Here is a 72089-nt window from a genome sequence, read left to right as displayed (position 1 = left end):
CTGTGGGTGATAACATTTTGCTGTTTCACAAGAAGAATATTGGCACACAAAGTAGTTTCGTCCAGTGCCTGGAACTACTGTGGTAGTGTGTGCTTTTGGAGATTATTTGCTTTTTGCCAATGTTTGCTACAAAAGTGAGGGCCTGGGAGTTCTCACAACAATGAGATTTTACAACAACCATGTCAAAACAAGATATACTTTGAGCAAACCCAAAGGCTGACCACCAATATCGGATCTGTTGGCTCTGCCAATACTTGTTTATTTTCTTGTTTCCCATAATCTTGTGGAAACTGTTTACATTGATTTTCCATTATGGATATTTTTGGGAAATATTAGCTTGTATCAACACATTTTATTAAAGGACGCTTGCATCCCGGGTCTCCAGCGTAGAGCCCGGGTACTGCCAGACTAACTTTCCAGGGTTTTCTCTGCAGCTACCGCTGTTGGCAATCCTCAGACAGGTTTCTGCTCCCCTGGGGCCTGGGCATCCTGGTCCCAGGAAGGCAGAACAAAGGATTTCCTCTGAGAGAGGGTGTTACACCCTCTCCCTTTGGAAATAGCTGTGAAGGGCCTGGGAGGAGTAGCCTCTCCTGGCCTCTGGAAATGCTTTGAAGGGCACAGATGGTGCCCTCCTTGCATAAGCCAGTCTACACCGGTTCAGGGATCCCCCAGCCCTGCTCTGGCTTGAAACTGGACAAAGGAAAGGGGAGTGACCACTCCCCTGACCAGCACCTCCCAGGGGAGGTGCCCAGAGCTCCTCCAGAGTGTCCCAGACCTCTACCATCTTGAATGCAGAGGTGTAAGGGCGCAATGGACAACTCTGAGTGGCCAGTGCCAGCGGGTGACGTCAGAGACCCCTCCTGATAGGTGCTTACCTTTCTCTGTAGCCAATCCTCTTCTAAGGGCTATTTAGGGTCTCTCCTGTGGGTATCTCAGCAGATAACGAATGCAAGAGCTCACCAGAGTTCCTCTGCACTTCCCTCTTCGACTTCTGCCAAGGAACGACCGATGACTGCTCCAGGATGCTGGCAAAACCGCAACAAAGTAGCAAGAAGACTACCAGCAACATTGAAGCGCCTCATCCTGCCAGCTTTCTCGACTGTTTCCTGGTGGTGCATGCTCTGAGGGCTGTCTGCCTTCACCCTACACTGGAAGCCAAGAAGAAATCTCCCGTGGGTCGACAGATTCTTCCCCCTGCCAACGCAGGCACCACATTTCTGCATCACCGGTCCTCTGGGTCCCCTCTCATCTTGACGAGCGTGGTCCCTGGAACACAGGAGCTGGATCCAAGTGTCCCCGACAGTCCAGTGCCCCTTCTGTCCAAATTTGGTGGACTTAGGTCCTTGCCCCCCCACGCCAGACAGTAGTCCTGTGTGCTGCGTGAACTGCAGCTGCTTGGGCTTCTGTGCACTTTTGCAAGACTTCCTTTGTACACAGCCAAGCCCAGGTCCCCAGCACTCCGTCCTGCATTGCCCAACTTGCTGAGCTGGACTCCGACGTCGTGGTACCCTCTCTTGTTGTTCTGAATCGACCGTCATCCTCAGACCTTCTGAACACCTGTTCAGGTGCTTCTGCAGGTGCTGCCTGCTTCTGCGTGGGCTCTCATTTTTGCTGAGTGCCCCCTCTGGCTCCTCCTCCAAGGGGCGACCTTCTGGTCCTTCCTGTGCCCTGGCAGTACCCAAAATCCTCAACCACGACTCTTGCAGATATCGAGGCTTATTTGTGGTCTTTCTGCATAAAAACAACTCTGCATCCTCCAGCACGCTGTGGGGCATCTTCTGACCAAAGGAGAAGTTCCTGGCACCTTCCGTTGTTGCAGAATCTTTGGCTTCTACCACCCAGAGGCAGGCCTTTTGCACCTTCATCCGGGGTTCAGTGGGCTCTTGACCCCCCTGGACACTTGCGTGACTCTTGGACTTGGTCCCCTTCCTTTGCAGAATCCGTCTTCAGTGTTTTGCAGTCAGTTGTTGTCCTTGCAGAATCCCATATCTTGATTTTACTGTCTTTCTGGTGTACTAGGGTAACTTTACTCCTACTTTTCAGGGTCTTGGAGTGGGGTATCTTGGACACCCTTAGTGTTTTCTTACACTCCCAGCTACCCTCTACACACTACACTAGGCCTGGGTTCAATTCGTAGTTTGCATTCCACTTTTGGAGTATATGGTTTGTGTTTTCCCTAGGCCTATTTTTCCCTATTGTATACTATTGTGCACTATCAGGGTTTGCACTAATTTTCTAACTGTTTACTTTCCTGATTTGGTTTGTGTGTGTATATTTTGTGTATATCACTTACCTCCTAAGGGAGTATATTCTCTGAGATACTTTTGGCATATTGTCACTAAAATAAAGTATTGCGTTTTCTTTTGATATAGTGCTAAGTGATATAAGTGGTATAGTAGGAGCTTTGCATGTCTCCTAGTCCAGCCTAAGCTTCTCTGCTATAGCTACCTCTGTCAGCCTAAGCTGCTAGAACACCTCTAATCTACTAATAAAGGATAACTGGACCTGGCACAAGGTGTAAGCACCACAAGGTATCCACTATAAGCCAGGCCAGCCTCCTACACAGTCCCAGTTCACAATGGAACACCTGCACAGAAAACCATAGCACATGCCACACCAACTGGATGCTTCCACTGCATACCAACACATGGAAATGACAGCAATGCAATCCACAATCCCCAACCTTAAATGCCAAATGGAAACAATACCACATGTTACATGCAAGCAATGTCTGCAGTGCTGCAGCTGTCATTGCCATGGGAATCAAGTCAAGCTACTCCAAGCATCAGACGATGATACCAACAAGTACATCTCCACAATGTAACTCCCTTCCTTTCCATCCACAGGTCCCGTTGCCACTGCCACCCAGCAGCTGATGCCAGAGACAGATAGTCCTCCCCAGGATGAAGGCTCCAGTCGATGTCTGGACATTGACAACTTGTCACTTACCACTAGGATGCTATGCAGCAGTGGCATACCCTCCAATAATTCCACTATAGCCTCCATTGCAGGGGTACTGAAGGAACTGACCACCATCCTGTGTGTGTCATCCACCCACCATGAGGCCCCTTCCACTAGCCACATTCCAACTGAACCTTCTACTTTTGCAGCAGCTAGTGGAATGGAGGCCCTGCCAGAGGACCCACAGACCACCAGCATCCTTGCCCCTGTAGCTGAGGAACCCACACACAAGCAAGAACGTCCATCCAGACATCCTGCAGGACCTGATGCCAAGACCAAGACCACTGCCAGGAGGTGAGCCTCTCCTGAACATTCTCCCTTGTCTTGCACTGACATACCCCGTTGACTGCCCACTGTCATGTCTCCATTTTCCCATGCCCCTTGGACACTGGACCTGGACTACCTATAGCTTGGACAACTACTCTGATGATTACACCCACCATGACCCCACTCATCACACACTGCACTTGTGATTAACATTAAACACCTTTGAGCACAGCTACTGCATATGTGGCTTTATTGTAATGAGTAAGATTTGCATTTGAGTGACATGTCATCACAGTCAAACCATTATCCTGCAAATATCTGTGAGACAGAAAGAAGTGGGAGTAATATGCAGCAAGGTTGATGGTAGAACAGAGATAATCTGGATACATGCATCAAGGGAGCCACCAGCCAAGGCTGGAACCAGAGTCGCACCACATGAATGCCCTGCAAATAGACCAAGGCAGAAAAAACTATCATGATAGGAGACACTCAACACACATGCTCAATCAATCAATGTTTGTAAAGTGCAACTACTCACATGTTAGGGTCTCAAGGCACAAGGGGGGGGGAAAGGAGTAGTGTATACCATTGAGGTGGTTATTAGCAAAGCAATGTCTTCAGTTCCTTTGTGAAGCTCAGGAGGGAGGTGTTTTGGCTTATGTGGAGAGGAAGGGTGTTCCAGGTGGTGGCTGCAAGGTAGGAAAAGGAGTGTCCTCCTGTTCTGGTTTTCCTGATGTGGGTACTTCTGCGAGAGAGAGCTAGGCTGAGCGTAGGGCCCTGTGGGGTAAGTGGAGGTTGAGTCACTGGTTCAGGTATGCTGGTCCAGTGTTGTGGAGGGCTTTGTGTGTGTGGGTGAGGATCTTGAAGGTAATTCTTTTTTCTATGGGAAGCCAGTGCAGTGTACACAGGTGTTGCAAGATGTGGCAGTGTCGGGGTAGATCGAGGGTCAGTCTGGCGGAAGGAGTTCTGGATGTTTTGTGGCTTGCGGGTGAGTTTCTTGTTGATTCTGGCGTGGAGTGCATTACCGTTGTCCAGTCTGCTAGTGATCAGGGCACTGCTTTCTATGTTCGAGGGGGATCCACTTGAAGGACTTGCGTAGGAGGTGGAGGGTGCGGAAGCAGGTGGAGGTGACTGAGTTGATTTGCTAGTTCATGTTGAGGTTGGAGTCCAGGATGATTCTGAGGTTAGGGGCTTGGCTGGTGGGTGGATTTCTGAGGGTGGGTGGTCACCAGGAGTCGTTCCACACTTTGGTTTGAAGGCCCATGATGAATACTTCTGTCTTGTTAGTGTTGATTTGAAGGCAGCTGTTTCTCATCCAGTTGGTGACGACTTCCATGGAGAGGGAGAGGATAAGTTGAGTGTCGTCAGCGTAGGAGATGTTGTTGATCCTGTAGCTTCTGACGAGGGTGGCTAGCGGGGCCATGTAGACGTTAAACAACATGGGGCTGAGGGAGGATCCCTGGGGCACTCCGCAGGTGGTGGGTGTGGCGTCTGCGAGGAAAGGGGCGAGTCTTACCCATTGAGTTCTGCCTGTGAGGAAGGATTGGATCCACTGGAGGGCCTTGTCTCTGATGCCAGCTTCGTGGAGTCTTCTTATCAGGGTGTGATGGGAGACTGTGTCGAAGGTCACCAAGAGGTCTAGTAGGATGAGTGCCGCCGTCTCTCCCTTGTCCAGCAGGGATTGGATGTCATCCGTTGCAGCCAGGAGGGCTTTTTGGGTGCTGTGGTTTTTCCTGAATCCAGATTGGAAGATTTTGTCGATGTTGTGGCCTTCTATAAATGTGGCAAGTTGGCTCTTGACTGCTTTTTCGGTGACTTTCACAGGAAATGAGAGTAGGGAGATGGGTCTGAAGTTTTTGAGGTCAGTGGGGTCTGCCGAGGGTTTCTTGAGGAGGGGGTTCATCTCAGCGTGTTTGCAGTCATCAGGGAAGGTGACAGCAGATAGTGAGCAGTTGATGGTGAGGCAGAGCTTGGGGGCGATGGAATCTACGGCTCTATTGAAAATGTGGTTGGGGCTTAGGTCTGTGGGGGCCCCGGAGAGCATAGATCTCATTGTTCTCAGCGTATCTTCGGTTGTAAAGGGGGGTCCAGGTGGTAATTGTTGGTTTGTTGGTGTTGGGTTTTGGTAGAGGGGGTTCTGTGCGTAGGTTGTCCTTGCTGAAACCGTCGAAGTTTGGTCTTGATTTTGTGATGGAAGTAGGTGTTGAGTTTGCTACAGAGGTCCTGAGAGGGTGGGATTCCATTGTTTCCCTGTTTGGTTGGGTGAACTCCTTGATGATGCTGAAGAGTTCCTTGCTGTTGTGTGCGTGTGAGGAGATTCTGTCTGGTATAGCTTTCTTTCTGGTGTTTCTGATGACTTTTTGGTGTGCGGTGGTGGCGACTCTGAAGTTGCTATGGGCTTCTGTGGCTCTGGTGATTTTTTTCGAGGCAGCAACAAGTGCATCTAGATTCTTGAAGTTTGGGGGTGAACCAGCTGGCTTTCTTTGCGTGGGTGCTGTTGTTCTTTTTGAGGGGGGCTATGGTGTTGGCGCAGTTGGCGATCCATTTGTGGAAGGTATGTGCTGCGGTGTTTGGGTTGTCACTGTGTGCAATGGTGGGGGCAGCAAGGGTGGCAGTGAGCTGATCATCGGTTATTCTTGTCCAGTTTATATGTGATGGTTGGTGTTGGGGTCCGATGATGGTGGGTATGTTGAAGGTGAAATAGATGCATCAGTGGTCTGTCCATCGGAGTTCTGTGGTGTGACTGAAGGTAGCAGAGGTTCCCCTGGTGAAGATGGGACTGAAGGTGTGTCCTGCTGAGTGCGTTGGCTCCGTCACGTTCCGTTGGAGTCCTGTGTTGTGGAGGTTGTCTAGGAAGGATGCGGTGTTGGGGTCTTGTAGATTTTAGAGGTGGAAGCTGAAATTTCCCAGTAGGGTGTAGTTGGTGTCTGTGATGGCTTGTGTGGAGATGCAGTCTGTGATGGAGTCAGCGAAGGGTGTACGTGGTCCAGGAGGGCAGTAGTTATGGGGTCCCCTGATAGTGGATGTTGGGGTGGTCTGTAGCTTGAAGTGGAGGTGTTCCATCAGGTTTGTGGATTCTTCAGAGTCTTCGGAGTGTGCTTTCAGGCAGAGATTGGACATGTGGATGATGGTGATCCCCCCCCGGGCGGCTAGGGCAGTCATTCCAGGTTATCTTGTATCCTTGGGGGATAGAGATGATGATGTCAGGGCCTGAGGTGGTGTTGGTCCAGGCCTCCGTTAGGAACGTGACATCTGGGGTGGTACTGTCAAAGAGGTCCCAGATTTCGGTAGCGTGTTAATGGAGGGAGTGGACGTTGAAGATAATGCACTTCAGAGTTTTCAAGTCGGAGTGTTGTTGCGGATGTGTTGTGCTCGGTCCAAGGTCTTAGTGGTGGTGTAAGTTTGGCGGCAGCAGAGGCAGCTGAAAGGACAGTGGGTGTTAGCTGTTGATGCTCGCTTGCAGTTGTTGTTGCGTCCTGGGTTGAGTGCGATTAGTGCTGCTGATGTGGAGAGGTGGGGGTTGGCAGGACCAGGAGTCCTGGTGCGGATCACGTTTGTGTTGTGGATGGGTGCAGAAGGGCTTGCCTTAGGCACTACTTTGGCGTCAGCAGCGCGGCCGCACAGCGACCACCATTAAGTAGGGAGAGGGAAGGAGAGGACAGCTGTGAGGCAGCAGGGGGCAGGGCTGTGGGGGCAGCAGCAGTGGGAAGAGGGAACGAGAGAGAGGAAGGGGCGGGGCCGCAGGGGCAGCAGCTGCGGAGAGAGAGAGAGAAGGGGAGAGTGAGAGAGATAAGCGGAAGAGCGGAGTGAGGGGAAAAACAAGGAAGAGAGAGAAAGTACAAAAAGCAAAAGGCACAAAAGAAACAGCACACAAAAGAATAAAAATGAGGAGAAAAGAGGCCGAGGGCAGCCTAGCAGAAGAGCAGAGGTTTTCCACTAGACACAAGGGATGAGGTGCAGGCAGAAGCCTGCAGGTAGAGGAGGGCCTCGAACTACTGAGGTCAGAGTTCAGGGAAAAGAAGGGCTTCACTTGCCGGTTGAGCTACTCGGTGGCAGACTATTTCACTGACCAGGTCACAGCTGAACATTGTCACAGTCCCTAATATGAGTTGGCATGTAGAATCACAAACCCTATGCCCATGTCAGATCTACATTTCCAGGACATCCACACACAATAGTTCTTCCCTCACAGCTGACAAATCTTGCCTAAAGGCATGTTCCACAGACTACAAAAGTTAGGTTACACATTTCCCCATTGTGGACTGTGAGGAATAACAGCAATACTGATCACACCACTATCCTTGGCACAACAATTGCAGTTGGCAAAGCAGTACAGAAAGCATGGCACATGGACAATACATTGTATGAGTCATGCTACACAACAGCACATTCAAAATAGTACTCACATTTAAACTGAAACCCCTCCTCTGATGGGCAAAATGTCACCCTAACCCACCCAGATGGTGAGCTGCACTCAACACCTCCACCGATGATAAACACCAGGAGGCACTATGGCACAATGCAAACAAGAGTACAGGTAACATACATTACACATGACACATACCTGTTTCTCATGGGAAGTATTGTTGAAATAACTCTGCTCTAGAGTCAGCTGCATCCTCATCACTCACTATGGGGGTCATTCTGACCCCGGCGGTCTGAGACCGCCGGGGCCAGGGTCGGCGGGAGCACCGCCGACAGACCGGCGGTGCCCCGCAGGGCATTCTGACCGCGGCGCTTTGGCCGCGGTCAGTGCAGGAAAACCGGCGGTCTCCCGCCGGTTTTCCGCTGCCCGTCAGAATCCTCCAAGGCGGTGCAGCATGCTGCGCCGCCTTGGGGATTCTGACACCCCCTACCGCCATCCTGTTCCTGGCGGTTCGCCCGCCAGGAACAGGATGGCGGTAGGGGGTGTCGCGGGGCCCCTGGGGGCCCCTGCAGTGCCCATGCCAATGGCCACTGCCAATGGCATGGGCACTGCAGGGGCCCCCGTAAGAGGGCCCCGCTTGTATTTCACTGTCTGCATAGCAGACAGTGAAATACGCGACGGGTGCAGTAGCACCCGTCGCACCTTCCCACTCCGCTGGCTCGATTACGAGCCGGCTTCATGGTGGGAAGGTCGTTTTCCCCTGGGCTGGCGGGCGGCCTTTTGGTGGCCGCCCGCCAGCCCAGGGGAAAACTCAAAATACCCGCCGCGGTCTTCCGACCGCGGTACGGTATTTTGGCGGCTCCCGCCGGGCGCGCGGTGACCGCGCCCGGCGGGAGTCAGAATGACCCCCTATGTCTCCTTCAACAGCCACTGGTCCAGCTGCAACCTCCTCTACGTCCAGCAATTGGATGTGATGCCTCAGGGCCAGATTGTGCAGCATGCAGCAGGCAACACAATCTGACAGACATGCTTTAAGTGGTTTGTAGAGTAAGGTCTGACCTTCAGTAGGCCAAAGGTCCTCTCGATGACACGTCTCGTCCTGCATTGGCCTCATTGAAACAGTGTTGTTGGATACCTCACAGGTGTCAGCTGGCAGGGAAGGTTAGGGTTCCCAGAGTCACCTGTGTGCACAAAGATAGGACACATCTCAATATCAGTGGGGACACAGGGTAGATTGTGAAGTGATGTGAGATGGCAGAGGCACACAACCTATTAGATACATACCAATGAGACATGCCCGGTCCCTCTGTAGTTGTGCCATCATGTGTGAGACGTTGCTGTTCTGCAGAATTTATGAGTCATGTACAGAAACAGGGACCCTGGCTGTAAGCTGGGAGATATATTTGTCAGAGAGACACACCATCTGTACATTGATGGAAATATAGTTTTTACGGTTCCTGTAAACTTGTTCATTTATCCTGGGTGGAACCAAGGCAATGTGGGTGCCATCTATGGTCCCTATCACATGAGGGAAATGTGCCAAATTGTAGAAGGTAGCCTTAACAGTGGTCAAATCCACACGTTGAGGGAACATGATGTAGCAGGGCAGTTGTCTGAGCAAAGCACACAGTACATCCTTCAACACATTGATGAATATTTGCTGTGACATCCCTGCTGCCACGCCCACTGTCATCTGAAATGACCCTGAGACAAGGAAGTGGAGTACAAACAACACCTGCGCTAAGAGAGGGATGGAATAGGGATGACGTTGGTCAGGTAACATATCAGGCTCGAACTGGCTATACAGCTCCATGATGATCTGACGGTTCAGAATGACGTGCTTCTCTTCCAGGGTAGCCAGGTGGACGTGGGTCAGTACACAGGGGCATGTTTCATCATCACTATTACACCGTATCTTGGAACAGGAAAGAGGAGAATTTAAAAGCTGATGTATACAATGTGTCGACATTGTCAATCTATGCAGTAGTCACTACATATCATCCATGATGGACATAAAATTCACCTACTATTCACTTATTGCATGTAAAATGGCAGCTGCCTGTCCTGTGCGCACAGGACAGTTAGTTAGAAGTGACCTCATTTCACCAGCGTTAGATGTCATGGCGGTAGGCAGTCTAAACCGCTGTGCAATTCCTCATTGGATAACATTGTTGCCTATAGGAGACTGGGGTCAATGGTGATCACCGCCAGTGATGACATTCATGTATGCGGTGGCCGTAACTGCCATTTACTATTACAACGCTCAATAGACTCCTGACACTCATGCAATCAAGACCTCCACTGTGGGTGCTTCTGTGTTCTGACTCTGGAAGCCAAGATGCCATGTGCTGTAGGAGATAGGGCCCCAGGCTTCGCCCAGGAAGTGCTGGAGATGATTGTGGACAGGGTCCTACCCCTGCATGGACAGTTGTATGGGGCACCAGAGCAGCAGGTGAATCTCATGTTACTGTCATGTGTGATTGTGATGTGTGTGAGAAAGAAAGGAGTTGGGAGGAGGCAGACGGAGTGATGCATGGAGATTGGTGAGGAGTCTGAGGGTTAGTGGCGTGAGGACACGTGACTGTGATCATGAAATGTGTTTGATGTGTGATGCCCACTGCTGACCCTATAATACCAATCTACATGACTTTTTCCTTCTGTCTTGTCACCCATGCAAGTCAGTGCCCATCAAAAGAAGTGGATTTGGCCACAGACCCTGACCCCCCAAATGGCTTGCATTTTGTTGGTGGTCTAACCTGAGGTGGATGGGCGCTTGATGGCAGCACAGCAGCCACAAGTGGGTAAGTACACACATACACCTAAATGACGTTCTGCCTGTATGTATTTTTGTTTCCTACTAGTGGAATGATGTAGCATAGGTCATTATTAGTAGCACACCGACTGTGGGTATCAGCCACCCTGGCAGGATTAGTTCATAGATGTGTGTCCATACCATGCAGACAGTGACTTTTGTGGACAGTTAATTCCAATTTGGGAATCGTGTGGTGACCCTCCACAATGTTTAAGAGCCAAGCTTCTAGCTTCAGCATCAGTACAAGTGAGGTTGCAGGGCATTGCCATCAGTATCAGCCTACCCCTGTGAGCGAGATAATTAGTGTGTCCTCAATCAGCCGCCATGTATTGTATGTGTAGATAGGTACAATGGGGCCAGATGTCACTGTGCTATTTGTCAATGTATTAGTGGGCATGCTACCTCCCCATGTAGGATTCTGTTGAGTAAAGTGTACAGGAAATGTCTCCACATACAACCATGGTAATGTGCTAGGCAAGTGTGAGTAGGTTGTCCTCCATCAAGTACATGAGTGCTACTGTTCCATTAGCAGTTTGCATCAGCATAGCGTTAGTATACCCCATGGTGTTGTAATATTGTGGCATGTATAGGTGAGGGCATGGCCTGCCATGGCATAGCAGCAGATGATGTTGTTGTTACTCTGTGTGTATGTTGGGTTGGTATTGACCCATTGCACCTTGTCTTTCTCTGGCACCCTTCTTCCCTCTCCACCTTTTTCTTTGTGTGCATCAGCATCATCAGGAGAAGCTGCAGCCCACAGGTCCCAGGAGGCAGATAGCAGCGGAGCCGAGGGGACCAGTTGGAGGGAGGGTGAGGGGAGTGCCACTGGGGAGACAGGATCGACTACTACATCTTTGGATTCCTCCTCTGATGAACGCTCCCTGACACTGGCGGACCTATCTGGACCATCCAGCACCATGCTGTCTGCCACCACCCTTACCAGCACCACCCTCCATGTAGCTTCCCACCCAGTTGCACGTGCCCACTCACCAAGGAGGTTGAGCATCTCCTTCGCTGCAGGCACCTCTGCCCCTGCCCCAGTCAGCCCTGCTGCCAGCAATGAGGAGGCGATTAACCTCCTGAGGTCCATCTCTGTGGGGCAGTCAAACATCGTGAATGCCATCCAAGGACTGGCATCACAGATGCAGCAGTCAAATGCCTACCTGGAAGGCATTCACAATGCCCTGTCTGCCCTGCAGAGATTATTTCAGGCTTAGGCCTCCACATTGATGGCAGCAAGTGTCCCTTCTTCTTCTGTCCCACCTCCAACTACTTGTTCCCAATCCCACATCCCTCTACCATTACCCATCCAAGACACACCTTCGTACCAACATGCATCCACATAAACAGATCGCAAGGACAAATACAAGCCCCACAAAAGACACCACTACCATGAACACACACAACATTCAGATGCAGACACAACAATATCCACCCCTTACATGGACTCCTCCACCACCTCTCCTTTCACATTCAGTACACCAGTTATACCTGCAGTCACTACCTCATCACTCCCAGATCCTGCCACAAGTGTCCCATGCATATACTCCATACAATACATGCGCACTCAGCACTACTGTCAGCACCCCCACATGCAGCACATCCACCCTACCTGCACACAACACCACACCATGCATGCACAGATTCTCATGCCATTTCCCTGCATCTCCTCCCCCCTCCTCCCACTACACCTAAACGGCCACACTCACACTCCCAACAGTCACACAGCACACACATGATATCCACGCTCACACCTGCACCCAAGACACCCCAGGGTACAAACCTCACAACCCCTCCCTCTCTCTCTCCCTCCACTCCCAAACATTACTCCCATTTCCAACCTTGTGCTCCTAAAAAACGTTTCCTGCATGAGTTTTCCCTGCTTCCTCCCACTGACCCAGTCCCAGTATCCCCCAAGTGCCCTGTTCCACTTCCAAAACCTCCCACCTCCCAGTCCTCCCAGTCCTCCCAGTCCTCCCATAGTGCACCTGGACCTAGCCATGCCCCTCCCCCACCTAAGACCTCTACCCACACCAAGGCCAAGGTTACCCCTCCCAAAGCCAAGCCCCCCCAAATCTAAATCCAAAACAAAAAGCCAATCTCAACCCAAACCAAAGGAACCCCCTCTAACCAAACCAAAGGACCCGCTCAAAACCCAAGCCCCCACGTTGTCCCCACCCCATCACCTCCGAGGTTCCTGCACGCCCCAATGATGCCCCTGCTATGTGGAGGCCACTTTGCAGTCAGGAGTCAAGTTGGGGCCATGGGCATTGCCCTGTGTATCTGGGGCACCTATTAAAGTTGTCCTGGCTTTTCTTCAAAATGTATGTTTTGCAAATGTATGATTTGTTGTGTATGGTTTGTGTGTGTGTGTGTGTGTGTGTGTGCGTGTGTGTGTTTGTTTGCATGTGTGCGTGGCAGCTGCTAGCTGTGCCGGGTGTGTGTGTTGTGTGTGTGTGTACTAATATCCTTCCATCCAGTGTGTGCTAGACAGGTTTACTTATGGTTGGTGTCTTCGTCACTGGTTCTGGAGTAGTATGGCCAGCAGGAGCTTTGGGAAGACTTCTAGTTCGGGTTCTGCGGATGCACCTGTGCTCCTGAAGGTGAGTGTCCCCTTTTATGTGGTTTGTTAGAAATGGGGTTTCTGGTTGGCTAGGGTATGCACCTCAGCCAGGCAGAACTTACCCACTCTAGTCAGGGCAAGGGAGTTACACGTCCAAGATAACCCCTGCTCACCCCCTTGGTAGCTTGGCACGAGCAGTCAGGCTTAACCCGGAGGCAATGCGTAAAGCGTTTGCACAACACACACATACATGTGACGCAATATCCCCACCACAAAGGAAACACAACACCAGATTATATGAAAATATACTGTATTGTACACAACGTAATTATTAGACCAACATCACATAACAGTACTATCCTGCTACCTTAGCAGTTGTCAGAACGTTACACATTAGTTACTCTGCAAACTAGCAGTAATCACACATAACACACAGGTTACTCAGTATTCTGCAACATAAGCAGTAGTCAGGAAACACGTTATCACATTAGAACACTTGTCATAAGAATATCATAAAACGCCCATAGTAGGAACATTAGAAAACCTATGGCAAGTTAGGGAAACATATTAGCAAGTCATGCCCATAAAAGGAACATGTGCACACATATGTAAAAGCATCATAGAACAGGTAGGTAATATAACACAATTAATAAAGTCTGTAGAAAGAACTTTAAATCGTAATTATATTTGTCCATTTAAAAGTACCTGGGAATGATGAAGAGGCACTTCCAGTGCCTAAAACGAATCATGGGGCCCCCGGCGCTCTTCTGCGCAAAACGGGGGCCTCCCTAAACTTGGCAAATAGAGAGGGGCGGCACGCACCCTCTCTGTTTCCTTGGCGGGCCCCTTCTGGGACCCGTGTTCATTGGAGGGCCCCCCGGCCCAAGTCAGGGAAATCCTCGGGTTAAGGAGGGGGGCGCCACGCACCCCCTCCGATCTGCGAGCGGGCCCCTCTGGGGGCCCACAACTTCCTGGGGTCTCCCGGGGCCTCCGTCGGCCCTTTCAGCAGGGGAGACCCCTTTGTGCTGGCCTCGGGCCCACGAGGGGGCCCACCAGAGAGCTGGCGGCGGAGGCGAGCCTCCGATGAGGCTGCCTCCCTGCCCGTACACGTCGGGGAGAGCCCTTCGGGGCTGGAGCAGGAGAGGGAGAGGCGTCCTCCTCTCCCTCCGGCTCCAACAACAAACGCCGGCACCAGGTCGGGCCGGCCGGTGCCCCGGGGGCGCTCCTCGGAGCGATCCCTACACCGGGGGCACCGCTAGGAGCAGGCTTGCTCCTCGTTATTTCCGAAGTGGTTTCCTCGTGCCCCGGGGGCACGGAGCGGAGCGCGATCCTCGCGCTTCACAGCATTTATCTCCCCTGGCTGCGGCGGTGATTTTTTTACCAACGAAGCGCTTTTCACAGCGCTTAGGCAAATTATGCAGCCTGGGCTGCGGCGGTGATTTTCATCAACGAAGAAGCGCTTCACAAAGCGCTAGGGCACAGTTTAAAGCCCGGGCTGCGGCTGTGATTTCTTTTTGGAAAAGAAAAGCGCTTTCCAAACGCTATAGTGCATCAACAGCCCAGCAACTGAAGGAATGCCTTGTTCTCCTTCAAAGCATTCTGGGCAAAGGTTTAAACGAGCGTTGCAGGGATCAGGGGCCACAGCACCCTGCCCCTGGGAACAACCAAACCAGAAAAAGCACAAAGCTGGTGGGTCCAGCTACAGGCCAGCACAGGGGGTGCAGATGGTGGCAGTTCCTCCTAGTGACCAGGCAGGTCACAGGTCAGCACAGCAGCAGCAGTCCATGGCGGTTTCCTGGTGAGTCCATTCGTCAGCATTCTGTGTCCAGTTTCAAGTTCCAAGAATGTTCAAATTGTGGTGAAAATTCCCCTGTACTTATAGTCAGTTCTTACAGTGTTTTACAATGGTAGGGAGAGGAGGTTCCAGCCAGTTACAACTGGTTCTGGGAGTGCCCCCTCTCTCCTTTCAGCACAGGCTCCAAACATCAGTGGGGGGTTAACGACCCTATTGTGTGAGACCAGGGCACAGCCTTTACAAATGCAGGTGTGCCCCGCCTCCCCCTTCTCTCAGCCCAGGAAGACTATTCAGTATGCAGATGCACCTCGGTGACACCTCCACCCTCCCTGTGTACAGGCTGTCTGAAAAGTATGCACAAAGCCACAACTGTCACTCTGCCCAGACGTGGATTGGAGTCAAGCTGCAAAACACCAGAATTATAAGCACAGATAAATGCGCACTTTCTAGAAGTGGCATTTCTGTGATAGTAATAAAAAATACACCCACACCAGTAAGCAGTATTTATTATCACCATCACAACCATACCAAACACGCCTACGCTACCCCTCATAAATCAGACAATACCCCTTACACATAAGGCAGGGCATTTCTAATGCAATCCTATGAGAAGGCAGCACTCACAGCAGTGAGACACCAAGTTAGGCTGTTTGTCACTACTAGGACAGGCCATGCAATATGGCAAATGTCCTGCCTTTCTACATACATGGCACCCTGCCCATAGGGCTAGCTAGGGCGTACTTTAGGGGTGACTTACGTGTAGTAAAAAGGGAGTTCTGGGCCTGTCAAGTAAATTTAGATGCCAGGTCCCTGTGGCAGAAAACTGCGCACACAGGCCCTGCGCTAGCAGGCCTGAGACAGGTTTGAAAGTCTACTTCAGTGGGTGGCGCAAGAAGCGCTGCAGGCCCACTAGTAGTATTTAATTTACAGGCCCTGGGTATAGAGATACCACTGTACAAGGGACTTATAGGTAAATTAAATATGCCAATTAGGTATAAGCCAATCATACCAGCTTTAGATGGGAGAGCACCTGCACTTTAGCACTGGTCAGCAGTGAGAAAGTGCTCAGAGTCCTAGAGCCAACAGCGAGAGGTCAGAAAAACCAGGAGGAAGGAGGCAAAAAGACTAGGGATGACCATGCGTATGGCCAAAAGTCCAACACAACCCCCTACCAGCCAAAAGCCAGGGGAGAACAATCAATACCTTGATGTACTTCCCTGATTGGGGCGATAGAACAAGGACCCAGGCCCACAACAGCAGGGGCATGTTCCAGTTCTACGCCTTCCTGACTCCACTGGGATCTCTCTGTCAATGCGTCCCAGGCAGCCTAGACCAACCCACGGGGATTCTCTAGCTGCCAATGGCCAGAACCAGGGCCCAGGCAATCTAGGAGCCTCTGGTCTCTGAAACCATAATGAGTGGGGGTCGGTAGCCCCAGGTGCAAAGCAACCTGTCTCCACTCCATTTCTGATCAGTTCAGGGGCTCTACTCTGCCACTGATCCACCAACCTAGGGTCCGCACCCATAGGTTCTACAGGGGCTAGAGGCGAGGCTCTCCTCCCTCTACCCCTCCTTCTAGGATCCCGCCCTCCTCTCCTAGAAGGGGTATCACCAGAATCCACATTTGCCAGGGTGCTGGGTACAGCAGCCCTGCACAACTTTCTCGCCAGCCCAGGATCACTACCTGGCGACTGACCACCCAACCTAGGGACGACACCCTTGGGTTGCACCGGGGTCCGGGGTGGGCTTCCCCCTCCCTGAACCCCACTTCCAGAGTCCTGCGTCTCCCCACCTCGGGAGAAGCCACCAGAAGTTTCACACGGGGGGATGAGCACACTAACCGCCCCCCCAACCAGGTCAGAGTTTACCCCTTGAACCTGTCTATCTAGTCCCTACCAGATCAGAGCTTACCCCCTGAATCTGGCAATCCAACCCAGAGTCACTACCCTGCGGTTGAACCACTGCCTGGCGCACCAGGACTTCCTTGGGAGCACACGTACTCCCCATCAGGTCAGAGTTTACCCCCTGAACCTGATCATCCAACCCAGAGCCACCACCCTGCGGTTGAATCCTTGCCTGGCGCACCAGGACTTCCTGGGGGGCACACCTACCCCCCACCAGGGAAACACTTTCCCCAAGGGCCACACAAGAGTCTGGCTGGCGCAGGTCTCCTGACCTCTGCCCATCGGACAGAGTCTGGATTCCCCCCAGCCCAGAAATGGTCTCACCAAGGTCATTCCTGGGGGGCTCTGCTCTCAGAGCTGACCCCTGACCCTCCAGGTTCTCCACTGGGGCCCGCAGCCCCCTCTCAACCCTATGCCTGGATTTCCGCCTCCTCCGCTGTAGAGCGAGACTACCAGACACCAGGACCGGCGGAACGCTATCACCAGCCACCCGCCTAAGTCCTAATGACAAAATGGGATCCTTCTGAACAGCTGGCCCTACGGCACAGGTTAGGCTCACCTCCTGGCGTTCACTCATGGAACCTTCAGGGGCCTGGGACGGTATCTTGGGCACCTTGGGCCTCAGCCCAGCCCCATTCCCTCTCCTCGGAGATGGGACATGGGGTCCCTCACCCATCACAGTCCACTGGGACCTACCTGGGACACTCCATTCCTTTCCCACCACACCTTGTTGGGAAACACCTAGACCACTCTCATTAGGAACACCCCCTAATGTCACACCAGACCCTCTGGTACGCAACCAGAAGTCTGCCTCCTTTGCAAGCTCCCTGGGGTCAGAGAGCTCACACACTGACAAGTGTTGGCGTAACTCTGAAAAACAACAACGAAACAGGTGCTCTCTGAGAATCAGATTAAACAGCCCTTCAAAATTGTTTACTGTGCTACCCTTCACCCATCCATCTAGTGCAATGCAGCAATCCTCCACAAACTCCTCCCAAGACTGGTGGGACAGTTTCTTACCACCCCTAAACCTTTTTCTGTATTCCTCAGGGGAAAAACCATACTTCACAATCAGTGCGATCTTCACAGCGGAGTACCCCTCCCTGTCACTCTCTTCTAGAGTCAGTAGGGCATCCCTCCCCTCCTCAGGAATAAAACTCCCTAGGCCAGTTCCCCAATCCTTCTCAGGGATCCTGCGCTCTACCAGAGCCCTCTCATATTCCTTTAACCACTGACGTATGTCACCCCCCTCTTGGAACCTAGGTACCAGATCTATGGGTATGTGAGGAACATCTTTGCTACAGCACTGTACATTGCTGCCACCACTGGACTCCACCTGCAGCGCTGGTGAGTCCAGAACCTTCAGACTGCGCTCTAGAGCGAGTCTTTCTCTGGCAAAGGCCCTCTCTGCCTCTGCCATTCTCTCCTGTACTAAGGCCTTCTCTACCTCAGCCCTTCTCTCCTCAACAGCTAGGCGCGCTAACTGCAACTTCAGGTCCCTCTCTTCCCGCCTATCTCTTAGCTCATCAGGCGTCAAGGAATGAGAGGTAGCCCTGCTTCTTACACTGGACCCAGCAAGGGACTCCCTATCACTGGGGCCTTCCCTGTCAACTGGCGTCCCCAACCGGTCATTCTCACCCTCCTGATCAGTCTCTCTACCACTCTCTAGGGATGAGCTCTGGGAGCCCTCCCATTGGGAACCCTCGCTACACTCAGGATCCTCTGGGTACCCCCTACCCACACTCCCTCCCTGGGTAAATGTCACAAACCTTTCAAAGAAATTCAGAGATCTCCTGAGGTCCCCTTCTACAGGCAGCCCTCTCTCTCTACAGAACCCCTCTAATTCCCCCTGCGTGTAAAACGGCAGGTCTTCTAAATCAAAGGTAAGCCCCATCTTGAAAAGGTACAATTAACTCAACTGTGACAATCACAATACCCAAGCGTGAGAACTGAAAACAGGAAAAATGACCAAAGAGAGAAAGTTAAGAGAAGCCAAACACGTGATGGTCTAAACGCAATCCTTGTAGTGAAATAATGAGTCACAATGGTATTGTGCAAGCGCAAGTCCTATCCTCACCGCTGACTTCCAATGTAAGAAATGGGGTTTCTGGTTGGCTAGGGTATGCACCTCAGCCAGGCAGAACTTACCCACTCTAGTCAGGGCAAAGGAGTTACACGTCCAAGATAACCCCTGCTCACCCCCTTGGTAGCTTGACACGAGCAGTCAGGCTTAACCCGGAGGCAATGCGTAAAGCGTTTGCACAACACACACATACATGTGACGCAATATCCCCACCACAAAGGAAACACAACACCAGATTATATGAAAATATACTGTATTGTACACAACGTAATTATTAGACCAACATCACATAACAGTACTATCCTGCTACCTTAGCAGTTGTCAGAACGTTACACATTAGTTACTCTGCAAACTAGCAGTAGTCACACATAACACACAGGTTACTCAGTATTCTGCAACATAAGCAGTAGTCAGGAAACACGTTATCACATTAGAACACTTGTCATAAGAATATCATAAAACGCCCATAGTAGGAACATTAGAAAACCTATGGCAAGTTAGGGAAACATATTAGCAAGTCATGCCCATAAAAGGAACATGTGCACACATATGTAAAAGCATCATAGAACAGGTAGGTAATATAACACAATTAATAAAGTCTGTAGAAAGAACTTTAAATCGTAATTATATTTGTCCATTTAAAAGTACCTGGGAATGATGAAGAGGCACTTCCAGTGCCTAAAACGAATCATGGGGCCCCCGGCGCTCTTCTGCGCAAAACGGGGGCCTCCCTAACCTTGGCAAATAGAGAGGGGCAGCACGCACCCTCTCTGTTTCCTTGGCGGGCCCCTTCTGGGACCCGTGTTCATTGGAGGGCCCCCCGGGCCTCCACCGGCCCTCTCCAAGGGGGGCCCAAGTCAGGGAAATCCTCGGGTTGAGGAGGGGGGCGCCACGCACCCCCTCCGATCTGCGAGCGGACCCCTCTGGGGGCCCGCAACTTCCTGGGGTCTCCCGGGGCCTCCGTCGGCCCTTTCAGCAGGGGAGACCCCTTTGTGCTGGCCTCGGGCCCACGAGGGGGCCCACCAGAGAGCTGGCGGCGGGGGCGAGCCTCCGATGAGGCTGCCTCCCTGCCCGCACACGTCGGGGAGAGCCCTTCGGGCTGGAGCAGGAGAGGGAGAGGCGTCCTCCTCTTCCTCCGGCTCCAACAACAAACGCCGGCACCAGATCGGGCCGGCCGGTGCCCCGGGGGCGCTCCTCGGAGCGATCCCTACCCCGGGGGCACCGCTAGGAGCAGGCTTGCTCCTCGTTATTTCCGAAGTGGTTTCCTCGTGCCCCGGGGGCACGGAGCGGAGCGCGATCCTCGTGCTTCACAGCATTTATCTCCCCGGGCTGCGGCAGTGATTTTTTTACCAACGAAGTGCTTTTCACAGCACTTAGGCAAATTATGCAGCCTGGGCTGCGGCGTGATTTTCATCAACGAAGAAGCGCTTCACAAAGCGCTAGGGCACAGTTTAAAGCCCGGGCTGCGGCGGTGATTTCTTTTTGGAAAAGAAAAGCGCTTTCCAAGCGCTATAGTGCATCAACAGCCCAGCAACTGAAGGAATGCCTTGTTCTCCTTCAAAGCATTCTGGGCAAAGGTTTAAACGAGCGTTGCAGGGATCAGGGGCCACAGCACCCTGCCCCTGGGAACAACCAAACCAGAAAAAGCACAAAGCTGGTGGGTCCAGCTACAGGCCAGCACAGGGGGTGCAGATGGTGGCAGTTCCTCCTAGTGACCAGGCAGGTCACAGGTCAGCACAGCAGCAGCAGTCCATTGCGGTTTCCTGGTGAGTCCATTCATCAGCGTTCTGTGTCCAGTTTCAAGTTCGAAGAATGTTCAAATTGTGGGGAAAATTCCCCTGTACTTATAGTCAGTTCTTACAGTGTTTTACAATGGTAGGGAGAGGAGGTTCCAGCCAGTTACAACTGGTTCTGGGAGTGCCCCCTCTCTCCTTTCAGCACAGGCTCCAAACATCAGTGGGGGGTTAACGACCCTATTGTGTGAGACCAGGGCACAGCCTTTACAAATTCAGGTGTGCCCCGCCTCCCCCTTCTCTCAGCCCAGGAAGACTATTCAGTATGCAGATGCACCTCGGTGACACCTCCACCCTCCCTGTGTACAAGCTGTCTGAAAAGTATGCACAAAGCCACAACTGTCACTCTGCCCAGACGTAGATTGGAGTCAAGCTGCAAAACACCAGAATTATAAGCACAGATAAATGCGCACTTTCTAGAAGTGGCATTTCTGTGATAGTAATAAAAAATACACCCACACCAGTAAGCAGTATTTATTATCACCATCACAACCATACCTAACACGCCTACGCTACCCCTCATAAATCAGACAATACCCCTTACACATAAGGCAGGGCATTTCTAATGCAATCCTATGAGAAGGCAGCACTCACAGCAGTGAGACACCAAGTTAGGCTGTTTGTCACTACTAGGACAGGCCATGCAATATGGCAAATGTCCTGCCTTTCTACATACATGGCACCCTGCCCATAGGGCTAGCTAGGGTGTACTTTAGGGGTGACTTACATGTAGTAAAAGGGGAGTTCTGGGCCTGTCAAGTAAATTTAGATGCCAGGTCCCTGTGGCAGAAAACTGCGCACACAGGCCCTGCGCTAGCAGGCCTGAGACAGGTTTGAAAGTCTACTTCAGTGGGTGGCGCAAGAAGCGCTGCAGGCCCACTAGTAGTATTTAATTTACAGGCCCTGGGTATAGAGATACCACTGTACAAGGGACTTATAGGTAAATTAAATATGCCAATTAGGTATAAGCCAATCATACCAACTTTAGATGGGAGAGCACCTGCACTTTAGCACTGGTCAGCAGTGATAAAGTGCTCAGAGTCCTAGAGCCAACAGCAAGAGGTCAGAAAAACCAGGAGGAAGGAGGCAAAAAGACTAGGGATGACCATGCGTATGGCCAAAAGTCCAACATGGTTCATTTCTGCCAGCCTTTTCATCATGGTTCAACCTCAACGGCAATCCTGACAGTGTGCAACCTCGTAATATGGTCAGTGGAAACTTGCTCCCCACTGGCCTGGAGATGCCGGCTGTGGCAGCCCACCCGCACTGGCGGAACTGGCGGCGACTTGGCTGTGTTCCAGTCAGAATACTGCCATACTCATAATATGGCAGTGTGCTCCGCCGGGCCTGTGGCAGTACGACTTCCACCTCCACCGCGGCAGTCCTCGGTCCGCCAAAGTTGTAATGTTGGCCTATGTTTTTTTATACTGTCTACCGTTTTGTTCCATACTTTCCTTTGTTTTTCTTGTATAGTGCTCTGTCACCTGAAAAGGGTCTTGTTCCTACTACAAAAACTCTAAGTACTCTCTAAATAAATCCTTTTCTTTCACAGTGATTCTCAAGGTTTAAGTGCCTGGTGATTATGGAGGGATTTTCCCAATTTAAGTTGATCAGGAAAAAGATTTTTAATCTGGTTGGAACTGATTGATCCTTTCTTGTTGGGGGGGGCTTCTGGCACTCTCTTTTACTAACTTGTCTTAGGACATCAAATCTATTTGCCTACTAAGTCAGCATTGGTGCTGCAGGGCAGTCAGATCCCTGTCAAATCATATGAGTCAATCTAGATCACCATTATACTACAGTCCTAATTCACTTTCCCAAATCACAGTTGGTGAATATAAATCTAGTTCCTTAACATTTTCACTGTCACTAATTTTGTCTAAGGGACTTGGGTCGGGTGTGTTGGTAGGGATGTTTAAAGGAGGTGATCCAGAGTTGGCCATTGAACCTGCAGTATTTATCAGAAACATTTTTGTGTTTCAATTGTCCACCCTGTACTGTGTATGGCACAAAAATAAAAAAATGTTTTCAAACAAATGGGGCAGCAAACCAGCAGGACAGTTTTGGAGAAATTGCTTCTGCCAATCAATTAATCAATCAATAAACCAATCAGTAGATTTGAAGAGCATTTCTTGTCACCCATGAGGGTACCAGGCAATGGAAGGGTCCAGTTGATAAGCCGAATAGCCAGGTTGTCAGGGACTTTCGGCACTCTAGAAGAGATTGGGAGGTCTGGAGATGAAAGGGTAGCCTGTTTCCCATCTTAGCTGCTACATAGGAGAAAGAGCGACCTCTGCATCTGCTACATCAGATACAGGGAGTGAGGGTTAGAGAATGGTAAGCAGAGCAGAGGTGTCTAGTAGGTTGATGGAAGTACAGGGGGTAGTTCAAGCAGGTGTGTCTGCAGTTGGATAGGGCCTTGTATGCGTGGCACAGGAGCTTGAACAGGCATCTTTTCTGTACTGGCAGCCAGTGGAGTTCCCCAAGGTAGGGGACCATGTGGGTTCCTTTAGAGTGATCCAGGACAAATCTGGCTGTGACATTCTGTATATTCTGTAGTTGTCACAGGAGATGAGCTGTGATCTCTGCATAGAGAGTATTGCCGTAGTCTAGTCGGCTGGAGATGTCGGACTGGGTGATGGTGAGTCTTGAGCTTCGGGGTAGCCACTTGAATAACTTACGAAGCATGAGGAGAATGAAGTAGCAGGAGGAGGAGCTGCAGTTGACATGCTTAGCTTGTTGTCAATAATGATGCAGAGGTTCCTAGCATGGTCAGTGGGGGTAGCTGTAGGTCCGAGTTCTGAGTGCCACCAGGATGTATCCGATGGGGAGATTTTGTTTCTAAAGATCAGTTCCTCTGTCTTGTCCACGTTGAGCTTCAGGTAGTTGTCCTTCTTCTATTTGTCAACGTCTGTTATGAAGTTGTGGAAGCTGGTCTTGGTGATGGTCGCGGTGCCTTCAAAGAGGGAAAGGATGACCAGTGTGTCATCAGTGTAGGATATGCTGTTGAATATATAGGTTTTGATGATGCTGGCCTGAGGTGTCCTATAAGTGTTCCACAAATGATTTCCTTTGGTTCAAGGGTGAAGGGGGGAAGGCAGACTTTGTGCATTCTTCAAGTGAGGAAACAGGCAATCTGTCTGAGAATAGGTCCTTGAACGATTAAGTTGTGCAAGCTTGTGATGAGTGTGTGGTAGGAGACCATACTGAAAGCTGCTGAGTGGTCTTGGTGGATTACAGCTGCAGTCTCTCCTCAGTTCAGCAGTGCTCAGTGCTGTCAGTAGCCTTGATGAGGGCTGTCATGGTGCTGTGGTTGCTGTAAAATCCTGATTGGGAGGAGTCGACTAAGCAGTTCCTTTCCAGATGTGAGTGGAGTTGTGAGTCGATCTTTTTTCTAATATGTTGGCTGGAATGGGACCAGAGAGATTGGTTGATAGCTGTTGGGTTTGTTGGGGGGTGTCTGTCGATTTTTTCTTTATTATGGTGTTGACTTCTATGTGTTTCCAGTTCTCTGGAAGGTGGCAATGGCAATTGAGGTGTTGAACAAGGTGGTGAGTACATGACTGATTCTGGCATTGACTAGATTGTAAATTTGGTGAGGGCATAGGTTGGTTGGTACCCCTGAGGTCAATGATGGAGGCAGTGTCCCATGGGATGAGTTGGCTCACCTCGATTAGTCAGATGTCTGTGGTGGTAGGGTGGTCGTTAAGTTGCTTGAAGAAGTGAGTGGTCTTGGGTTGGGTTTTGAAGCTTCTGTAGATGTTGGCGATCTTATCGTGGAAGAAGTTTACAAGGTTGTTGCAGAGTTCCTGTGAGGGGGTAATGTTGTTTGTTGAAGGGGTTGAAGAATTCTTTGATGATGTTTGTTGTTAATGCCAAGTTGGTTTAAGTGGTTTTGCCTAAAGGCTCTTTGACAAGCTCATTTGGGATATCCAAATTGGGAAGGCCTCTGCAAGGAAGGGGTAATTAAAGACTTTTGTCACGGTAGCCATTTAGCAGGTCAAGTACCAATGTGTAAATGATGCCCTAAATCACTTAAGATAAAAAATAAGACTTCTACTTGCAAATGTGTCAATACATAAGGTACAGTTTCAAAAGTATTCCTGCTGGTTGTGAGGTTTATTGTGCTATGATTTCTATATCCACCAACAGTGGATCCCACAGTTAGCAGAACATATGGTGCATAGAGCAACACACCTGTCCAAGACCTTCTATTGTCTCAATTAAAAGATCATACGTTTTTACTGATATCTTGGAAAAAAAAACAATACTAGTTTAATCCACCTCATGTTCCTTCAGACATCATGGCACATTGGACTAACTGAAAATATAATAAAGTAATGCAATTATACAGAATACTCTGAGATGAGTAATGTGTAAATTTATGAGAGACATGAAGTTCAATAAATCTGCTTAGTGAAATCATATTTGGACACAAAGAAAATGTATATACTGACCCACATTGGCTGCCAAATGGTAAGAACAACAAAAGCAGATAAGAGATCTAACTTCTGATATGCACTTCCACAGTGTTATGAACATTCAGTGCTGGAAACGTGGAATTATTCTATCCCTCGTTTATTTTTTGGATAGCTTTTATATACAAATGATGGCAAAGAATGCAAACTTCCTTCTTCAAAGTAAGAGGCATATTTAGAATGAATTGGCTAAGGGCAGCACCACAAGCCTTTTTGCTGTGCTGCTCTACACCAATTTGAAAGGACAGGAATGCACCATATCTACAAGATACAGTACATTCCTGTGCATTCCGAGCACAATGGTGCACAATGTCATGCCTAGCGCCAAGGCAGGTACCCTTGAGCCCTGATGCACGGGCATCTGTGGTGTTGGCAGGATTGTTTTTGTGCATGAAGGGCACCTTCCCACATAAAAACAATCCATGGAGTATTTTTCTCTTTCTGCAGCACACACAGAAAGTGGAAAAAATGAGGAGAGATAAAGATATTTCTCCTTGTTAATCTTCCCCTGGGAGTGTAGGAGGCTGGACTGGCTTGTAGTGAGTACCAAGGGGTACTTATACCTTGCACTTGGCCCAGGTATCCCTTATTAGTGTATAGGGTGTCTAGCAGCTTATGCTGATAGATAATGGTAGCTTAGCAGAGCAGCTTAGGCTGAACTAGGAGACGAGTGAAGCTCCTACAGTACCACTAGTGTCACTTGCACAATATCATAAGAAAACACAATACACGGATATACTAAAAATAAAGGTACTTTATTTTTATGACAATATGCCAAAGTATCTCAGAGTGTACCCTCAGTATGAGGATAGCAAATATACACAAGATATATGTACACAATACCAAAAATATGCAGTATAGTCTTAGAAAACAGTGCAAACAATGTATAGTTACAATAGGATGCAATGGGGACACATAGGGATAGGGGCAACACAAACCACATACTCCAAAAGTGGAATGCGAACCACGAATGGACCCCAAACCTATGTGACCTTGTAGAGGGTCGCTGGGACTATTAGAAAATAGTGAGGGTTAGAAAAATAGCCCACCCCAAGACCCTGAAAAGTGAGTGCAAAGTGCACTAAAGTTCCCCAAAGGACAAAGAAGTCGTGATAGGGGAATTCTGCAGGAAAGACACAAACCAGCAATGCAACAATGATGGATTTCCAGTCGAGGGTACCTGTGGAACAAGGGGACCAAGTCCAAAAGTCACAAGCAAGTCGGAGCTGGGCAGATGCCCAGGAAATGCCAGCTGTGGGTGCAAAGAAGCTGCTACTTGATAGTAGAAGCTGAGGATTCTGCAGGAACGACAAGGGCTAGAAACTTCCCCTTTAGAGGATAGATCCCCCACGCTGTGGAAAGTTGTGCAGAAGTGTTTTCCCGCAGAAAGACTGCCAACAAGCCTTGCTAGCTGCAAATTGTGTTGTTAGGGTTTTTGGATGCTGCTGTGGCCCAGGAGGGACCAGGATGTATCCAATTGCGTCTGGGGACAGAGGGGGCGTAGAGAAAGACAAGGAGCCCTCTCAGAAGCAGGCAGCACCTACAGAAGTGCCAGAACAGGCACTACAAAGAGGAGTGAAATGGTGCTCACCCGAAGTTGCACAAAGGAGTCCCACGTCGCCGGAGGGCCACTTAGAAAGTCGTGCAATGCAGGTTAGAGTGCCGTGGACCCAGGCTTGGCTGTGCACAAAGGATTTCCGCCAGAACTGCACAGAGGCTGGAGTAGCTGCAAACGTCACGGTTCCCAGCAATGCAGTCTGGCATGGGGAGGGAAGGACTTACCTCCACCAAACTTGGACTGAAGAGTCACTGGACTATGGGAGTCACTTGGACACAGTTGCTGGATTCAAGGGACCTCGCTCGTCGTGCTGAGAGGAGACCCAGGGCACTGGTGATGCAGTTCTTTGGTGCCTGCGGTAGCAGGGGGAAGATTCCGTCGACCCACGGGAGATTTCTTCAGAGCTTCTAATGCAGAGAGGAGGCAGACTACCCCCACAGCATGCACCACCAGGAAAACAGTCAAGAAGGCGGCAGGATCAGAGTTACAGAGTTGCAGTAGTCGTCTTCGCTACTTTGTTGCAGTTTTGCAGGCTTCAGGCGCGGTCAGCAGTCGATTCCTTGGCAGAAGGTGAAGAGAGAGATGCAGAGGAACTCTGATGAGCTCTTGCATTCGTTATCTAAGGAATTCCCCACAGCAGAGACCCTAAATAGCCAGAAAAGAGGGTTTGGCTTCCTAGGAGAGAGGATAGGCTAGCAACACCTGAAGGAGCCTATCAGAAGGAGTCTCTGACGTCACCTGCTGGCCTTGGCCACTCAGAGCAGTCCAGTGTGCCAGCAGCACCTCTGTTTCCAAGATGGCAGAGGTCTGGAGCACACTGGAGGAGCTCTGGGCACCTCCCAGGGGAGGTGCAGGTCAGGGGAGTGGTCACTCCCCTTTCCTTTGTCCAGTTTCACGCCAGAGCAGGGCTGAGGGGTCCCTGAACCGGTGTAGACTGGCTTTTGCAGAAATGGGCACCATCTGTGCCCATCAAAGCATTTCCAGAGGCTGGGGGAGGCTACTCCTCCCCTACCTTAACACTTTTTTCCAAAGGGAGAGGGTGTAACACCCTCTCTCTGAGGAAGTCCTTTGTTCTGCCATCCTGGGCCAAGCCTGGCTGGACCCCAGGAGGGCAGAAACCTGTCTGAGGGGTTGGCAGCAGCAGCTGCAGTGAAACCCTTGAAAAGGCAGTTTGGCAGTACCCGGGTCTGAGCTACAGAGCCGTGGGATCATGGGATTGTGCCAACAATGCCAGGATGGCATAGAGGGGGCAATTCCATGATCTTAGACATGTTACATGGCCATATTCGGAGTTACCATTGTGAAGCTACACATAGGTAGTGACCTATGTGTAGTGCACGCGTGTAATGGTGTCCCCGCACTCACAAAGTCCGGAGAATTTGCCCTGAACAATGTGGGGGCACCTTGGCTAGTGCCAGGGTGCCCACACACTAAGTAACATTGCACCTAACCTTTACCAGGTAAAGGTTAGACATATAGGTGACTTATAAGTTACTTAAGTGCAGTGGTAAATGGCTGTGAAATAACGTGGACGTTACTTCACTCAGGCTGCAGTGGCAGGCCTGTGTAAGAATTGTCAGAGCTCCCTATGGGTGGCAAAAGAAATGCTGCAGCCCATAGGGATCTCCTGGAACCCCAATACCCTGGGTACCTCAGTACCATATACTAAGGAATTATAAGGGTTTTCCAGTATGCCAATGTGAATTGGTGAAATTGGTCACTAGCCTGTTAGTGACAAATTGGAAAGAGATGAGAGGGCATAACCACTGAGGTTCTGGATAGCAGAGCCTCAGTGAGACAGTTAGTCATAACACAGGTAACACTTTCAGGCACACTTATGAGCACTGGGGCCCTGGCTGGCAGGGTCCCAGTGACACATACAACTAAAACAACATATATACAGTAAAACATGGGGGTAACATGCCAGGCAAGATGGTACTTTCCTACAGGGAGGCATACAGTTTTTGCACATTCTCAGGTTTACAGACCCTTGCAAATCTGTGAATGTATCAGTACCCATGGGTGTTGCATGGAAAAACCCACTGTAGTGCCCATGGAATGCCTCCTCTTTCAATGTAGAGCAACATAGCAACTTGCGCTACATTGCCTTACACCTTATCTACGAGGCCATGAAAGACCACGCAAAGTGGCTTTGCATGGCCTCATAGGTGTGGGTCTCCACTCTGCGCCACTAAAGTATCATAAAAAATGATGCATCAGCTGCTCAAGGGGCTTGTAAAAGATTGTTTATTGATTAACAACAATAAGGCACAGGTTTAGTAAAATAGTTGTAAAAGTCACCTTGTAAAAGTCACCATTTTCAAACAGAAGACCATGTCGTGTGAATGAAAGTTGTTGAGGAAAAACATAGCAATTTAGCACACCCCTAGCATTTGGCATAGTTTTGTAATGAAACACATATTTATCGTTCTCTGATAATTCATTGTTACATAATCCTTCAAAAAAGAAAATATTGTGTAAATGATCACATTTAGAATCCTCAGACTTGAAACATCTGAAATGTGCAGTACCTCATTCAAAATCCATGTTAAATTTGAATATTAAGCAGATATGTGTGCAAATTCCTGTAATGAAGTGAATGTTTTTGAATCAACTATTGAAACCTCCTAATAATATATCTAGGGCTACTAAAACTTATAAATCTATGTCTTTGTTTTTTCCCTTATTACCTCATTAACTTGTATGTAAAATTTTAGAAAAATGCAATTTAATATCTAATGAATGAAAACAGATTTTAAAACATAATGCATATGTAATCAATGCATTATTAACTTGTTCCAATGTGTAAAGTACATGCATTAGCTCTTAAGTGTTATTAACTGATATTCCAATGTGTTTCCCTTTGACCTGATATTGACCTGATTAAGACTAGATGGAGAGTTTTGAACAACAATGGAAACCTCATTGTTGTATTTTAAGTCAACCGATTGAAGCTTGTAGGAAAGTCATCCATGTAAGGAGGGCAGTGTAGGAAAATCTTCTTTTTTGCCCTGGTCACCCCAAACATTTTACGAAGATATTGGTGGCTACTGGCTCCTGGCTGTGCCCTGGGTAATGCTAAGCACTCCCAGGCCCAGTGCTATGTGTAAAATGGGTTATGATAAGCCTTATTATAATTGGCTATATCAATCTACCTATGAGTCCCTAGTACATGGTAGGGCATTCAGTTTTAGGGATCCCAGCATGGGTAGTGCACCCATAGGTGCACTGCTGAGGTGCCGACTGTCATTTTAAAGGCAGGCCTGCCTTGCTGGCTGCTCTTAAAATAAAGATAACCCCAAATACGACTTTGGAATCCAAACGTTCTTCCAGCGTCTTAAACTACCTTATTCTTACACATAAGTCAGCCTTAAGGTGTGCCCTAGGTGCCCCCAAGATTGGGTGCAGTGTAACTATAAGACTTTATAAAAGATGTTTCATAAGCCCTGGTAAGGGAAACATAGCTCAGATTGTTTTGCATCACTGTAGTAAATGAGCGCCATAGGCTAACAGGGGGAGACTTTATTTTTAAATACTAAAGTAGCAAGAGGAGTGTGGCGGTGGGCGTAGCGGTAAGGGCATACGAGACAACTCGGGTGTTGAGATTGTGAAAGATGTGTATTTTATTGGAACTTCACAAGTCCTTTCTAGCAGTCCATAAGTCTCTCTCTCTCACTCTCAGTGAAATAATCCTTTCTTTCCTCTTCTCTCTTTCAGGTCTTCTTTGGTCCCGCCGAAGATCTCGTGGTGGAGTGGAGTCGTCAGGGAAACCAGGAAAGGAAAGAAGGTAAGGTAAGTCTTAACTCTGGATTGATTTCTTGTGCTGTTTTATTATGGTGCGAGGGTTTGGGGAGAGGATGCGGTGAGGTAGTAAGGGAAAAGGGTGTACTGGGATTGGGAAAGAAAGAAAGAAGGTTTACCAGATAGTGCAAGCACCTTAGTGGCCTATGTCTATTAAAGACACGTCAAATTCACACCACCCGTATCAAAAGATAAATGTGGGCATTAGTGTAAGGGGGCCACGCTAAAGGAAGAAAAAAAATAAAAAAACAAGATAGCTCTCTTTTCTTCCAACCAACAACAACGGTAAAAAATAAAATAGCCACGTCTGGTAAATGTTTATGTAATACTTTTTGGCAGTATCCCCCTTTTAGTCCCCTCCCTTCTTTTCCTCCTCCTCCCTCACCCCCTTTCCACCCTCTCTCCTTCCTCCTTCCCCACCAAAGCGTTTAACCTGCTTTGTAAGCAGGACTGTACCTGCTGGAGCCACGCCCCTCCAGGGACGTAGCAGAGTCTCCGCGTTTCTGGGCTTCCTTGCCCTCCGTCGAGGTTTTCTTCATAAGTCTGCTAGTCTGGGTGGCTCCGTTCCTCGCGTGTTCCTTCGCTCCGTTCCTCCCCTGCTTCTGCGTCTTCCTGCTCCGTCTCCCTGCGCTGCCGCGGACGTTCCGCAGGTGTTTTCTCTACGGAAATCCAGATATCCAGATTCCCGATGTGCATGTTTTCCTGCTCCTCTTCCTTGGTGTCCCCGAGGTATCGGCCAGTCTGGAGGCCGCCATTGGTGGTAGCCGGGTGTTCGGGCGCCCGGCTACAGGGAGCTAAATATTTTAAGTTTGGTTCCAAACTGTAGAAGGCTGGCCTTGCTTATAGTGGGTACCTGATGGTACTTACACCTTGTGTCAGTTCCAGTTATCCGTTATTAGTAGATTAGTAGTGTTCTAGCAGCTTAAGCTGATAGAGGTAGCTATAGCAGAGCAGCTTAGTCTGAACTAGGAGACATGCAAAGCTCCTACTATACCACTTATATCATATAGCACTATATCATGAGACACAATACTAAGAGATACAAAAAATAAAGGTACTTTATTTTAGTGACAATATGCCAAAAAGTATCTCAGAGGATATACTCCCTTAGGAGGTAAGTAAAATACACAAAATATACACACAAACCAAAATCAGGTAAGTAAACAGTTAGAAAAGTAATGCAAACACTGTCAAACACAATATAATGCAATAGGAGACAATAGGCCTAGGGGCAACACAAACCATATACTCCAAAAGTGGAATGCGAACCACAAATGGACCCTTGGCCTTGTGTAGTATTTAGAGGGCCGCTGGGAGTGTAAGAAAACACTAAGGGTGTCCAAGATATTCCACCCCAAGACCCTGAAAAGTAGGAGTAAAGTTACCCTAGTACCCCAGAAAGACAGTAAAGTAGAGATAGGGGTTTCTGCAAAGGCAACAACTGACTGTAAAGCACTGAAGACGGATTCCTGGACCTGAGGGCCTGCAAAGGAACCAAGTCCAAGAGTCACAAAAGAGTCCAGGGGGGCAGGAGCCCACTAAGCACCCCAGATGAAGGTGCAAAAAGGCTGCCTCCGGGTGGAAGAAGTCAAAGATTCTGCAACAACGGAAGGTGCCAGGAACTTCTCCTTTGGTCAGAATATGTCCCACGGCGGGATGGAGGATGCAGAGTTGTTTCCACACAGAAAGACTGCTAACAAGCCTTGCTAGCTGCAAGGGTCACGGTTGAAGATTATGGGTGCTGCCCGGGCCCAATAAGGACCATGAGGTCGCCCCTTGGAGAATGAGACAGCGGGGGCACTCAGCAACAGAGAGAGCCCATGCAGAATCAGGCAGCACCCACAGAAGCACTTGAACAGGCATTCAAGAAATCTAAGCATGGCGGTCGTCTCAACACAACAAAAGAGGGTCCCACGAAGCCGGTGGTCAACTCAGTGAAATGAGCAATGCAGGACGGAGTGATGGGGACCTGGGCTGTGCTGTGCATGAAGGAATCCTTGCAAAAGTGCACAGAAGCCCTAGCAGCTGCAGATCACGCAGTACACAGGATTACTGTCTGGCGTGGGGAGGCAAGGACTTACCTCCACCAAATTTGGACAGAAGGACCACTGGACTGCCGGGGTCACTTGGATCCAGCTCCTGTGTTTCAGTGGCCAGGCTCGTCAAAATGAGAGGGGACCAGGAGGACGGTGATGCAGAAGTTTGGTGCCTGCGTTAGCAGGGGGAAGATTCTGTCGACCCACAGGAGATTTCTTCTTGGCTTCCAGTGCAGGGCGAAGGCAGATAGCCCTCAGAGCAAGCACCACTAGGAAACAGTCAAGAAAGCCGGCAGGATTAGGTGCTGCAATGTTGCTGGTAGTCATCTTGCTACTTTCTTGCGGTTTTGCAGGCGTCCTGGAGCAGTCAGTGATCAATCCTTGGCAGAAGTCAAAGAGAGAGATGCAGAGGAACTCTGGTGAGCTCTTGCATTCGTTATCTGAAGAGGAACCCACAGGAGAGACCCTAAATAGCCCTCAGAGGAGGATTGGCTACCTAACCAGGAGGGGTCTCTGACATCACCTGCTGGCACTGGCCACTCAGAGGTCTCCATGGTGCCCTCACACCTCTGCATTCAAGATGGCAGAGGTCTGGGACACACTGGAGGAGCTCTGGGCACCACTCCTGGGGTGGTGATAGACAGGGGAGTGGTCACTCCCCTTTCCTTTGTCCAGGTACACACCAGAACAGGGGCTGGGGGCTTCCTGAACCGGTGTAGACTGACTTATGCAAGGAGGGCACCATCTGTGCTCTTCAAAGCATTTCCAGAGACTGGGGGAGGCTACTCCTCCCCAGCCTTAACACCTATTTCCAAAGGGAGAGGGTGTAACACCCTCTCTCAGAGTAAATCCTTTGTTCTGCCTTCCTGGGCTGCCCAGACCCCAGGAGGGCAGAAACCTGTCTGAGGGTTGGCAGCAGCAGTAACTGCAGTGAAAAACCCCAGAGAGCTAGTTTGGCAGTACCCGGGGTCCATGATGGAGCCCCGGGGATGCATGGGATTGGCACCCCAATACTAGATTTGGCTTGGGGGGACAATTCCATGATCTTAAACATGTTACATGGCCATGTTCGGAGTTACCATTGTGAAGCTACATATAGGTATTGATCTATATGTAGTGCATGCGTGTAATTGTGTCCCCGCACTCACAAAGTCTGGGGAAATTGCCCTTAACAATGTGGGGGTACCTATGCTAGTGCCAGGGTGCCCTCACACTTAGTAACTTTGCACCTAACCTTCACCAAGTGAGGATTAGACATATAGGTGACTTATAAATTACATAAGTGCAGTGTAAAATGGCTGTGAAATACTGTGGACGTTATTTCACTCAGGCTGCAGTGGCAGTCCTGTGTAAGATTTGTCTGAGCGACCTATGGGTGGCAAAAGAAATTCTGCAGCACATAGGGACCTCCTGGAACCCCAATACCCTGGGTACCTAGGTACCATATACTAGGGAATTATAAGAGTGTTCCAGTGTGCCAATCAGAATCAGTAAAAATGGTCACTAGCATGCAGTGACAATTTTAAAAGCAGAGGGAGCATAAATACTGAGATTCTGGTTAGCAGAGTCTCAGTGACACAGTTAGGCACCACACAGGGAACACATATAGGCCACAAACTATGAGCACTGGGGTCCTAGCTAGGAGGATCCCAGTGACACAGGCAAAAACAAACTAACACACAAGTTAAAATGGGGTTAACATGTCAGGCAAAATGGTACTTTCCTACACAAACTTATTTTTGTAATAAATCTAACAACTAGTCATTGTTGAATTTAATATAACTAACTCAGGGAAAGAGTTTTATAAATTTGCCTGAAAGTTGCCAATTTCAGCTCTGTAGTACAATTCTCTGATTGGCCAGCCTCTGGCAGCCGGGTCAGGCTGCCTTGGTGAGGTGTGAAGTGGCTTGGGCCGAACACAAAGGAAGTTCCTGGGAGAGGAGAACTGCCTCAGTAGATGGTGAAACAGGATGGGGGAGAGCAGCCAAGCTGTACTTCAAAGGAGGGAAGGACATATTGGCTAAAAAGGGGACCTCCCCCATTTCCTGCAAAACCAGACAGCCAGGTGCCCCCTGATTATATTAGGAGAGGGCTGGAAATGTGTGTATTAAGGGAAACTTAGCAGCACTAGTGTGTGGGTTCAACCAAAGCTAACCTCTGAAGCTGAATTTCTACCATTTTGTAATCTTGAGGAATGGTGCTTGATTTTTGCCACAGTTCCCATGAAGTGGTCATACACGAAGGTGGTGGCTAGTCTGTGATTGGACAGTTGCCACCCCCACTTTCCACCCCAGAAACAAGGATAAATATGGCAGAGCTGCACCCACCCTTCAGATCCCTACACGGAACAAGAAAAAGAACAAGAAAGACTGCCCTGCTGGACCGCTGACCTGCACCTGCACTCTGAAGGACTGCACCTGGTGCACACTTGGGCTTCATCATAAAAAGGGCTTTGACTGTCTTCTACAGCTTCAAGATTGGACTCCCTGTTTGCTACATGTAGAAAATAGCTGACCAGAGTCCCCTGCATCAAGCACTGAAGAAACTGACCAGCTGACCAGTGGCTAGTGGTCATTTTTGAATTTGAGCCAGGTGCATTCTGAGAGATGGAGTCCTAACTCTTAAGGGGCAACTCAGAGCTACTCGAACCTTGGGATGAGTTGTGAACTCAATTCAATTCAAAACGATCTTTATTTGGATTTTACTCCATAAAAGATAAACGATCTCTTTAAAATAAAAAAGGTTATGCAATAAAATACTTCAAGTTACATTACTAATAAATAAATAGGTAAAAACCTTTGCTGCAACAAATTATGCGGTTATTCATTCTCATATCGGAGTTTTTCTAGATGAGACAACTTTTTTCTCTGTTCTATTGCATGTAGGATAAACTTTATCACTGCTTCAAATTTCTCATTGGTATCCAATTTAGATAAATAGTTAAAAGCTTCTCTACAATAAAATAGCTTGTTAATCATAAATAGTGGTTTTAAAAAGTGTTTCCTAATGTCATGATAAAATTTACAAGATATAATGAAGTGCATTGTAGATTGTGCAAATTGTCCCACGCAGGGGCACTTCAGTAGACTTTTACTCCAAATCCTCACCTTTGGGAAGGCAACCAAAAAGTGCAACATACTAAAACGTAATCGGGTCAGATAAAATCTATGCTGAGTGTTTACAACTGTCAGTAAGTAATTTGGTATTGCCTCGTTGTTTTCGATCATATAGAGTGCTACTGTTTATTTCATGCATTCTCTATTTTCTCTATCACTAACCCTCCATGCCATTAATTGGTTTTTGAATTCTTTCTTACTAAATTGGAGGACTATACCTGGGTTGTCCAAATTTGGTGCTAGATTTATACCTTTCAACAGATCTTTTAAATGCATGAACCATGGGATTCTATCCCAATATTCTAATGTAAGACAATCTTTAATAATCTTTTTGGTAAAATGCGTTCCTTCTTTTGACCAAATGCCATGCGAAGCCGACAACGCATTAATATATATTAGATCTTCCACGTAAGGGCTGCCCATTTCCTTATGTACCATGTATGTGGAGGTGGTATTTGGGACTGCAAGTAATCTGTTAAAAAATGTGTTCTCTAGCACTTCTAATGAATGGATCTCGGGCATCAGGCCCCAAAGGGCAGAACCATATGTGATGCTGCTGATTGATTTGCTTTTGTAAATTTGCAGCATTTCCCTTAGGGGTTTATTACCTATTTTGTTGGAAAATCTAAAGACAGCCTCAGTTGTCCTAATATACTTCATCTTAATAATTTCTAGGTGTTGTTTCCAATGACCCATATTAGAAAATTGTATACCCAAGTATGTAAATATATTCACCTCTTCACATTTATGGCCCTTAATAAAGTAAGTTTTCTTCCTGGCCTTTCCCTGCCCACACGTCATTACCACTGTTTTGCTCATATTCAACATCATATCTCTTTCCTCCATGAATTCCACAAAGCCCTCAATTAACTGCTGCAACCCATTTGCAGTTCGTGACAGCAGTACTGCATCATCTGCATATAAAAGAATTGGGATAGAACATTCTCCTATTTTAGGGCTATCAATTTCTATATTTTTTAGGTGGGTATCTACTCCATTTATATAAAGGGAAAATAGGAGAGGCGCCAAAACACAACCTTGGCATATTCCTCTCCCTATCCTAAAACCTGGGGTACACTCACCATTTCTTCCATATCTCACCCGTGCTGTTAGATGATTGTATAGTTGCGCTAAGAAGCTTATTATATCTGAGGGCGCACCCATATCTGTTAAAACTTTCCACAACTTAGCATGATTCACCAAATCAAAAGCACTGCTAAAATCTGCAAAACTAAGGAACACATGACCCTTCTTTGCTATTGTATATTTACTTATTATTAAGTTAAGGTTTATACATTGTTCCAGGGTACCAACCCCAGGCCTAAATCCCAATTGAGCCTCTGTGAGTATATGATTGTTAGTTGCCCATGATTCTAATCTTTCTAAAAGTACTCTTCCCAGCAGTTTAACAGAGGTGTCTAAAAGTGAAATTGGCCGATAGCATTTGGGGTCGCCTCTGTCTCCCTTTTTAAAAATAGGGACAATTATACTTTCACTCCATGTTGTTAAAATATATCACTTTGTCACACTCAAAAAAACTTTGGTCGAAATAGGACACCATAAATCGACATGTGTCAAATAAGCACCTACTGGCACCCCGTCAGGGCCCGGCGCCTTCCCTTTCGGGCATCTTCCCATACCAGATTTCACTTCCCCTGGACTATCTGGTTTCAAGAAGGGTGGCTTGATCTCAATTATCCCAATATTTGATGGGTGAATAGTCAGATTATCTGGTTTAAAAATTGAGCCAAAATGAGAAAGCCATTCCAATAAAGGAACGTGTACTGTTATTTCCGGTAATTCACTATTTTTTAGGAATGGTTGGTTAATTGTTTTCAGAATAGAGTACTATCTCTTAATGTCGTTGCTTGCTCAAGATTAGCCCATGCCCTAGCTCTCAGTTGTGCCTTCCTGGTCTCTAATGCATATTTGTAGTTAGAGCGCTTAATAATTTCTTCTTCTCTATTTCTTGGTCGGGCCTGCAGGGCTTGTTTTAGTTCCTGGCAAGCTGATGAACAATTGTGATCAAACCACCCCACTTTTTCACTCTTTTTGTTCCCCGATATTCTCACTAAGCTTCCTGCAATGGCGTTTCTGAGCTGGTTAAAGGATCCTAGAATCGTATATGGATTTTGATTATATTCTGTGCATGTGAAAATTTCTTGACAGTGTTGTATCACAACTTTGTTCATCACATCTATTTCATTTACCCCAGTCCATTTAATTGCAAATCCATTTTCCCTTCTTATTCCTATATCCATTGCTAATCGTTCACCTATATTAAATGGTTTGGCTAATCTCATAGTCAGTAACAAGGGGTAATGCTCACTATAGATAGTAGGCTCAATTGTGTGAACTCCTAAAGGACCTTCAAAGACCTTCTGGAAGAAGATCCTGAAGTTTGGAGAAGATTGGACAACTTTTGGAAAAAAGCTCCATAAGTGGACTGACCCGATGTCATGAGTCAAGCCAGCTTACGTCGACCGTGACCCGGCCTAACTTGAAGTCCATCCCGCTGAAAAGCTCCAGAGCCCGTGACTTCCAGGAAGTCAATGAGGGCTTGTGAAAAGTCAATCCAATGACATTGTACTGAAATCAGCTTGCTGTGATGGGTCATCCGACGTCAGAGAGAAAAAGCTTTAAAAAAGTGACAGAGTCCATACCTAAAATTTGACCAAGACTTCCAGCACAAAGGATCAAAGGAGGTCTCCTGGGAGGTTGGCTTAAATTTCGACTGGGCTGTAGGTGAAAGATTCCATCCTGAAAAAGAGACTAAGGGGGTGATTCTAACCCTGGCGGTCGGTGTTAAAGCGGCGGCCAACCCGCCAACAGGCTGGCGGTCCAAAAAATGGAATTCTGACCCTGGCGGGAACCGCCAACACAGCCCGCCAACTTAACACTCCGACCGCCGCGGCGGTACAGACAAACAGCGCGGCGGTCACCGCCAACAGGCAGGCGGCAGACAATGTACCGCCCACACTATCATAACTCACCAATCCGCCACCTTTTCCGGGGCGGGAGCACCGCCGATAAAAACACGGCGGAAACAGACTACGAACGGGAAAACGCTCACCAAAACACACTCCACGAGTACGGAGGACAGCATGGAACCCGAATTAAACATCCTACCTGCTCTCGTCTACCTTCTCATCTACCACGAGTACGAAGTCCGGCGCAGACGACAACAGTGAGTACTGCACCTACGACACACGGCAGGGGGAGGACGAAAGGTTACGGGCACACACATATGCGACCCCCCCCCCCCCCCAATCATGTACTCACCAATGCAGAGCACCAAGTCACAGTGACACCACCCAAACACCCCTGAAAAATGCTAGGACATAATCATATTTGGAATAAATATTTATGTACCAAAAAGCTCCAGAAAATTAGCGTACAACCATGAAAGATATCCACAACAAAACAAATGACATACACATCAGTGTATAACTGAAGTACCAAGTCCTGCACATCCTACGAATTCAGCATGTCCGTGGGCCAAAGTCTTGAGAAACAAGGGCAAAGCCCACACAGGAGACCTGAGTCCTTTGGAGAGAACACTGCAAGGGCATCAGATGTAAAAACTACAGGCACCTCAGGGGGAAGGGAAGGGGGGGGCACCACAGCCACATGAGTCCACGACGCCAGATCCACGAGGAGCCACCATGCCCACGGGACCATCCTGGGGAGTGCAAAGCCACAGTCTCTCAAGTCTCTGCAGTGGGTGGATTGCCCACTGGACCATCCTGGGGAGTGCAAAGCCACAGTCTCTCAATGTCCCTACAGTGGGTGGGCTGCCCACTGGACCATCCTGGGGAGTGCAAAGCCACAGTCTCTCAATGTCTCTACAGTGGGTGGGCTGCCCACTGGACCATCCTGGGGAGTGCAAAGCCACAGTCTCTCAATGTCTCTACAGTGGGTGGAGTGCCCACTGGACCATCCTGGGGAGTGCAAAGCCACAGTCCATCAGGTGGATGACAGTCTCCACTGGTCAAGGAGGAGGCATGGTGGGCACAGTGAACCATCAACGGTGCTTGAGACGGCGGTGCCCTGTTCAGCGTTGCTTGAGACGGCGGGGCCCAGCGGAGCGGTGCTTGAGACGGCGGGGCCCAGCGGAGCGGTGCTTGAGAGGAAGGGCCCAGCGGAGCGGTGCTTGAGACGGCGGGGCCCAGCGGAGCGGTGCTTGAGAGGAAGGGCCCAGCGGAGCGGTGCTTGAGAAGAAGGGCCCAGCGGAGCGGTGCTTGACAGGAAGGGCCCAGCGGAGCGGTGCTTGAGACGGCGGGGCCCAGCGGAGCGGTGCTTGAGAGGAAGGGCCCAGCGGAGCGGTGCTTGAGAAGAAGGGCCCAGCGGAGCGGTGCTTGACAGGAAGGGCCCAGCGGAGCGGTGCTTGAGATGGCGGGGCCCAGCGGAGCGGTGCTTGAGAGGAAGGGCCCAGCGGAGCGGTGCTTGAGAAGAAGGGCCCAGCGGAGCGGTGCTTGAGACGGCGGGGCCCAGCGGAGCGGTGCTTGAGAGGAAGGGCCCAGCGGAGCGGTGCTTCAGAAGAAGGGCCCAGCGGAGCGGTGCTTGACAGGAAGGGCCCAGCGGAGCGGTGCTTGAGACGGCGGGGCCCAGTGGAGCGGTGCTTGAGAGGAAGGGCCCAGCGGAGTGGTGCTTGAGAAGAAGGGCCCAGCTGAGCGGTGCTTGACAGGAAGGGCCCAGCGGAGCGGTGCTTGAGAAGAAGGGCCCAGCGGAGCGGTGCTTGACAGGAAGGGCCCAGCGGAGCGGTGCTTGAGACGGCGGGGCCCAGCGGAGCGGTGCTTGAGAGGAAGGGCCCAGCGGAGCGGTGCTTCAGAAGAAGGGCCCAGCGGAGCGGTGCTTGACAGGAAGGGCCCAGCGGAGCGGTGCTTGAGACGGCGGGGCCCAGCGGAGCGGTGCTTGAGAGGAAGGGCCCAGCGGAGTGGTGCTTGAGAAGAAGGGCCCAGCTGAGCGGTGCTTGACAGGAAGGGCCCAGCGGAGCGGTGCTTGAGAAGAAGGGCCCAGCGGAGCGGTGCTTGACAGGAAGGGCCCAGCAGAGCGGTGCTTGAGACGGCGGGGCCCAGCGGAGCGGTGCTTGAGAAGAAGGGCCCAGCGGAGCGGTGCTTGACAGGAAGGGCCCAGCGGAGCGGTGCTTGAGACGGCGGGGCCCAGCGGAGCGGTGCTTGAGAGGAAGGGCCCAGCACAGCGGTGCTTGAGACGGCGGGGCCCAGCGGAGCGGTGCTTGAGAGGAAGGGCCCAGCGGAGCGGTGCTTGAAATGAAGGGCCCAGCGGAGCAGTGCGTGAGAGGAAGGGCCCAGCGGAGCGGTGCTTGAGACGGCGGGGCCCTGTTCAGCGGTGCCTATCTCCACGGCGGGGCCCTGTTCAGCGGTACTCTTCTGCACCGCGGGCCCTGTTCAGCGGTGCCTATCTCCACGGCGGGGCCCTGTTCAGCGGTACTCTTCTGCACCACGGGCCCTGTTCAGCGGTGCCTATCTCCACGGCGGGGCCCTGTTCAGCGGTACTCTTCTGCACCTCGGGCCCTGTTCAGCGGTGCCTATCTCCACGGCGGGGCCCTGTTCAGCGGTACTCTTCTGCACCGCGGGCCCTGTTCAGCGGTGCTCATCCAGCAGGTCAAGGGAGCCAGACCTGGCCTGGACTCCCTGTTCAGTCGCCCTCGGACCGTGACGTTTCTGGACCCTTCGGGGACGGACTCCTGGCCTCCTTAGTGTCCTCCTTCCCAGCTGGGATGTGGCATGTGGGGTCCACCTTCTCCGCGCTCCTGCTGCCCTTCCGCTCCTTTGATGGGGCTCTCGGGCCCTTGCCTCCCCCAGATGGTGTGGGTGGTGAAGTGGCCGCACATTGCTCCTTGGGGGCAGCCCCGTCAGTCCTCGCACGGCGGTCCTTGGTTTTGCGGGTCCTCTTGCCGGGGGGGGGGGCTGGACGTGTCCTTGCTGCTGATCGATGTGTCACTGCTGGCAAAGGGTGGGCTCCAGAACCCAGGCACAACAGTGACACCCGAAGCTGGGCTGGTGGTGGCTGCGGTGCTCTTGGGACTCTTTGAAGATGGATGGGGGAGGTCATCGGGGGGAAAGAGGTTAAGGTTAGCCAGGAAAAGTTTTTTAGGGCCAAGGTAAAGGGTAGGAGAAGTGGAGATGGAAGTGGAGGTAGAGGAGGTGGTTGTAGGAGAGTCAGGTGTGCTGTCATTGGGTGAAGGTGCTGGTGCTGTAGGCTGTCGTGAGGTGGATGGCTGTTGGGTGGGTGACTGCCTGCGTTTGTGTGTCTTGGAAGAGGGGGCGACAGACACAGTGGGAGAGGACACAGGGGACGTGTACATGGCAGTGGGGGTGGTGACTGCACGAGTGTGGACTGTACTGGAGGGTGAGGTGGTGATGGAAGCACTGGCTGATGTTGGGGTGCATGCAGGTGTGAGTGTAGACGTCACAGGGAGGGAGGAGGGAGACGAGGAGGAGGGGGACACAGGGGTGGCAGTGGCTGTTGGCATGTCTGCATCTGGATGTTGCTCGGGTGAGTGTTTGCGGGATCTGTGGTGCTTGTGTTTGGATGAGCTGCTCTTGGGTGTTGAGGTGTGTGCAGGCTGGTCTGATGGTGTGGATGGGATAGGCTGAGGAACAGGAGACAGAGACAGGCTGGAGGCAGTCAGAAGAGGGAGGCTGGAAACAGGGACAATGGCTGCCGTCAGTGCTGAGGCCAGAGCAGTGAACGCTCGTTGATGGGCAGCCTGACCCGAATGAATGCCCTCCAGGTACGCATTGCTCTGTTGCACCTCCCTTTGCACACCCTGGATGGCATTCAGAAGGGTCGTCTGCCCAACAATGAGCGTCCTTACCAGGTCAATGAGCTCCGCACTGAGGGCAGCAGGGGCAACAGGGGCAGGGGCTGAGGTGCCTGGGGCGAAGGAGACGCGCGCCTTCCTGGGCGAAGCGGCACGGAGCGAAGACTGAGGGGCTGCTGGGAGGGCGGGGCTGGTGCGCTGGGTGGCGGCTGTACCTGTAGAGGCGGGGGCACGGATGTTGCCGCCACCCCTAGGGAGCTCCCATCCGAGGACGTGTCGCTTTCGCTGCTCTCACCAGCGGTCCCCGTCGTGGTGCTCCCCTCGCCCTCCGGATCACTGGTGCCCTCGGTGTCTGTTCCTGGGCCCACCGGGGCCTTGTGTCCTGCAGCTCCCTCGTGCTCCGATGCCATATCTCCTCCGCCTGATGATGCTAATGCACACATGCACAAGAAGATGAAGAGAAAGGGTGGGGGGAGAAAAAAGAAGACCAGGTTGAGTGCATGCAATGTCAACACCGTTGGCGGAGAGGACAGACACAGGTGCCTAATGCACTAAGCCGTGCATTCGGGGTACACTACTCAGTACTACTGACTAAGACAACAGGCCAAGAGACGTCAAACGCGCACATGGGAGATGCTGGACCTTCAATGGCTGTACTTGTCACCCTACAGAGGTGGGGGCCGGGGGCACAGGGCCATGCCTAAGGGAGAGGACTACACTACAGAAAGCGCCCTGGCCTAATGTCACCCACAGCCCTCCTCCCCCACCCAGACGCCTCCACTGCGCAGAAAGATAGGAGAATGTGCTGATACTCACCCCCTTGTGTCTGCTGTGATGTCTTAAAGCGCCCATCCAATTCAGGGTAGGCCACCGCCAGGATCCGGGACATCAGGGGGGTCATGGTGCGACTGGCACCCCTCCTAGGTTGGGAGGCCATCCCCAGCAGTGTTTCTGCGGTCTTCCTTGTTCCGCGGCGGATGTCCTCCCACCTCTTGCGGCAGTGGGTGCCCCGTCTGTTGTGGACCCCCAAGGTCCGGACTTCCTTGGCGATGGCACGCCAAATATCGATCTTCTGATGGGCACTGACCTATTAGACATGTACAGGGTGGAAAGGAGGAAATCATCAATGGCCTGCATGTTAGATGTAATTGCCCCCCCCCACCCACTTTGCCATATGGCACATGCTCTCATCTGTCGGGCGTTGCACTCCTCATTCGCCCCCCGCCCCACCAACTTACATCCACCCCAATCCACACAGGCATAGCCCATTCCATTAGCACCCGGGGTACTCACTTGTTGGTCTGGAGGACCGTAGAGTAGCGCATACTGGGGGAGGACCACATCCACAAGCTTGTCCAATTCTTCAGACGTGAAGGCAGGGGCCCTTTCCCCAGTCGCAGCAGCCATTGTATCTTCCAGCCCGAGGTCACAGCAGCACTTGCAGTATAGGTCCTCTCCTGTGGATGATCAGGTCTCGAGTGATTAAGCAGATAGAAAATGGCGGTCACGTCCGTGGCGGTGCGTACCGCGGCGGTGCGTACCGCGACCACCGGCGCACTTCGTTATTGGCTCCTGAAACCCATAGGCTTCAATGTTAACCAATGCGGCTTTGCGCCGCGGTCTTCGACCGCCTACCGCCACGGTGTGCCCCGCCAGCGCAGTGACCTCACATCCCATTGTCCCACTTCACAGGTCAGGCAGCCGCCATTTCAAGGGCCCATATGGCTTAATTTTGACTGCGACACACAGGCCTAGGCCTTGCATTGCCACACATACACGCCTTTCAACCCATTGCCATTCTTTAACTGTGCAAGCTGTCTGTACGTACCTGTGGTTTGGCTGACTCTGTGCTCCATGTTGTCCTTCCTAGGCACCGTCCGCTGGGACTTGGGATGAGAAGGAGGAATCCTCGCGTGTACCGACCGCTGGTGGACCTGTCGACAATGGAAGAACGCCATATAATCCTTCGATACCGACTTGACCGTGCCACTATCCATGAACTGTGTGCCCAGCTGGAGCCAGCCCTGATGTCCCCCATCCGCCAACCCACAGGGATTCCCCCTCTGGTGCAGGTTTTGTCAGTCCTCCATTTTTTGGCCAGTGGGTCATTCCATACCACAGTGGCCATGTCATCTGGAATGTCTCAGCCTATGTTTTCTAAGATTTTGAGCAGAGTGTTGTCTGCCCTGATGAAACTCATGCGGAGCTACATCATTTTCCCCGAGGAGGGTGACTTGCCCACAGTGAAGGGTGATTTCTATGCCCTTGGACATATCCCCAACATCATTGGTGCCATTGATGGGACCCATGTGGCTTTGGTACCCCCAAAAGACGATGAGCAGGTGTACCGAAACAGAAAGAATTATCATTCGATGAATGTCCAGGTGGTCTGTTTGGCTGACCAGCACATCTCCCATGTAAATGCCAAGTTCCCAGGGTCAGTGCATGACGCGTATGTGATGCGAAATAGCAGCATCCCCTATGTGATGGAGCAGCTACAGAGACAACGTGTGTGGCTAATAGGTGACTCTGGTTACCCCAACCTGCCGTGGCTACTGACCCCAGTAAGGAATCCCCGGACAAGGGCAGAGGAACGCTACAATGAGGCCCATGGGCGTACAAGGAGGGTGATTGAGCGAACCTTTGGCCTCCTGAAGGCCAGGTTTAGGTGCCTGCATATGACTGGTGGATCCCTAATGTACTCACCAAAGAAGGTGTGCCATATCATCGTGGCGTGCTGTATGCTTCACAACCTGGCTTTGCGACGCCAGGTGCCTTTCCTGCAGGAGGATGGTCCAGATGGTGGTGTTGTAGAAGCCGTGGAGCCTGTGGAGAGTGAAGAGGAGGAAGACTCTGAGGACGACACAGACAATAGGGACAGAGTGATACAACAGTATTTCCAGTAACACCCAGGTAAGAATCACCCACGCCATTTCACAATTGCTTCTAGCCTCCTGCATCTATACTTTCTGTAGTTCCCCACAGATGTTTTTTATTAATTTATGCCTTTCCCTTCCCTTCTCAGTGCTGTCTGACTCAGTACCTGACTTCTGCTTGGTTCGCCCATGAAATACAGCGTATTGACATTGGTATGTTGTCATGACTAATTGACAGAACAGAAATTGAACAGTAATATGTTATCCCTTTGTTAATAATACAGCATGACTCAAAACAGGTTTGTGTGCAAAATGTGATTTATTTACAGTGCTAGATACCGGCACATGTGATTCTAAGGGTGATGGGTGGGGGTGGAGGAATATCCATGGCAGAGTCCAGTTCTCAGTCTCACAGGTGCATTGTTCTTTTGCCTGTGGAAGGATGGAGCATAGGCAGTTCATGGTTGGACAGGGTGGCAATGTGGGACAGTGGGAAGACTTGATGGGGTATGTCCTGCTGGCGGGGGTCTTGACATCCTACTCTGTCTTTTTCTTTGGTCTCAGGCTCCTCTTATGGGGTGGTTGTTCTTCAGCAGGAGGTGGGGTTCTGGGGGGCTGTTGAGGTGTTGGGACCTCCTGTCCACTAGCGCCGGCGGAGGTGGTAGGCTGTTCCTGGTCTGGCCTAGTGACAGGGGCCCTGTGTGGTGCACCATGGTCCCGCAACGCGTCCTCTATCCTGTGGAGGGCCAGGACGATGGTCCCCATTGCGTTCCCGATGATTCTCAGCTCCTCCCTGAACCCCATGTAGCGTTCTTCCTGCTGTGCCTGGATCTCAGTGAACCTGGCCAGTACCGTCGCCATCGTTTCTTGGGAGTGGTGGTATGCCCCCATGATGGTGGTGAGGGCCTCTTGGAGAGTGGGTTCCCTGGGCCTCTCCTCCCCCCCCTGTCGCACAGCAGCCCTCCGAGCTGCCCGGTTTCCCCCGGCCTCTGTCCCCTGGCCGGTGTGCCCGCTCCCACTGCCCCCAGGTCCCTGTTGTTGTTGGGGTGTCGGGTTAGCCTGGGTGCCCTGTAGTGGCAGACACACCGCTGATTGAGCTGTCCTAGAGACAGAGGCATGGGCCCGCTGGGTGGGAGCTGTGCTGGTGTCGGCAGAGGGGGTCGGGTCTGGTGTGGCCTGTGTCTGGGTGAGGGGAACCGACTGCCCAGAGGTCCCCGATGGTCCGGGCTGGTCATCAGGTTCACTGTCGACAGAGCTGCTATCCTCAGTGTGGGCCTGTTCCGGTGGTGGGATGGACACTTCTGGACCCTCCTGGCTGGTGTGTTGTCGTTCGGGTCCTGCATGGGGTAAGAGAGTTTGGTTATTGTTTCTGTGTGTGCAATAGCATGCGTGTTGTGGGTGCCCTTGTCCCCCAGTGCAGGCATTCCCTGGAGGGAGGTGTTGTGAGGGTATTTAGTGGGGGGAGGGGTTAGTGCAGTGGTCATGCTTAGGTGATGGGTGCCCATGGTTTGTGTTGGCATGCAGGAGTTGGTGTTGGGATGGGTGGGTTGTGCTGGTGAGACATTGTCAGGAAGGATGTGTGCTGGGGGTTGGGGGTGAGGGTGGGGGTGTGGGTTGGCATGCTGGTGGGGTGTGGGGGATATAGTAGTTGAGATGGGACTTACCAGAGTCCATTCCTCCGGCTACTCCTGCGAGGCCCTGAGGATGCAGGATGGTCAAGACCTCTTGCTCCCACGATGTAAATTCGGGAGGGGTGGGTGGGGGTCCGCCGCCAGTCTTCTGGACCGCGATGTTGTGCCTGGAGACCATCGATCGGACCTTCCCCCGTAGGTCGTTCCATCTTTTGCGGATGTCCTCCCTATTCCTGGGATGCTGTCCCACCGCGTTGACCCTGTCCACGATCCGCTGCCATAGCTCCGCCTTCCTGGCTATACTGGTGTGCTGCACCTGCGAGCCGAAGAGCTGGGGTTCCACTCTTAGGATTTCCTCCACCATGACCCGGAGTTCTTGGTCCGAAAAGCGTGGATGCCTTTGGGGTGCCATGGGGTGGTGTGGGTGAGGTGTGGGGTGGTGTATGTGATGAGGAGTGTGTTGGTGAGTGGTGCTTTGTGCTACTATGTGGTGTGTGTGATGGTGTAGTGTGCCTCAGTGTGTCTTGCTTTGGATTGTCTGCTGTGTCTCTCTCTCCTTCTCTCAGTAATTGGGGTCGCAGGGGTTTGTGGGTGATGTGGGTGTGTGTTTTATAGTTGGTTGATTGTGTGGGAGTGGTGTGTGTATGTGTATCAGGTGTGTGTTTTTCAAATTGTCCAATGTGGCTGTGTTTTGGTGATGTGTGTGTATTCTGACCGCGGCGGTGTGTAGCGCCAATGGAATACCGCGTTTGAATGACCGCCGTGTGGATTCGTGGGTCGTAATGGCATGGGCGTATTTCTGTTGGCGTGACAGTGGAGGTTTGGTCATCTCCAGTTTATCGCTGCCCGCCGATGTGGCGGGCTGCAGTGGAGGACGGATTTTTGGAGGTTTGGCCGTTGTGGGTCAGAATGACCGTGGCGGTTGACCGCGGCCGCGGCGGTGTTATGGCGGTCTTCTGACCGGCGGTAAGGGCATTTTACCGCCGAGGTCAGAATCACCCCCTAAGTCCGAACATAGAATGTTCACTGACGCCTCTCGTGCAGCATATCTGATGAGAGCTCCAGGGAGGTTGGCTTCAATTCTGACCTGGTACTGGATGAACATTTCCGACGCAAAAAAGAGACTAAAACCCTCATTATGACTTTGGCAGCCAAGCTGGCAGTGAAGACTGCCATATTATGACCACGGCGGTGATCCCATCCACATACAGCCAATGCCCCGCCAGAACCACTTGTGTGGTCCAGCCTGCTTCTATGGCGGTTGCCATCTTCAGGCCGGTGGAAGATCATTCACCGCCCACCATATTATGACTTAGCAGACTACCAGGATTTCCAGGGTGGGACCACTGCCATGGAAAGCCTAGCAGAAACAAGCCCTATAAAAGGAGACACTCACCCCCAGGGGCACAGTGGAGTACGTGACCGCCATGGAACCCAAACTGGAAGTCTTCTCAATGCTATACCACATGATGGAAGTTCAGGAGCAACGACGTCGACAAAGATGACAACCGTGAGTATAGCCTGCCTAGCACACAAGGGAGCGAAGGAGGGGAGAGTGACACACCCACATGCAACGCACACCCGCCATGGACAGCGACGCATACATACACTCCGAAGAAGCACTTATCCCGATACACACATCCACAAATACACCACTACACACAATCTACAGACACTTACACCCAACACTCACACAACACACACAACATACACCGCAAACAGATACCACACACATGGAGAACAATCCGCTGTAAAATACAACAATTACATAAGTCATAAGAAAAGAAAGGCAGGACAAATACCTGTAATTTAACCACTGTATTAAGCTGGGTATTGCACTGAAAATAGTCAGGAAATAAAACAAAAACTATAAACAAAGGGCCATTGGCCAGTCCAAATTTCCATACAACCTCACAAGGCACGAATGGCCCGCAAATAGGCCAAAATTGAGTACACTGGGCAGGGACATCCATGTAGAAAGAAGGCACCTCAGGGGGCAAGGGGTGTTGGTGGAGGAAGAATTCTTTTTGAAATGGGGTTCTTGGACCTTGGTTTGGGAGGAGGTGGGTTTTTGGTTTAGGAGGAGAGGGAGTGGGTCTGGAGTGGGGGTGGGAGTGGCTGCCTTGCGCTGCGTCGAGGGAGGTTTTTTTGAAGGGAAGGAATAATGGAAACACTACAGGGGTGATAGGAGGACTTGGAGCTGGTGGGACTGGACTGGGGAGAGGAACCTGATGTTTAGGGACAACACAGGGTGGGTCAGGAGGAGGGAAGAGGTCAAGGCAGGAAAGGAAAAGCTTTTCAGATACAGTGGGCTGGACTGTGGGAGCAGGTTTGAGAGTGGAGTTAGAGGGAGTGGTTGTAGGATGTGTAGGTGTGCTGGACTGGGTTGTAGGTGCATGCAAAGTGTGCTTATGTGAGGTGGATGACTGTTGAGTTTCCGAGTGGGAGCGTTTATGTGTTTCGGAAGGAGGGGGAAGAGAGGGAGCGAGAGGACAAACAGGTCATGTGACTGTATGGTGGGGTGGTGTCTGCAAGTAAGGTTGGTGTGCTGGTTGTGATGGTGGTGGTGGTGACTGCGCATGTGGCGAATGGGGTGCTAGTCTGCATGTCTGCTGTTATGGTGACTGTGGGCAAGGCTGAACCGATGGCAGGATCAGGGACTGAGGATGCAGTGCTTGCAGGTGTGAGTGCTGATGTGAGGGATGAGGTAGAGGGGGAGACAGTGGAGGCAGTGGCTGTTGTGTGTGCTTCTGTGTTTTGGCTGTGTGTATGCTTGGGGTGTGATCTGTGGTGCTTGTGCTTGTACTTGCAAGTCCTGTCTGTTGTTTTGGGTACACGCTCGAATGATTGTGTGTTTGGGATGGGTGAGGGGAAGAGGGACCTGGGATTGGGTACAGGTAGTTGGAGGGGGACGGAAGACCTAGGGACACTGGCTGCCATCAAAGAGGAGGCCAGAGCCTGAAACTATTTCTGTAAGGCAGCCAAGCCAATGTGAATGCCCTCCAGGTGGGCATTGTATTGCTGCATCTGGGATGCTAGCCCCTGGATGGCATTCACTATGGTTGATGGCCCTACAGAGATGGACCTCAGGAGCCCCTTCTTAGTGAGGGCAGCAGGGCTGACTGGGTCAGGGGCTGAGGTGGCTGCTGCAAAGGAGATGCCCACCCTCCTGGATAAGCAGGCACGGGCAACTGGGTGGGGGTCTACTGGGTTGGCGGTGCTGGAACATGGGGTGGCAGAAGATGATGTTTCTGGGGTGCTCCTGAGGGGTCTACCACCACCAGGGAGCTCTCATTGGCAGTGGAATCAGAGATAGTTGTAGCAGCTGCTATCACCCCGAGGTACTCCCCTGGCCCTCCAACACACAGGTCCCCTTGGCGTCTATGGACACTGCCTCCTCAGTCCCGTGGGATGCAGCTCCCCCACTTGCCATTGCCCCTGCTCCTTCGCCAGATGATGCTGATGCACACAAGGACAGAATAATAAAGGGGGGGAGAAAGAAAGTGAGAACAGAGTCATTTACAGCAGTAACAGCACATATGATACACATCACAATGACTCACTGGTAATTTACACTATGCGGTGACAACCAGAATACCACACCATTGCCTGGGAACAACAGCTGAACATTAAATCTGAAGAAACTATCATCCTCCATACGTAACCCAGTACTTTGTAATCTGCACACCTATTAAGCCTCACTAATCCATGCCTGCTATTGACAAAAGTACAGCTTCACTTACTCTGTTACAGTGTCTGAACAACTTGAAATTGCCAGTTGCCAGGACATATCACTTAGATAGTGGACATCAGAGTATCACTCCTACACTGATGAGTCAGGATGTAGGCCCTTACTTATGTAGAAATCCCAGCACATAACTAAAACCTGTTGTACATACCAATCACCATAGCAATGAAAACTATACATTACCGACAATGGCATACTGAGGCATACACTGACTATTAACTTGGTATCCAAAGACCATGCCAGTCATAAGGAAACAAAAGAACTCTGTGAGTACTCACCCCCTTGTGGCTGCTGTGCTGCCCTCAAGCGCCCATCCAACACTGCAGGCCTTTAGGGGTATTAGGGTCTGACGTGCACCCCCCCTTCGTTGGGTGATCGTCCCCAGCTGGGCCTCTGCGGTTTTCCGGGACCAGCATCTCAGGTCCTCCCACCACTTTCTGCAGTGGGTTTTCTGCCAGCTATGGACCCGCAGGGTAAGCATGTCTTTGGTGACTGCATGCCATAACTTTTTCTTCTGATGGGTGCTGACCTGCATAGGAGACACAGTGAAAATGGCTGTGAAATAACATGTGTGTTATTTCACCCAGGCTGCAGTGGCAGTCCTGTGTAAAGGTTTCTCTGAGCTACCTATGGGTGGCAAAAGAAATGCTGCAGCCCATAGGGATCTCTTGGAGCCCCAATACCCTGGGTACCTAGGTACCATATACTAGGGAATTATAAGGGTGTTCCAGAATGCCAATTGAAATTGGTAAAAGTGGTCACTAGCCTATAGTGCCAAATTTCAAGGCAGAGAGAGCATAAGCACCGAGGTTCTGATTAGCAGAGCCTCAGTGACACAGTTAGTCACTACACAGGTATACACATTCAGGCCACAAACTATGAGCACTGGGGTCCTGGCTAGCAGGATCCCAGTGAGACAGGCAAAAACAAACTGACATACATGTAAAAATGGGGGTAACATGCCAGGCAAGATGGTACTTTCCTACAACGGACCTCTGGGTTAGCACAAGAGTGTCCAAGAAGGCATCTGAGGGGGACACTCACACAGGTGGTCAGGGTTACCAGCAGAAGAAGGAGGGGGGAGAAAAACTTAAAGATAAGGAACTCTCAAAAAGCCCCCAAAACAATTCCCTAGGGGGGAGGTAACCATTCCTCTTCTAGATTTGGTAAGAAACCACGGTTCTTTGACAAGAAGTTAGGGAAGTTCATCCCCAAATGCTTAGAGAGCTACCAGCATGGACACTCTAAGGGCGACTCTCAGTGGTCCAAGAGAGCACAGTCCATCACTTGACAGACAGCAGGGTTGGCTAGTGTAGCACCCAGGGGGAGACAGTCCTGGTTAGCTTTTGGGTGCAGACAGAGCTGACCCTAGTATGCCATGGAGATAGAGAGATGGTGCCTAAAGCCCACATGTCTGCAAATACTTCAAAGTATAGGCAATGGGTCACCATTAATGAGCAAAGGATGGTGGCTCTACGTGACAAAGGAGCCAGTATGACTACTGTCATGTATCAGTTCGTGTCAGCAGAGCAGGTAGTATATAATACATTCCACCAGGTCATAGTCGCTGACAATCGTGAGAGTCACCTACTGGTGGCTCTGGTTACCTTTGGGTGGTGGCTCTCTGGTACTCTGAAAGTAGCTGTGAGTCCTACCATGCGGGTAGATTGTCTGTTAGGCAATGATTTTGAGCATACTGCCTGGAAGGAGGTAGAGCTCAGATCCAACCTGGAGATGTTAGGTTTGCCTGAGTGGGTCTGCATGACCACAAGGTCCGTGGCTGCCCGAGAAGGGAGCCAAGGGCATCTGGAGCTTGGAACAATGGCCCAGACAGATGCAAAGAGGAAGGGCAAAAGGCACGGAAAACCCGCCACAGATGTTCCTATGGTGGTGGACGGGCCCCTGAGGAGGAGGAGGAGGCCCCTGAGCCAACTGGAGAGGACATAGCTAATCTGTGCAACCTGCCTAAACTTGCTAGATGGCAAGTAGAGGGTGGGCCAACCAGGGCAGAATTCTGCAAGGCGCAGAAGGAATGCCCCACCCTTGAGGGTCTGAGGCAACAGGCCACAGCCCAAGCAGCTGGTGAAGCCTCTGGTGAGCACCCTATCTACTGGGTGAGTGATCTCCTTTGCAGTGAGCCTAAGGTTCCGGCCATTGGGGCAGCATGTGTGCAGGTGGTCTCCCAGTTTTACAGGCCTTTCCTACTAGGTCTGTGTAGGAGGCTGGCCTGGCTTATAGTGGGTACCTTGTGGTACTTACACCTTGTGCCAGGTCCAGTTATCCCTTATTAGTAGATTAGAGGGGTTCTAGCAGCTTAGGCTGATAGAAGTCGCTATAGCAGAGCAGCTTAGGCTGAACTAAGAGACATGCAAAGCTCCTACTATACCACTTATATCATATAGCACTATATCATAAGAAAACACAATACTCAGAGTTACTAAAAATAAAGGTACTTTGTTTTAGTGACAATATGCCAAAAGTATCTCAGAGGATATACTCCCTTAGGAGGTAAGTAATATACACAAAATATATAGACACAAACCAAAATCAGGTAAGTTACAGTTAGAAAAGTAGTGCAAACAATGTAGAGCACAATAGAATGCAATAGGGAGAAATAGGCCGAGGGGCAACACAATCCATATACTCCAAAAGCAGAATGCGAACCACGAATGGACCCCAGGCCTAGTGTAGTGTGTAGAGGGTCGCTGGGAGTGTAAGAAAACACTAAGGGTGTCCAAGATACCCCACCCCAAGACCCTAAAAAGTAGGAGTGAAGTTACCCTATTACCCCAGAAAGACAGTAAAGTCGAGATAGGGGATTCTGCAAGGACAACAACTGACGGCAAAACACTGAAGACGGATTCCTGGACCTGAGGACCTGTAAAGGAAGGGGACCAAGTCCAAGAGTCACGCTAGTGTCCAGGGTGGCAGGAGCCGACTAAACCCCAGATGAAGGTGCAAACGGGCTGCCTCCGGGTGGAAGAAGCCGAAGATTCTGCAACAACGGAAGGTGTCAGGAACTTCTCCTTTAGTCAGAAGATGTCCCACGGCATGCTGGAGGATGCAGAGTTGTTTCCACACAGAAAGACCGCAAACAAGCCTTGCTAGCTGCAAGAATCACGGTTGAGGATTGTGGGTGCTGCTAGGGCCCAAGAAGGACCAGGAGGTCGCCCCTAGGAGGAGGAGACAGAGGGGTGCACAGAAGCAGGCAGCAGCCGCAGAAGAACCAGAAAAGGCACTTAGAAGATCTGAGGACGACGGTCGACTCAGAGCAACAAAAGAGGGTCCCACGATGTTGGAGTCCAACTCAGCGACTTGGGCAATGCAGGACGGAGTGCTGGGGACCTGAGCTAGGCTGTGCACAAAGGAAGTCTTGCCAAAGTGCACAGAAGCCGGAGCAGCTGCAGTTCACGCAGTACACAGGATTACTGTCTGGCGTGGGGAGGCAAGGAGTTTTCTCCACCAAATTTGGACAGAAGGGCCACTGGACTGTCAAAGACACTTGGACCCAGCTCCTGTGTTCCAGGGTCCACGTTCGTCAGGATGAGAGGGGACCCAGAGGACCGGTGATGCAGAAGTTTAGTGCCTGCGTTAGCAGGTGAAAGCTTCCGTTGACCCACAGGAGATTTCTTCTTAGCTTCCAGTGCAGGGTGAAGGCAGACAGCCCTCAGAGCATGCACCACCAGGAAACAGTTGAGAAAGCCGGCAGGATGAGGTGCTACAATGTTGCTGGTAGTCTTCTTGCTACTTTGTTGCGGTTATGCAGGCGTCCTGGAGCAGTTAGCTGTCGATTCTTGGCAGAAGTCGAAGAGGGAGGTGCAGAGGAACTCTGGTGAGCTCTTGCATTTGCTATCTGGTGAGATCCCCACAGTAGAGACCCTAAATAGCCCACAGATGAGGATTGGCTACTGCAAAATGTAAGCACCTATCAGGAGGGGTCTCTGACGTCACCTGCTGGCACTGGCCACTCAGAGCTGTCCATTGTACCCTCACACCTCTGCATCCAAGATGGCAGAGGTCTGGGACACAATGGAGGAGCTCTGGGTACCTCCCCTGGGAGGTGCTGGTCAGGGGAGTGGTCACTCCCCTTTCCTTTGTACAGTTTCGCACCAGAGCATGGCTGGGGGGATCCCTGAACTGGTGTAGACTGGCCTATGCAAGGAGGGCACCATCTGTGCCCTTCAAAGTATTTCAGAGGCCAGGAGAGGCTACCCCTCCCAGGCCCTTCACACCTATTTCCAAAGGGAGAGGGTGTAACACCCTATCTCAGAGGAAATCCTTTGTTCTGCCTTCCTGGGACGGGGCTGCCCAGTTCCCAGGGGGGCAGAAACCTGTCTGAGGGGTTGGCAGCAGCAGTAGCTGCAGTGGAGACCCCGGAAAGTTAGTTTGGCAGTACCCGGGCTCTATGCTGGAGACCCGGGGATACATCAAATTGAATTTCATGATCCTAGACATGTTACATGGCCATGTTCGGGGTCACCAGTGTGACGCAACATATAGGTAGTGACCTATATGTAGTGCACACGTGTAATGGTGTCCCCACACTCACAAAGTACGGGGAATTTGCCTTGGACTATGTGGGGGCACCATAGCTAGTGCCAGGGTGCCCACACACTAAGTAACTTTGCACCTAACCTTCACCATGTGAGGGTTAGACATATAGGTGACTTATAAGTTACTTAAGTGCAGTGTAAAATGGCTGTGAAATAATGTGGACGTTATTTCACTCAGGCCGCAGTGGCAGTCCTGTGTAAGAATTGTCTGAGCTCCCTATGGGTGGCAAAAGAAATGGTGCAGCCCATCAGGATCTCCTGATACCCCAATACCCTGGGTACCTAGGTACCATATACAAGGGTGTTCCAGCGTGCCAATGAGAGTTGGTAAAATTAGTCACTAGCCTGCAGTGACAATTTTAAAAGCAGAGGGAGCATAAACACTGAGGTTCTGGTTAGCAGAGCCTCAGTGATACAGTTAGGCACCACACAGGGAATACATACAGGGCATACTTTATGAGCACTGGGGTCCTGACTAGCAGTATCCCAGTGACACATAGGCAAAAACAAATATACATGCTGTAAAAATGGGGGTAACATGCCAGGCAAGATGGAACTTTCCTACACAACCCCTCCCCCCAAACGAGTGAGAATAAGGCTAACATTGCCCAGATGAGTCTTGATTGTCTAAGTGGAAATATCTGGATAGTCCATCTGCATTGGAGTGGGTAGGGATATGGACCACTTCAACAATTTAGGGTTTTCACCTTTCATTTGTTTTAGCCAAAGTAGAGGTTTGTGGTCTGTCTGAACAATAAAGTGAGTCCCACATAGGTATGGTCTCAACTTTTTCAGTGCCCAGACCACAGCAAAGGCCACCCTCTCTATGGCAGACCAACACTTTTCTCCAGGGGTCAACCTCCTGCTGATAAAAGCAACAGGTTGATCCTGGCCCTCAGTATTCAGCTGCGATAGCACTGCCCCAACCCCTAATTCAGAAGCATCAGTCTGGACTATGAATTTCTTGGAGTAGCAAGGGTTTTTTAGGACAGGTGCAGAGCACATTGCCTGTTTGAGCTCATCAAAAGCTTTTTGACAGCTAGCTGTCCACAATACCTTTTTAGGCATCTTTTTGCTAGTGAGATCATTAAGAGGGGCTGCTATGGAGCCATAATTCTTGATGAATCTCCAATAGTACCCTGTGAGGCCTAAAAAGGCTCTCACCTGGGTTTGAGTTGTAGGGGTAGTCCATTCCATAATGGTCTGGGTCTTCCCCTGCAGTGGTGCAATCTGTTCCCCACCTACCAGGTGGCCCAGATAAACCACGTTCCCCTGCCCTATCTGGCACTTTGAGGCCTTGATAGTGAGGCCTGCGTTTTTCAGGACCTCTAAAACTTTCCATAGGTGGACCAGGTGATCATCCCAGGTTGAGTTAAAGACAGCTATGTCATCTAGATATGCTGCACTAAAAGCTTCTGACTCCTGCAGGACTGTGTTCACCAACCTTTGAAAAGTGGCAGGTGCATTTTTCAGACCAAAGGGCATTACTGTGAATTGATAGTGCTCTCCAATGGTTGAAAATGCAGTCTTTGGTTTAGCATCTTCTGATAACCTAATCTGCCAATACCCTGCAGTTAGATCAAAAGTGCTTAAAAACTTGGCAGAAGCCAGTGTATCTATGAGCTCATCTGCCCTGGGTATAGGGTGAGAATCTGTCTTGGTTACTTGGTTGAGCCCTCTATAGTCAACAAAAAACTTCATCTCTCTTTTTCCATCTTTTCTGTGAGGTTTAGGGACCAGCACCACTGGGCTAGCCCATGGGATTTCTGAAGGCTCAATCACTTCTAAGTCTAGCATTTTTTAACCTCTTGTTTAATGCAGTCCCTGACATGGTGAAGCTGCCTATACATCTTACTTTTGACAGGTAAACTGTCTCCAATATCAATTGTATGCTCACACCAAGTAGTCGTACCTGATATCAGTGAGAAGAGTTCAGAAAACTGACTTAAACGATTTATACAGTTATCTCTCTGCTCTGTAGTATGACAAGCTGCAAGTACTACTCCCTCCACTAAGCCACCAGCTTCAGTGGTGGAGAAGAGATCAGGGAGAGGGTCACTCTCTGCTTCCTGTCCCTCATCAGTTGCCATGAGCAGGGTGAGATCAGCCCTGTTATAGTAGGGTTTCAGGTGGTTGACATGGAGCACCCTAAGGGGACACCTGGCAGTGCCAAGGTCTACCAAATAGGTAACCTCACCCTTTTTCTCAACAATTAGTTGGGGTCCACTCCATTTGTCCTGGAGTGCTCTTGGGACCACAGGCTCCAATACCCATACCTTTTGTCCTGGTTGGTACTGGATCAGAACAGCCTTCTGGCCATGCCATTGCTTTTGCAGCTCCTGGCTGGCCTGAAGGTTTTTACTGGCCTTTTTCATATATACTCAGCCATTCTTGATCTTAGGCCAAGTACATAGTCCAAAATGTCCTGTTTAGGAGCTTTTAAAGGTTGTTCACAACCCTCCTAAACAAGAGCAAGGGGACCTCTATCAGGGTGCCCAAAGTGGAGTTCAAAGGGGCTAAAGCCCATTCCTTTTTGAGGTACCTCCCTGTAAGCAAAAAGGAGGCAAGGTAACAGGACATCCCATCTCCTTCTGAGTTTTTCAGGGAGTCCCATTATCATACCTTTGAGAATTTTATTAAACCTCTCAACCAGACCATTTGTTTTGGGAAGGTAAGGGGTGGTAAACTTGTAAGTTACACCACATTCCTTCCACATTGCTTTGCGGTATGCAGACATAAAGTTACTACCTCTTTCTGACACCACTTCCTTAGGGAAGCCCACTCTGGAAAAGATTCCCAGGAGGGTCTTTGCCACTGCAGGAGCTGTAGTGGTCCTTCAGGGGATGGCTTCAGGGTACCTACTGGTCCACTACCACCAGGATAAACCTATTGCCTGAAGCTGTTGGAGGGTCAAGGGGGCCAACTATGTCAACCCCTACCATTTCAAAGTGCACCCACACCACTGGAAGTGGGTTTAAGGGGGCCTTTGGAGTGCCACCAATCTTGCCACTGGCTTGGCAGGTCACACAAGAGCGACAACACTCGTTAGTGTCCTCTGAAATATGAGGCCAGTGAAACAGGGGAACAAGCCTGTCCCATGTTTTCGTCTGACCCAAATGCCCAGCCAAAGGAAAGTCATGTGCCAAGGTAAGAAGAAACTCTCTGTACTGCATGGGAATGACCAGTCTCCTTGCAGCTCCAGGTTTAGGGTCCGTGTAGGAAAGTACCATCTTGCCTGGCATGTTACCCCCATTTTCACTGTATGTATGTATGGTTTAGCCCCTGTGTCACTGGGATCCTGCTAGGCAGGACTCCAGTGCTCATAGTATGTACCCTGTATTTGTTCCCTGTGTGGTGCCTAACTGTATCACTGAGGCTCTGCTAACCAGACCTTCAGTGTTTAAGCTCTCTCTGCTTTCAAATTTTTTCACTGCAGGCTAGTGACTAAATTTACCAATTCTCATTGTCACACTGGTACACTCATATTATTCCCTTGTATATGGTACTTAGGTACCCAGGGTATTGGGGTTCCAGGAGATCCCTATGGGCTGCAGCATTTCTTTTGCCACCCATAGGGAGCTCATACAATTCTTACACAGGCCTGCCACTGCAGCCTGAGTGAAATAACGTCCACGTTATTTCACAGCCATTTTTCACTGTACATAAGTAACTGATAAGTCACCTATGTGTCTAACCTTCACCTGGTGAAGGTTGCGTTCCAAGTTACTTAGTGTGTGGGCACCCTGGCACTAGCCAAGGTGCCCCCATATCGTTCAGGGCAAATTCCCCGGACTTTGTGAGTGTGGGGACACCATTACCCGCATGCACTATACATGGGTCACTACCTATATGTATAGCGTCACAATGGTAACTTCGAACATGGCCATGTAACATGTCTAATATCATGGAATTGTCACCCCAATACCATTCTGGTATTGGGGGGACACTTCCATGATCCCCCGGGTCTCTAGCACAGAACCCGGGTGCTGCCAAACTGCCTTTCCGGGGTTTCCAGTGCAGCTGCTGCCAACCCCTCAGACAGGAATCTGCCCTCCTGGGGTCCAGGCAGCCCTGGCCCAGGAAGGCAGAACAAAGGATTTCCTCTGAGGGAGGGTGTTACACCCTCTCCGTTTGGAAATAGGTGTGAAGGGCTGGGGAGGAGTAGCCCATCTCTGCATAAGCCAGTCTACACCGGTTCAGGGATCCCCCAGCCCTGCTCTGGTGGAAAACTAGACAAAGGAAAGGGGAGTGACCACTCCACTGACCAGTACCTCCCAGGGGAGGTGCCCAGAGCTCCTCCAGTGTGTCCCAGACCTCTGCCATCTTGGAAACAGAGGTGTTGGGGGCACACTGGACTGCTCTGAGTGGCCAGTGCCACAGGTGACGTCAGAGACCCCCTCTGATAGGCTCTTACCTCTCTTGGTAGCCAATCCTCCTTTCTTGGTAGCCAAACCTCCTTTTCTGGATATTTAGGGACTCTCCTCTGGGGTATTCTTCAGATAACGAATTCAAGAGCTCACCAGAGTTCCTCTGCACTTCCCTCTTCGACTTCTGCCAAGGATCGACCGCTGACTGTTCCAGGACGTCTGCAAAACCACAACAAAGTAGCAAGATGACTACCAGCAACATTGTAGCGCCTAATCCTGCCGTCTTTCTTGACTCCATCCTGGTGGTGCATGCTCTGAGGGCTGTCTGCCTTCACCCTGCACTGGAAATCCGGAAGAAATCTCCCGTGGGTTGACGGAGTCCTCCCCCTGCCAACGCAGGCACCAAATTTCTGCATCAACAGTCCTCTGGGTCCCCTCTCATCTCGACGAGTGTGGTCCCTGGAACACAGGAGCAATATCCAAATGACCCCCACAGTCCAGTGATCCTTCTGTCCAAGTTTGGTGGAGGTAAGTCCTTGCCTCCCCACGCTAGACTGCAAACCTGTGTACATCGTGATTTGCAGTTGCTCCGGCTTTTGTGCACTTCTCCAAGGGTTCCTTTGTGCACAGTCTAGCCTGGGTCCCCAGCACTCCGTCCTGCAGTGCTCAGCCCTCTGAGTAGGACTCCGACATCTTGGGACCCTCCTTTGTGACAATGATCCAGCTCCGGTTCACAAATAATCTAAGTGCCTGCTCCGGTATTTCTACAGATACTGCCTGCTTCTATTGGGGCTCTCTGAGTTGCTGAGCACCCCCTCTGTCTCCTCCTCCAAGGGGGCGACATCCTGGTCCTTCCTGGTCCTTCCTGGTCCCCAGCAGCCCCCAAAAACCTCTACTGCAACCCTTGCAGCTAGCAAGGCTTTTTTGTGGTCTTTCTGTGTGGAAACACTTCTGCAACCTCCAGCACGCAGTGGGACATCTTCCATCCAAAGGAGAAGTTCCTAGCCCTTTTCCTTGTTGCAGAATCCTTGGCTTCTTCCACCCAGAGGCAGCCTTCTTGCACCTTCATCCGGGGTTTCCTGGGCTCCTGCCCCCCCTGGACACTATCGCGACTCTTGGACTTGGTCCCCTTGCCTTGCAGGTCCTCAGGTCCAGGAATCCATCTTCAGTGCTTTGCTGGTGTTTTTTTGGGTCTTGCAGTATCCCCCCATCACGTCTATTGTGTCCCATTGGGTTAGTAGGAGCACTTTACTCCTATTTTTCCGGGTCTTGGGGTGGTGTATCTTGGATACCCTGACTGTTTTCTTACAGTCCCAGCGACCCTCTACAAGCTCCCATAGGTCTGGGGTCCATTCGTGATTCGCATTCCACTTTTGGAGTATATGGTTTGTGTTGACCATAGACCTATGTTCACCTATTGCATCCTATTGTAATTCTACACGGTTTGCATTAATTTTCTTACTATTACTTACATGTTTTGGTTTTGTGTACATATAACATGTGTATATTACTTACCTTCTAACTGAGGGTACTCACTGAGATACTTTTGGCATATTGTCATAAAAATAAAGTACTTTTATTTTTAGTAACTCTGAGTATTGTGTTTTCTGATATTGTGCTATATGATATAAGTGGTAGAGTAGGGGCTTTGCATGTCTCCTAGTTCAGCCTAAACTGCTTTGCCATAGCTACCTACTATCAGCCTAAGCTGCTAGAAACACCTCTATTTTACTAATAAGGGATAACTGGACCTGGCACAGGGTGTAAGTACCACAAGGTACCCACTATAAGCCAGGCCAGCCTCCTACATTGGTGGGGCAGCGGTGGGATAAGTACTTGCAACTGCTTTACCACTTTGTCATTTTGTACTTTTCATAAGATAATCATATACCAAACAGTTCAGAGTATGCATACGTAACCCAAAAAGTTTGCTTTTCTATCCTAAAACGTTTTACAAAGTTCTGAAAAATTTCTTAAAACTTCTAAAAGTTTTCTAAAAGTTAGAAAAAAGTTTTTTTCTCTGTGCTTTCTTAAAGTTCTAAAAACGTTTTCTTTCTCACTGTCCTTAAACCTTTACTATCATATCTTTTGTAGATTCCACTCTCAAAACTGTTAATGCAACATATGAGAGCTTAAACTACAAAAGTTTAAGGGTTCTCTGCCTGGATAGAGGTTTAAGTATAGGAAAGAACCCTTCAAAAGAGTTTCTCTTTAACATGCATGTTGTAGATGACAAGAATCAGTCTGGACCATCAAATGAGAGGTTAGAAAAGGGAGAAGCTTCCCAGTCTGATTCAGAGGAGTTCCCTGGAGAAGTTGGGGAGGGTTCTTACAAGGGTCTGCCCCCTAGCAGGGCACCTAGTGATGCTGATAGTGATAGAGGTTCCCATAACAGTAGGGCATCCTTTATCCCTAGAGGCCAGGTTACCAGGGTCCAGACAGTTAGGGACAGGTCCCCGTCTGAAACTTCCCATATTTCATCTGTGTCAAAGCATTGCCAGCCCACCCACCCTAAGGTTAACTTGTTAGAAAAGGAACTCAAAAAGTTGAGGGTTGAATAGACCAGACTGAAGCTTAAACAACAGCATCTGGCATTAGATAGGGAATCCATAGACATAGAGAGGGAAAGACAGAGGTTGGGGTTAGTTCCCCATTGTGGCAGCAGCTGTACTCCTAATAGCAATCCTGTTAGAGAGCAAGATTCCAAGAATCTGCACAATATAGTCCCCCTTACAAGGAGGGGGATGACATTAATAAGTGGTTTGCTACACTTGAGAGGACCTATATGGTACAGTTGGTCCCTCAAAGGCAGTGGGCTGCTATTTTGTGGCTATCCTTCACTAGAAAGGGTAGTGATAGGCTCCTTACTGTTCGAGAAAGTGAAGCCAACAACTACAAAGTTTTGAAAGATGCACTCTTGGATGGATTTGGCTTAACCACTGAACAATACAGGATTAAGTTCAGAGACACCAGAAAAGAGTCCTCTCAAGACTGGACAGATTTTGTGGACTGTTCAGTGAAGGCCTTGGAAAGGTGGTTACATGGCAGTAAGGTATCTGACTATGAAAGTCTGTACAATCTTATTCTGAGAGAGCATATTCTGAACAACTGTGTGTCTGACGTGTTGCACTAATACTAGTGGACTCGGATCTGGCCTCTCCCCAAGAATTGGGAAAGAAGGCAGACAAGTGGGTCAGGACAAGGGTGAACAGAAAAGTTCATACAGGGGGTGACAAGGATGGCAAGAAGAGGGATGGTAAGTCTTCTGAGAAGGGTGGGGACAAAAGTAAACATTCTGAGTCTTCATCAGGCCCACAAAAATCCTCTGGGGGAGGTGGGTCCAAATCCTCTTCTAATAAGCAACCTAAAAAGCCTTGGTGTTATTTGTGTAAAGTCAAAGGCCATTGAGCAACTGATTCCAGTTGTCCAAATAAAAACACCAAACCTCCCACCACCACAACCCCTACTGCAAATTCTAGTGCCCCTAGTAATAGCAGTGGTGGTGGGAAATCTACTACTAATAGCCAATCCAAGGGTGTAGCTGGGCTCACTATTGGCAATGAAGTTGGAGTTGGTCTTGTTAGGGAGACCACAGAGGCTGTTTTAGTCTCTGATGGTGGCATTGATTTTGCCACCTTGGTTGCTTGTCCCCTTAATATGGATAAGTACTAGCAACTTCCCCTAATAAATGGTGTTGAGGTTCAGGCCTACAGGGACACAGGAGCCAGTGTAACTATGGTGATAGAAAAACTGGTCCACCCTGAACAACACCTACTTGGTCAGCAGTACCAAGTGACAGACGCTCATAACAACACTCTTAGCCACCCCATGGCTGTTGTGAATCTCAACTGTGGGGGGTTACTGGTCCAAAGGAAGTCATGGTTGACTCAGATTTACCTGTAGACTGTCTACTAGGGAATGATTTGGAGACATCAGCTTGGGCAGGAGTGGAGTTGGAGGCCCATGCAGCAATGCTGGGCATTCCGGAGAATATTTTTGCTTTAACCATGGCTCAAGCCAAAAAGCAAAAAGGACAGGGTAACTCGGATCCTGACACAATGGACCAAGTGCTCCCTAAAGCTAGGGGTAAAAAGGGTAAATCCCTAACCATTATCCCTCCCTCTACAGATGATTCCCCTTCTGAAGAAGAGGTATTTCCTAACTGTGCAGAACCTACACCAGAGGAGCTGGCAGCAGACACTGCTGAGCTTTTGGGTGGAGGAGGACCTGCCAGGGAAGAGCTGAGTGTGGTACAGCAAACTTGTCCCACATTAGAGGGTCTCAGACAGCAAGCTGTCAAGCAGCAAAATGGGGATGTCAGTGACAGTCATAGAGTATACTGGGAAGATAACCTCTTGTACACAGAGTCAAGGGACCCAAAACCTGGAGCAGCCAGGAGATTGGTCATTTCCCTGCAGTACAGAGAGTTTCTTCTCACTCTAGCACATGACATTCCTTCTGCTGGGCATTTGGGCCAGACGAAAACTTGGGAAAGACGTGTCCCTTTGTTTCACTGGCCTCATATGTCAGAGGACACCAAATACTTTTGTAAGTCTTGTGTGACCTGCCAAGCCAGTGGCAAGACTGGTGGCACTCCAAAGCCCTTCTAATTCCACTTCCAGTGGTTGGGGTGCCCTTTGAAACGTCAGGGGTTGACATAGTAGGCCCCCTTGACCTTCCTACTGCTTCAGGCAACAGATTTATCTTAGTGATAGTGGACCATGCCACAGGATATCCTGAAGCCATACCTTTGAGGACCACTACAGCTCCTGCAGTGGCAAAGGCCCTCCTCGAAATCTTTTCCAGGGTGGGTTTTCCTACAGAGGTGGTGTCAGAAAGAGGTAGCAACTTCATGTCTGCATACCTAAAAGCAATGTGGAAGGAGTGTGGTGTTACCTATTAGTTCACCACCCCTTACCATCCACAAAACAATTGTCTGGTTGAGAGGTTTAATAAAACTCTCAAGGGAATGATAATGGGACTCACTGAAAAACTCAGGAGGAGATGGGATGTCCTGTTACCTTGCCTCCTTTTTGCTCACAGGGAGGTACCCCAAAAAGGAGTGGCCTTCAGCCCCTTTGAACTCCTCTTTGGGCACCCTGTAAGAGGTCCACTTACTCTTGTGAAGGAGGGTTGGGAACAACCTTTAAAAGCTCCTAAACAGGACATAGTGGATGGTGTACTTGGCCTAAGATCCAGAATGGCTGAGTACACGAAAAAAGGCCAATAAATACCTTCAGGTCATCAAGGAGCTGCAAAAGCAATGGCATGACCAGAAGGCTGTTCTGATCCAGTACCAACCAGGACAGAAGGTGTGGGTATTGGAGGCTGTGGCCCCAAGAGCACTCCAAGACAAATGGAGTGGACCCCATCTAATTGTTGAGAAGAAGGGTGAGGTTACCAATTTGGTAGACCTGGGCACTGTCAGGAGTTCCCTTAGGGTGATTCATGTCAACCGCCTAAAACCCTACTATGACAGGGCTGATCTCACCCTCCTCATGGCAACAGATGAGGGGACAGGAAGAAGAGAGCGACCCTCTCCCTCATCTCTTCTCCACCACTGAAGCAGAAGCCTTAGTGGAGGGAGTAGTTTTAGCAGATTGTCTAACTGCAGAACAGAAAGACAACTGCATCAATCTCCTAAGCCAATTTTCAGACCTCTTTTCACTTGTACCAGGTACCACATCCTGGTGTGAACACAATATTGACACTGGAGACAGCCTGCCTGTCTAAAGTAACATTTATAGGCAGCCTGACCATGTCAGGGACCGCATTATACAAGTGGTGCAGAAAATGTTGGATTTGGGGGTGATTAAACCTTCTTAAAGCCCATGGGCTAGCCCAGTGGTGCTTGTACCAAAACCTCACACCAAAGATGGAAAGAGAGAGATGAGGTTTTGTGTAGATTACAGAGGGCTCAATCAGGTAACAAAAACTGATGCTCACCCCATACCGAGGGCAGATGAGCTCATTGATACACTGGCTTCTGCCAAGTATCTTAGCACTTTTGATCTGACTGCAGGGTATTGGCAGATTCGATTGGTAGAAGATGCTAAACCAAAGACTGCATTTTCTACCATAGAAGGGCAGTACCAAAACACAGTAATGCGCTTTGGTTTACAAAATGCACCTGACACTTTTCAGAGGTTGGTGAACATAGTCCTGCAAGGGTTGGGAGCTTTCAGTGCAGCATATCTTGATGATTCTGCTGTCTTTAGCTCAACCTGGGATGAGCACCTGGTCCACCTTTGGAAAGTTTTGGAGGCCCTGCAAAAGGCAGGCCTCACTATCAAGGCCTCAAAGTACCAGATAGGGCAGGGAAAGTGGTTTATCTGGGCCACCTGGTAGGTGGAGAACAGATTGCACCACCACAGGGGAAAACCCAGACAATCATGGATTGGGTTGCCCCCTACAACTCAGACCAGGTGAGAGCCTTTTTAGGCCTCACAGGGTATTACTGGAGATTCATCAAGAATTACAGCTCCATAGCAGCCCCACTTAATGATCTCACAAGCAAGAAAATGTCTAAGAAGGTGTTATGGACAGCTAGCTGTCAGAAAGCTTTTGAGGAGCTCAAATAGGCCATGTGCTCTGCACCTGTCATAAAAAGCCCATGTTACTCTAAGAAATTCATTGTTCAGACTAATGCATCTGAATTAGGGGTAGGAGCAGTCTTATCACAACTGAATTCTGAGGGCCAGGATCAACCAGTTGCTTTTATGAGCAGAAGGTTGACCCCTAGAGAAAAGTGTTGGTCTGCCATAGAGAGGGAGGCCTTTGCTGTGATCTGGGCACTGAAAAGGTTGAAGCAATACCTGTTTGCCACTCACTTTATTGTTCAGACAGACCACAAACCTCTACTTTGGCTAAAACAATTGAAAGGTGAAAATCCTAAATTGTTGAGGTGGTCCATATTTCTACAGGGAATGGACTATACAGTGGAACATAGACCTGGGAGTACTGCAGACGGACTCTCCAGATATTTCCACTTAGACAATGAAGACTCATCAGGACAAGGCTATTCTTATTGTCCTTCTTTGGGGGGGGTTGTGTAGGAAAGTACCATCTTGTCTGGCATGTGACCCCCATTTTCACTGTATGTATGTATGTATGTTTTAGCCCCTGTGTCACTGTGATCCTGCTAGGCAGGACCCCAGTGCTCATAGTATGTGCCCTGTGTGTGTTCCCTGTGTGGTGCCTAACTGTATCACTGAGGCGCTGCTAGCCAGAACCTCAGTGTTTATGCTCTCTCTCCTTTCTAACTTTGTCACTGCAGGCTAGTGACTAAATTTACCAATTCTCTGAGCCAGCTCCAGTTCACAAATCTTCTAAGTGCCTTCTCCAGTATTTCTGTCGGTGCTGCCTGCTTCTATGAGGGCTCCCTGAGTTGCTGAGGGCCCCCTCTGTCTCATCCTCCAAGGGGCGACATCCTGGTCCTTCCTGGTCCCCAGCAGCACCCAAAAACGTCTACTGCAACCCTTGCAGCTAGCAAGGCTTGTTTGTGGTATTTCTGCGTGGAAACACTTCTGCTACCTCCAACACGCCGTGGGACATCTTCCGCCCAAAGGAGAAGTTCCTAGGCCTTTTCGTTGTTGAGCATCCTTGGCTTCTTCTACCCAGAGGCAGCCTTCTTGCACCTACATCTGGGGATTCCTGGGCTCCTGCCCCCCTCTGGACACTATCGCGACTCTTGGACTTGGTCCTCATGCCTTGCAGGTCCTCAGGTCCAGGAATCCATCTTCAGGGCATTGCTGGTGTTTGAGGTTTGCTATCAAAAACACTGCTGCTGCCATTCTGTCTCTCCCTCTCTACATCCAGAGATTCCCTGCCGTGCACCCAAAAGCTCAGCAGTGTCTGCTGCCAGCTCATCTGGTGTAGGTTCTGCACAGGGAAACGATTCCTCTTCCTCAAAAGGGGAATCTTCTGGAGAGGGAGGGATGGTGGGCAAGGATTTACCCTTTCTATCCCTAGCTTTTGGGAGCACTTGGTCCATTGTCCTAGGATCCAAGTTTCCCTGTCCTTTTTGCTTTTTGACCTGAGCCCTGGTTAAAGCAAAAATATGCCCAGGAATACCCAGGATTGCTGCATGGGCCTCCAACTCCAAATCAGTGCCTAGTGAGCAATCTACAAGAAATTCAGTGGCTACTACAACTTTCTTTGGAACAGTAACCCCCCCCAGTTGATATTCACAACAGCCATGGGGTGGCTAAGTGTGTTATTATGAGCATCAGTCACTTGGTACTGCTGACCAAGTAGGTGTTGATCAGGGTGAACCAGTTTCTCTATCACCATAGTTGCACTGGCTCCTGTGTCCCTTTAGGCCTCAACCTCAACACCGTTGATTAGGGGTAGTTGCTTGTACTTACCCATATTAAGGGGACAAGCAACCAAGGTGGCAAAGTCAATGCCACCATCAGAGACTAAAACAGCCTCTGTGGTCTCCCTAACAAGACCAACCCCAACTACACTGCCAATAGTGAGCCCAGCTACACCCTTGGATTGGCTATTTGCAGTAGACTTCCCACCACCACTGCCATTACTAGGGGCACTAGAGGTTGCAGTTGGGGTTGTGGTGGTGGGAGATTTGGTGTTTTTCTTTGGACAGGTGGAATCACTTGCCCAATGGCCTTTTACTTTACATAAATAACACCAAGGCATTTTCTGATTGTTAGAAGAGGATTTGGACCCACCACCCCCAGCGGATTTTTTGGGCCTGATGAAGACTCAGAAAGTTTTTTTATCTTTTCTCCCCACCCTTCTCAGAAGACTTACCATCCTTCTTCTTGCCATCCTTGTTACTCCATGTATGAACTTTTCTGTTCACTCTTGTTCTGACCCATTTGTCTGCCTTCTTTCCCAATTCTTGGGGAGAGGTCAGATCTCAGTCTACCAAGTACTGGTGCGACAAATCAGACACACAATTGTTAAGAATATGTTCTCTCAGGATCAGATTATACAGGCTTTTCATAGTCAGCCATCTTACTGCCAAGTAAACAACCCTCCAAGGCCTTCACTGAACAGTCTACAAAGTATGTCCAGTCTTGAGAGGACTCTTTTCTGGTGTCTCTGAACTTAATCCTGTATTATTCAGTGGTTAAGCCAAATCTATCCAAGAGTGCATCCTTCAAAACTTTGTAATTATTAGCATCACTTTCTCTGAGAGTAAGGAGCCAATCCCTACCCTTACCAGTGAAAGATAGCCACAAGATAGCAGCCGACTGCCTTTGAGGGACCAACTGTACCATACAGGCCCTCTCAAGTGCAGCAAACCACTTATTAATGTCTTACCCCTCCTTGTAAGGGGGACTATCTTGTGCAGGTTTCTGGAATCTTGCTCTCGAACAGGATTGCTATAAAAAACACTGCTGCTGCCACCATGGGGAACTAACCCCAACCTCTGTCTCTCCCTCTCTACATCCAGAGATTCCCTGTCTAGGGCCAGCTGCTGCTGTTTAAGCTTCAGCCTGACCTCTTTCAACCTCAGCTTTCTGTGTTCCCTTTCCATTAAGTTATCCTCAGGGTGGGAGGCTTGGGAATGTTTAGATACAGAAGAAATTTGGGAGTTGGCAGAGAGAGACCTGTCCCTAACTGGCTGGACTCTAGTAACCTGGCCTCTAGGAGTGAAAGGTGCCCTACTAATGTGTGACCCCCTCCCACTACCAGTGTCACTAGGTGGCCTGCTAGGTGGCAGGTCTTCGGAATAACCCTCCCCTGTCTCTTCAGGGAACTCCTCTGAGTCTGACTGGGCACCCTCCCCTCCTACCTCCTGTTCCTGGGATGGGCCTGGTCACTTTCTAGGAGAAGGTTAAAGAGAAAGTCTTTGGTAGGATTCTTGCCAATGCTTAAACCTCTTTCTATGCAGAGAGCACTCAAACTTTTAATGTTTAAACTCTCATAGGTTGCTTGCAGACATGATAGAAAAGGTTTAAGACAGAGAGAGAAAACGTTTACGACTTTTGAAAGTACAGAGAAAAAACCTTTTTAAAACTTTTTGAAAACTTTTAAAGGTTTTCAGAACTTTTTAGAAACTTTGTATAACGTTTTAGAGCAGAATAGTAAACTGTTTTGGTTAAATGTGCATATATTGAAATATTTGGTATATATGTTTTTCTCATGAAAAGCACCAATGACAAAGTGGTAAAGCAGTTACAAGTACTTATCTCACCGCTGCCCCACCAATGTAGGAGGCTGGCCTGGCTTTTAGTGGGTACCTTGTGGTACTTACACCTTGTGCCAGGTCCAGTTATCCCTTATTAGTAGATTAGAGGGGTTCTAGCAGCTTAGGCTGATAGAGGTAGCTATAGCAGAGCAGCTTAGGCTGAACTAGGAGACATACAAAGCTCCTACTATACGACTTATATTGTATAGCACTATATCAGAAGAAAACACAATACTCAGAGTTACTAAAAATAAAGGTACTTTGTTTTAGTGACAATATGCCATAAGTACCTCAGAGGATATATTCCCATAGGAGGTAAGTAATATGCACAAAATATATAGACACAAACCAAAATCAGTTAAGTAACATTTAGAAAAGTAGTGCAAACAATGTAGAACGCAATACAATGCAATATGGAGAAATAGGCCTAGGGGCAACACAAACCATATACTCCAAAAGTGGAATGCGAACCACAAATGGACCCCAGGCCTAGTGTACTGTGCAGAGGGTCGTTGGGAGTGTAAAAAAACACTAAGGGTGTCCAAGATACCCCACCCCAAGACCCTGAAAAGTAGGAGTAAAGTTCCCCTACTACCCCAGAAAGACAGTAAAGTCGAGATAGGGGATTCTGCAAGGACAACAACGGACGGCAAAACACTGAAGACGGATTCCTAGACCTGAGGACCAGTAAAGGAAGGGGACCAAGTCCAAGAGTCATGCAAGTGTCCAGGGGGGGGGCAGGAGCCGACTAAACCCCTGATGAAGGTGCAAAAGGTCTGCCTCTGGGTGGAAGAAACCAAAGATTCTGCAACAACGGAAGGTGCCAGGAACTTCTCCTTTAGTCGGAAGATTTCCCACGGCCTTCTGAAGGATGCAGAGTTGTTTCCACGCAGAAAGATCACAAAAAAGCCTTGCTAGCTGCAAGAGTTGCAGTTGAGGATTTTGGGTGCTGCTATGGCCCAGGATAGACCAGGAGGTCGCCCCTTGGAGGAGGAGACAGAGGGGGTGCTCAGCCACACAGAGAGTCCATGCAGAAGCAGGCAGCACCCGCAGAAGGACCTGAACAGGCAATTAGAAGTTCTGAGGACGATGTTCGACTCAGAGCAACAAAATAGGATCCCACGACGTCAGAGTCTAACTCACCGAGTTGGACAATGCAGGACGGAGTGCTGGGGACCTGGGCTAGGCGGTGCACAAAGGAATTCTTGCAAAAGTGCACAGAAGCCCTAGCAACTGCAGTTCACGCAGTACACAGGATTACTGTCTGGCGTGGGGAGGCAAGGACTTACCTCCACCAAATTTGGACAGAACGGCCACTGGACTGTCAAAGACACTTGGACCCAGCTCCTATGTTCCAGGGACCACTCTTGTCAGGATGAGAGGGGACCCACAGGACCAGTGATGCAGAAGTTGTGTGCCTGCGTCAGCAGGGGGAAGATTCCGTCGACCCACAAGAGATTTCTTCTTGGCTTCCAGTGCAGGGTGAAGGCAGACAGCCCTCAGAACGTGCACCACCAGGAAACAGTCGAGAAAGCCGGCAGGATGAGGTGCTACAAAGTTGCTGGTAGTCTTCTTGCTACTTTGTTGCGGTTATGCAGGCATCCTGGAGCAGTCAGCGGTCGATCCTTGGCAGAAGTCAAAGAGGGAAGTGCAGAGGAACTCTGTTGAGCTCTTGCATTCGTTATCTGGTGAGATACCCACAGAAGAGACCCTAAATAGCCCACAGAGGAGAATTGGCTACTGGGAAAGGTAAGCAGGGTCTCTGACGTCACCTACTGGCACTGGCCACTCATAGCTGTCCATTGTGCCCTCACACCTCTGCATCCAAGATGGCAGAGGTCTGGGACACAGTGGAGGAGCTCGGGGCATCTCCCCTGGGAGGTGTTGGTCAGGGGAGTGGTCACTCCCCTTTCCTTTGTCCAGTTTCACGCCAGAGCATGGCTGGGGGGGATCCCTGAACCAGTGTAGACTGGCTTATCCAAGGAGGGCACCATGTGTGCCCTTTAAAGCATTTCAAGAGGCCAGGAGAGGCTACCCCTCCCAGGCCCTTCACACCTATTTCCAAAGGGAGAGGGTGTAACACCCTCTCTCAGAGGAAATCCTTTGTTCTGACTTCCTGGGACCGGGCTGAACTGTCTGAAGGGTTGGCAGCAGCAGTAAATGCAGTGGAGATCCCGGAAAGTTAGTTTGGCAGTACCCGGGTTCTATGCTGGAGACCCGGGGATGCATGGAATTGTCCCCCCAATACCAGAGTGGTATTGGGGTGACAATTCCATGATCCTAGACATGTTACATGGCCATGTTCGTAGTTATCATTGTGACACTACATATAGGTAGTGACCTATATGTAGTGCACACGTGTAATGGTGTCCCCACACTAACAAAGTATGGGAAATTTGCCCTGAACAATGTGGGGGCACCTTGGCTAGTGCCAG

This window comes from Pleurodeles waltl, chromosome 3_1, assembly GCF_031143425.1.
Source record: "Pleurodeles waltl isolate 20211129_DDA chromosome 3_1, aPleWal1.hap1.20221129, whole genome shotgun sequence".
NCBI classification, from domain to species: domain Eukaryota; kingdom Metazoa; phylum Chordata; class Amphibia; order Caudata; family Salamandridae; genus Pleurodeles; species Pleurodeles waltl.
This window is presented reverse-complemented; position numbering follows the sequence as displayed.